Genomic DNA, 72,089 nt, shown 5'->3' with positions numbered 1-72,089 from the left:
AACATAATAAAGGCCATGTATGACAAACCCACAGCTAATATCATCCTCAGTGGTGCAAAACTGAAAGCTATCCCTCTAAGACCAGGAACCAGAAAAGGATGCCCACGCTCACCACTCCTATTTTTTTGTGTGTGTGAGGAAGATCAGCCCTGAGCTAACATTTGTGCTGATCCTTCTCTTTTTGCTGAGGAAGACCAGCACTGAGCTAACATCTATTGCCAATCCTCCTCCTTTTTGTCCCCCCAAAACCCCAGTAGGTAAAAGTATGTCGTAGTTGCACATCCTTCTAGTTGCTGTATGTGGGATACAGCCACAGCTTGGCCGGAGAGGCAGTGCGTCAGTGCGTGCCCGGAATCTGAACCTGGGCCGCCAGTAGCAGAGCGAGCACACTTAACCGCTAAGCCACGGGGCCGGCCAGCACCACTCCTATTTAACATAGTACTGGAAGTACTAGCCAGAGCAATGAGGCAAGAAAAAGAAATAAAAGGGATCCAAATTGGAAAGGAAGAAATGAAACTGTCATTATTTGCAGATGAAATGATTTTATATGTAGAAAACCCTAAAGAATCCACCAGAAAACTTTTAGAAGTAATAAACGAATATGGTAAAGTAGCAGGATACAAAATCAACATACAATAATCAGTTGCATTTCTATACACTAACAACAAAGTAGCAAAAAGAGAAATTAAGAATACAATCCAATTTACAATTGCAACAAAAAGAATAAAATACCTAGGAATAAACTTAACTAAAGAGGTGAAAGATCTGTACACTGAAAACTATAAAACATTGCTGAAAGCTATGGAAGAAGACACCAAGAAATGGAAAGATATTCGGTGCTCTTGGATTGGAAGAATTAACATAGTTAAGATGTCCATACTTCCTAAAGCAATCTATAGATTCAATGCAATCCCTACCAAAATTCCCACAACATTTTTCACAGAAATAAAACAAAGAATCCTAAAATTTATATGGAACAACAAAAGACCCCGAATAGCTAAAGGAATCCTGAGAAAAAGGAATAAAGCTGGAGGTATCACACTCCCTGATTTCAAAGTGTACTACAAAGCTATAGTAACCAAAACAGCATGGTACTGGCACAAAAACAGACAGAGAGATCAATGGAATAGAATCAAAAGACCAGAAATAATCCCACACATCTACGGACAGCTAATTTTTGACAAAGGAGCCAAGAACATACAATGGAGAAGAGAATGTCTCTTCAACAAATGGTGGTGAGAAAACTGGATAGCCATATGCAAAAAAATGAAAGTAGACACTTACCTTACACCATACACAAAAATTAACTCCAAATGGGTTAAAGACTTGAATGAAATAACTGATTTTATGAAACTTCTAGAAGAAAACATAGGCAGTTGCTCTTCGACATCGGTCTTAGCAACATATTTTCAAGCACCATGTCTGACCGGGCAAGAGAAACAATAGAAAAAATAAACAAATGGGACTACATCAAACTAAAAAGCTTCTGCACAGCAAAGGAAACCGTCAACAAAACGAAAAGACAAACTAACAGTTGGGAGAAGATATTTGCAAACCATACATCTGATAAGGGCTTAATCTCCAAAATATAGAAAGAACTCATGCATCTCAACAACAAAAAAACTAACAACCCAATTAAAAAATGGGCAAAAGACCTGAACGGACATTTCTCCAAAGAAGATATACAGATGGCCAACAGACACATGAAAAGATGTTCAAAATCATTAACAATCAGGGAAATGCAAATCAAAACTACAATGAGATATCACCTCACGCCTGTCAGAATGGCTATAATTAACAAGACAGAAAACAACATGTGTTGGAGAGGATGTGGAGAGAAGGGAACTCTCATACACTGCTGGTGGGAGTGCAAACTGGTGCAGCCACTATGGAAAACAGTATGGAGAGTCCTCAAAAAATCAAGAAGAGAACTACCATAGGATCCAGCTATTCCACTGCTGGGTATTTATCCAAAGAACTTGGAAACACCAATGGGTAAAGATACATGCACCCCTGTGTTCATTGCAGAGTTATTCACAATAGCCAAGACTTGGAAGCAACCTAAGTGCCCATCAAGGGACAAATGGATAAAGAAGATGTGGTATATATACACAATAGAATACTACTCAGCCATAAGAAACGATGAAATCCAGCCATTTGTGACAACATGGATGGACATTGAGGGTATTATGCAAAGTGAAATAAGTCAGAGGGAGAAGGTCAAATACCATATGATTTCCTTCATTAAGTAATAGATAATAACAACAATAAACAAACACATAGAGACAGAGATTGGTTTGGTGGTTACCAGAGGGGAAGGGGGGAGGGAGGAGGGTCAAGGGGATGGTTCGGCACATGTGTGTGGTGATGGGTTATAATTGGTATTTGGGTGGTGAATATGATGTAATCTATGCAGAAATAGACGTATGATGATGTACACCTGAAATTTATCCAATGTTATAAACCAATGTTACTGCAATAAACAAAAAATTAGAAGAAAAAAAGAAATGCAGAGAAACAACAATATATGATACTTTCACAAGGGAGAAAAAGTATCCCTGGAGAAGCACAATCAATGGACTTACTTGACAAATAGGTTAAATCAGCTCTTTTAAATATTTTCAAAGAACTAAGGGAAATCTGTATGAAGAACTAAGGAAAACTATAAGATCAATGTATCAAATAGAGATTATCAACAAAGATATAGAAATTGTAACAAAAAATCAAGTAGAAATTCTGGAGTTGAAGAATATAATAACTGAAGTGAGAAATTCACTGCAAGAGCACAAGAGCAGATATGAGCAGAGAGAAAAATAATCAGTGAACTTGAAGATATATAAATTTAGATTATCCAGTCTGAGGAATAGAAACAAAAAATAATGAACAACAATAAAAAGACATTCAGAGATCTGTTGCACATCATCAAGCATAACACCAAATACCTAATGGCTTTCTAGAAATAGAAGAGAAAGAGAAAGGAGCAGAAAAAATTTGTGAAGAAATATTGCCAGCAAATTTCCCAAATTTGATTTTGTAAAAATCAGTCTAAACTACAATAAGAAGCTGAATGAACTCCAAGTACGTTAAACTCAAAGAGAGCAACATCTAGCCTTAACAGAATCAGCTTATCAAAATATAAAAACAGGTCCAGTTCAAGATAGTGATGTAGAAGAATGCTGAAGTCATATCCTCCCACGGACGCATGAAATCTACATCTACATGCGAAACAATTTCCTCTAGAAAAGAATCAAAAACTGGATGAGTGGCTCCTACATTGGGGGAAGAAAAAAACCCACGTACAAGTGCGTGGGAGAGGCTGAGTTGCAATCTTACCATAAACCCCACCCATAATGTGGCAACTCACAATCAGGAAGGAAGTCACAACTCTGAGCTTCTCCCTGAGGATGGAAGAGTTTGAACCCCATCTCTGGCACTCCAACTCTTAAGACCTTAACCTGACACATAAGCTCCAAAATACCTAAATTTGAAAGCCAATAGGGCTTGCATCCATGAGACCCACAAGGCTGTAGTGAACTGAGTAACAGTTCTTAAAGTGCTCCTGAGTGATGACTCACATCCCCCAGGGCACAGTACGAGGCAGCCAACTGAAAAGTGCCCAGACTTTCTATGACAGAGGCTTATTTGCTTATCTTAAAGCATTAGCCCGAGGGTCAGGCATCTAATTTAATGTTTCTGGGGGCTACTGAAATACCTTCAAAGATAGAGGCCAGCAGTTGCCATTTTAGTGCTCTCCCTCTGCCTCACTCAAGGTTGCCTGTATCTCCCAGAAAGGAGCTTGTACACTCATCGGGCACTGTGATTTTTGCAGCTACCACTCATGGGATGCCTCTTGAAAACCTGAACCTGGTGGACAGCAGGCCTTGTGGTTATGGATCCCACAGGAATGATACTGTCTCAAGACAAGGTTGACATAAAAGAAGCCATTGTAGAAAATAAAAATTCTATTGTAACTTTGAATGACCTCTGACAAACTCACCCAGCTGGATATGCACCCTCCATTAGATCTAACTGCTCTGTAGATTTTATGACCCCTGCTTGTGCATGTATCTCCCAGCTGTGATAAGATGATAACTTTGTTCTTTTGAGTTCCTTAGGAATGTGATAACCCCTTAACAGAGAGTCTAGGCTGACAGCCATCATCATTGAAAACTGAAAGATCTGGTGTGGCGACTCCCAGTCTGTAACATCAGAAGGTTAACATTGCTAACCCCTGCCCTATAACCCATCAGCCTATATAACTGCAGTAAGATGTTGTGCTCCAGTAAGATGGTTCTTTGGGACATGAGTTGGCCATCTTCCCTCTTGCTAGCAAGCTGTGATAAAAGTACTTTTTGGGGGGCCAGCCCAGTGATGTAGCCATTAGGTGCTCTTATTCTTCTTCGGTGGCCCAGTGTTGGCAGGTTCAGATTCCGGGTGCGCACCAATGCACCGCTTGTCAATCCATGCTTTGGCAACACCCCACATAAAGTGGAGGAAGGTGGGCATGGATGTTAACCCAGGGCCAATCTTCCTCAGCAAAAAAGAGGAGGGTTGGCATTGGATGTTAGCTCAGAGTTGATCTTCCTCACAACAACAATAAAAAGGTCCTTTTTCTCCTACCACCTTGCCTCATGACTAAGGCATGTCTTGTGGTGGGCAGACAAACACCCATTTTTGGGCAGTAACAGGAATACTGAAAATGGGAAAACAGTTCTTAATCTGCCACCTACCCTAAGGCACAGAACACAGATGGCAGATTGAAATGCACTCCCAGTGTTTATGTGAAAAAGGCCTATTACCTTATCTTCATAGCTGTGGCCTGAGGGGAAGTCTCCTTATAAAACACACACTTGGAGCTGACTAGAATCCTGTCCAGAGACCAGGGAGGCTGGGGGATGCCATCTTCAAGCTCTCCTGCTGCCCCACCAAAGGTGGTCAGTGTCTCCAATATAGGAGCTTGTTTACACATCTGGCAACCAGACTTTTGTGTCTGCTTCCCAGAGAATACATCCATTGATAGCCTGGCTCTGGTGGCCAGCAGGGCTTGGGGTTACAGGCTCAACAGAAATAGTTGAAAGAAATAGCTCTTCACTGGCTATCACCCTAAGGCTCAGTACAGAGGGAGCAGACAGAAATGCCTATCTCCCAGTCTTCTCCTGAAACAGACATATTGGCATATTTTAAAGGCCATTGCCTGAGAGTTGGGCTTCCAATCAGCCAGAATCTAGGTGCTGACTGAGATCCTTCTCTTTGGGACACTGACAGACTTGGCACACACTAAAGAGCCAGGACTCACAGAAAAAAACATAGGCTGCCTGGAGGGTCACAAAGGTTTGAGAGACAACCAAGAGCTATGGCAGGATGGTATGATAAAGTTCGTCTCTTACTCAAGCGACTCCTTTAAGACTGGGAGAAGTGGCTGTTTTATCTTATGCATAGAAACCAACACAGAGAATCAAGCAAAATGAAGAAAGAAAGGAATATGTTCCAAAAGGAAGACAAGATGAAATTTCAGAAAAAGACCATAATGAAATGAAGATGAGTGATTTAACTGATTAAAAGTTCAAAATGATGGTCATAAAGATGCTCACTGAGCTCAGGCAAAGAATAGAAGAGCAAAGTGAGAATTTCAACAAAGAGAATGTATAAAACAGCACCAAATAGAAGTCATGAAGATGAAGCACACAGTAACTGAACAGAAAAATATAACAGAGGAATTCAATAGCAGACTAGGTGAAGCAGTAGAGAGGATTGGTGAACTCAAAGACAGGGCAATGGAACTCACCCAGTCAAAGAACCAAAAAGAAAAAGAATGAAAGAGTGAAGATAGCATAAGGGACAAATTAGACAACTTCAAGTAGATCTTCATTCATAGTATAGAGATCCCAAAAGGAGAAGAGAGAAAGAGAGGGGCAGAAAACTTATTTGAAGAAATAATAGCCAAAAATTTCCCTCACCTGAGAAGAAAAGAGACATCCAGATGCAGTAAGTCCAGAGAGTACCAGAAAGTTGAACCCAAAGAGACCCACACCAGGACACATCATAATTAAAGTGTCAAAAGCTAAACAAAAGAGAAAATATTAAAAGCAGCAAGAGGAAAGCAGCTTGTTACGTACAACGGAAGCTCCATAAAGCTATCAGCAGATTTTTCAGCAGAACCTTTGCAGGACATAAGAGAGTGGCAAGATATAACAAAGTGCTGAAAGAAAAAACTGCCATCCAAGAATACTCTACCTAGCAAAGTTGTTGTTCAGAATTAAAGGAGAAATAAAGAGTTTTCCAGAGAAGTAAAAGCTAAAGGATTTCCTCACCACTAGACTGGCGTTCAATAAATATTAAAGGAAATTCTTTAAGCTGAAATGAAAGGGCAATCTTTAGTAACAGGAAAGCAAATGAAAGTATAAATCTCGTCAATAAAGGTAAATATATAGAAAGTTTCAGATAATCTAATGTTGTAAAAGTGGTGGGTTAATCACCTATAAATCTAATATAAATGTTGAAAGACAAAAGTAGTAAAAATAACTATATATATAATAATTTCTTAGTGGCTACAAAAAACAAAAAGTTAAATTGCCATACAAAAACATAAAATGTGGAAGGGAGCAGTAAAACTTGGAGCTTTAGAACATTCAAACATTATAAACTTAAAATAGACGGTTCAAAAATATAAGTTGTTGTATGTAATCGTCATGGTAACCGCAAAGCAAAACGTATAGTAGAGACACAAAAGATAAGGGAATCTAAGCATACCACTACAGAAAATCATCAAATCACATAAGAGGAAAAAGAAGAAGAACAAAGAAATTACAAAACAGCCAGAAAACAACTAACAAAATGGCAATAAGTACATATCTATGAATAACTACTTTAAAAATAAATGGAATAAATTCTCCAATCAAATGACATAGAGTGGCTGAATAGATTTCAAAAACTGGACCTATGTATATTCTGCATATAAGAGACTCATTCAGAGGTAAGGACACACAGACTGAAAGTGAAGGGATGTAAAAAGATATTCCATGCAAAGGGAAACCTAAAGGAAGCTGGGTTAACTTTACTCATATCAGACAAAATAGACTTTAAGACAAAGAATGTCATAAGAGACTAAGAAGGTCATTATATAATGATAAATAGGTCAATTCAAAAAACGTATAAAACATTTGTAAATATTTATGCACCTAACATAGGAGCAACAAAATACATGAAGCAAATATTAACAGACCTAAAGGGAGAAATAGAGAGCAATACAATAATTGTAGGGGACATTAATACCCCACTTTGATCAATGGATAGATCATCCATACAGAAATTAAAAAAGGAAACATTGGTCTTAAAGGAGACATTAGACCAGATGGACTTAACAGATATGTACACAACATCCCATCCACTGACAACAGAGTAAACCTTCTTTTCAAGTGCACATGGAACATTCTCCAGAATAACTCATATGTTAGACCACAAAACATGTCTTATTGAATTTAAAAGGGCTGAAGTCACATCAAGCATCTAGGCTAACAACAATGTTATGAAACTAGTAATCAATTACAAGAAGGAAACTGGAAAATTCACAAAAATGTGGAGACTACACAACATGTTACTAAACCACCAATAGGTCAAAGAAGAAATCAAAAGACATCTTGACATAGATGAAAATGGAAATACAACATACCAAAAGTCTGAGATGCAGCAAAAGCATCTGAGAGGGAAGTTCATAGTGATAAATGCCTACATTAAGAAACAAGACAAATCTCAAATAAACAAGCTACCTTTACAGATAAAAGAACTAGAAAAAGAAGAACAAATGAATTTGAAAATTAGTAGAAGGAAGGAAATAACAAAGATCAGAGGGGAAATAAATGACATAGAGACTGAAAGAAAATTTAAAAAGATGAAAAAAACTAAGAGCAAGTTTTTAACAGATAAAAAAATAGATAATGTTAGCCTAGACTCACCAAAAAAAAAGAGAGAGGACTCAAATAAATAAAATCAGAAATGAAATAACCAATGATAAAACTGATACCACGGGAATACAAAGGATCATAAGAGACTACTTTGAACAATTATACACCAAAAAATTGGACAGCCTAGAAGAAATGGATAAATTCCCAGAAACATATAACCTACCCAGACTGAATTATGCTGAAATAAAAAATCTGAACAGACTGATTACTAGTAAGTTGGTTGAATGAGTAATCAAAAACCTCCCAACAAAAAAAGGCCCAGTACCAGATTTACCCTTCACCAGTAAATTCTATGAAACAATTAGAGAAGAATAAGTACCAATCCTTCTCAAACTCTTCCAGAAAAATAGAAAAGGAAAGAACACTTCCAAACTCACTTTACAAGGCCAGCGTTACCCTGATACCAAAAACAGATAAGTCACTACAAGAAAAAAAAGAAAAATTACAGGCCAATATTGAAGACAGAGATAGATACAAAAATCCTCAATAAAATATTAGCAAATAGAATTCAACAGTACATTAAATGGATCATACCACTTGATCAATTAGGATTTATTCCATGGATACAAAGATGGCTCAACATACACAAATCAATCAATGTGATACACCACATTAACAAAACAAAGGATAAAAATCATATGATCATCTCAACAGATGCATAAAAAGCATTTGACAAAATAAAACATCCATATATAAATAAAACTCCCAACAATGTGTGTATAGAAGGATCATAACTCAAGAGGTTAAAATTCCAATCACATTTCTCACTGAAATAGAAAAAAGAATCCTAGAATTTGTAGGGAACCACAAGACTCTAAATAATCAAAGCAATCTTCAGAAAGAAGAAAGCTGGAGGCATCATGTTTCCTTATGTCAAGCTATAGTACAAAGCAATAATAATAAAAACAGTATGGTGTTGACATAAAAACAGACACGTAGTTCAATGGAAGAAAATAGAGAGCCCAGAAATAAATCCACATATATATGGTAAATTACTATACAAAAAAGGAGTCAAGAATATAGAATGGGGAAGGAGTCCATTCAATAAATGTGGTTGAGATAACTGGACAGCCACATGTGAAAGAAGGAAACTGAACCACTATCTTACATCATTCTCAAAAATTAAATCACAATGAATTAAGACTTGTAAAAGTCTTAAAACCATAAAACTGCTAGAAGAAAACATAAGCAATAAGCCCCTTGACATTGGTCTTGGTGATGATTTTTTGGATTTAACAGCAAAAGGAAAGGCAACAAAAAGGAAAAATAAACAAGTGGGACTACATAAAACTAATAATCTTCTGCACAGCAAAGTAAACTATTAACAAAATGAAAAGGCATCCTACAGAATGGGAGAAAATTTTGCAAATCATATACCTGATAAGGGGTTAATATTGAAAATATATAAAGAACTCATACAACTCAATAGCAGAAAAAGACAAACAATCTGAATAAAAAATGAGCAGGGGAAATAAATAGACATTTTTCCAAAGAAGAACTACAAATGGCCAACAGGTACATGAAAAGATGCTCAACATCACTAATTATTAGGAAAATGCATATCAAAACCACGATGAGATATCACCTAATACTGTTAAAACGGCTATACTCAAAAAGACAAGAAATAACAAGTGTTAGTGAGAATATGGGGAAGAGGGAACCCTGTGTGCACTGTTGGTGGGAATGTAAACTGGTACAGACATGATGGAAAATAGTATGGAGGTTCCTCAAAAAATTAAGAATAAAATTACACTATGATCCAGCAATTCCATTTTTGGGTGTCTATCCGAGGGAAAAGAAAACACTAACTCGAAAAGATATATGCACCTCCATATTGACTGCAGCATTATTTACAATAACCAGGACATGGAAGCAACCTAAGTGTCCATCAGTGATGAAAGGATAAAGATGATGTGGTATATATATATAGTGGAATATTATTTTGCCATAAAAGGAGGGAAATATGCCATATGCAACAACATAGATGGACCTTGAGGGCATTATGCTAAGTGAAATCTCAGACAGAGAGGGACAAATACTGTATGGTCTCACTTACATGTGGAATGTGAAAAAAAAAGTGAACTCATCAATACAAAGACCAGATTAGTGGTTGCCAAGGCAAGGTTTGGAAGTTGAGTGAAAGAGATGAAGGCAGTCAAAAGATCCAAACTAAGCATAAAATAAATAAGCCTGGGGATGTAATGTATAGCATGGTGAATATAGTTAATAATACTGTCTTGTATATTTGAAAGTTGCTAAGAGAGTAGATCTTAAAAGTTCTCATCACAAAAAAAAAATTGTAACTATGTGTGGTGATGAATGTTAACTGGATTTATTGTGGTGGTCATTTTGTAATATACACAAATATTGTGTCATAATGTTGTACGCCTGTAACTAATGTAACATTACATGTCAATTATATCTCAATTAAAGAAAGACAAACACAAACAGAGATTCTTGAAAGCAGAAACAGAAAAGTTATCACATATAAGAGATTTCCAATGAGATTAACAGCTGATTTCAGAAACCACGGAGGCCACAAGGAGAAATTTGAAGTTTAGAGACAAAAAGAAAACTGTCAACTTGAATTTCCTATCCAGCAAAACTATCCCTCAAAAATGAAGGAGAAATTAAGACATACCTAAATAAACAAAAAATGGGAATTTGTCATTAGCAGTCCCGCCCTACAACAAATACTGAAGGCAGTCATTCAGCCTGAAATGAAAGGACGCTAGTCAGTAAAGAGAATGCATAGGAACAAATAAACAGCACTAGTAAATGTCATTAAATAGATAAACAAATAGGAAAATATGAATGACATTTTGTTGTTGTTGTTGTTGTTCTTTGTAACAGTTTTTTCTCCTAATATACTTAAAAGAAACTTGTATAATGCAAAAATTATCAATTGAGTTCATCGGCACACAAGGTAAAAGATGTAATTTGTACAAGAATAACAGAGCAAAGCAGGATGAAACATAGCTATATAGGATCAAAGTTTTGTTTACTATTTGAACTAAATTGGCATTTGTCTAGTTGGCATTGTAGAAATTAGGGAATTAATTTAATCCACACAAACAAAAAAACATTATGAGGAAATACTGTGAACAATTATATGAAAAAATATTGCATAAATTATATTACGGACAAATTTCCAGAAAGACGCAACTATCAAATTGACTTAGGGATAAATTGAAAATCTAGATAAACCTATGACAAGTAAAGAGAATAAATTAGTAATCAAAATATTCACTCAAAGCAAAGCCAGGATGGCTTCATCTTGAATTGTACCAGACATAGAAAGGAGAACTAATGTCAATGCTTCACAAATGCTTCTAAAAAATATAATAGGAAATGACACTTAGGCACTTACCAAATCATTCTATGAGGCCAGAATTACCCTGATATCAAAACAAGACAATGACATCACAAGAAAACTACAGACCAATATCCTTATGACTATACATGCAAAAATCCTCCACAAATTACTAGCAAACTGAAACCATCAGCACATAAAAAAGGATTATACAACATGACCAAGTGAGATTCATCCCAAACATAGAAGGTTGGTTCAAAAGAAGAAAATTAAGCAATATAATATGAGATATTAGTAGATTAAAGGAAAACAACACATGACCACCTGGGTAGAGGAAAAAAGAGTATTTGACAAAACTCAACACCTTCTCATGAAAAAAACCACTCAACACTTAGGAATTGAGGAGAAATTCCTCAACGTGACAGAAGGTATTTATGACAAATCCACAGCTAACATCTTATTTAACAGTGAAGAACTGAAAGCTTTCTCCATAAGATCAAAGAAAAAGAATTGTCTGATTTCATCACTTGTATTCAACATTATACCTTAGTTTTTAGCCAGAACAATTAGGTAAGAAAAAGAGTAAAATTTGCCTGTATTAGAAAGGAAGATTTAAAACTCTCTCTATTTGAAAATGACATCATTTTACGTTTAGAACCTCCAAGGGAATTGATAAGAAAGTATTAGACCTAATAAAATTCAGTAAGGTTTCAGACACAAGATAAAGACACAAAAATTAGTTATATTTGTATAAACTAGCAACAGTCAATCCAAAAATAAATCAAGAAAACAATTTCATTACAATAGAATCAAAATGAAAAAAAATACTTAGCAATAAATTTAACAAAAGAAGTGTAAGACTAGTGTACTGAAAACTGCAAAACATGGTTGAAAGAAATTAAGGAGCACCTAAATAAATGGAAAGATATAGCATGTCTATGAATTAGTTATTTAATATTGCTAAGTTAGCAATACTCCCCAAAGTGAACTACGCATTCGATGCAACTCCCAACAAAATTCTATCTGGATTTTTTTGCAGAAATTGATAAAGGTTTACTACAAAGCTAAAGTAATCCAGACAATGTAGCACTGACGTGAGGAGAGATCATTGGAATAAAACTTGAAAGAACAGAAATAAACCCACACATTAATGATCAATTGATTTTCAACAAGGGTGCCAAGATAAGTCAATGGGGGAAAGAATAGTGTTTCCAACAAATGATGCTTGGAAGACTGGATATCAACATGCAAAAGAATGAAGTTGTACCCTTACCTCACACCATATACAAAAATTAACTCAATCAAAGACCTAAATATGGGAGTTAAACTCTTTAAAGAAACATAGGTGAAAATATTTATGACATTGGATTAGGAATAGTTTCTTAGATATGACATCTAAAGTACAAGTAACCAGATTAAGAATAGATCAATTGCACTTCAATAAAAATAAAACATTCTGTGCTTCAAAGGACACTATGATGGGCAAGTCCTGGTGGCCTCATGGTTAAATTTGGCTCCCTCCACTTCAATGGCCCAGGTTTGGTTTCCAGGTGCAGAATTACACCACTCATCTGTTAGTGGCCATGCCGTGGTGGTGGCTCACATACAAAAAGAGGAAGATTGGCAACACATGTTAGCTCAGGGTTAATCTTCCTCAGCAAAAAAAAAAAAAAGAAAAAGATGCTATCAAAAAAGTGAAATACAATCTAGAGAATGAGACAAAATATTTGAAAATCATACCTCTGATAAGAGTCTAGTGTCCAGGACACTTAGCCATCCTGCAGATCTAGTGGTTAAGAATCAGTGCTCTCACCTCTGTGGCCCAGATTTACTTCCCTGTCAGGGAACCACAGCACTTATCTGTCAGTTATCATACTGTGGTGGCTGCATGTTGCTGTAATGCTGAAGGCTACGTCACCAGTATTTCAAATACCAGCGGGATCACCCTGCTGGTGGACAGGTTTCAGCAGGTCTTCCAGACTAAGACAGGTTAGGAAGAAAGACTTGGCTACCAACTTCCAAAAAAATTCACCATGAAAACCATATGAATAGCAGTGGAGCATTGCATGATATAACACTGGAATATGAGAGGATGGCATAAAAAGAACCAACAGGGTTGCACTCTGCTGGACATATGGGTGCTAGGAGTCAAATTGAGTTGACAGCACTAACAATAAATCCAGAATACATAAGGGACTCTTACATCTTAATAATAAAAAGACAAATTACCCAATTTGCTAAAATTGTTAAAGCATTCAAATAGATATTTGTCAAAAACATATATACAAATGACTGGCAAACACAAGGAAAGATGTCCTGCATCATTAGTCATTAGAGAAATGCAAGTCAAAACTACACTGAGGTAATACTTCATGCCCATTTGATACAGTCTATTTGTATTTTTCAATCAAAAATTCATATTATCACAAGTGTGGACAAGGACGCAAAGACATTGGAACCCTCACTCAACTGTTGGTGGGAATGTAAAATGGTGCAGCCAACTTGGAAAACAGTTTATCATTCCCACAAAATATTCATCACACAGCTACCATAAGACCCAGCATTCCACTTTTAGGTATACACTCAAGAAAATTGAAAACATGTTCACACAAAAACTTGGCATTGTTTATGATAATCAAAAAGTACAAATAACTGAAATGTGCATCAACAGATAAATGGATAATCAAAATGTGGTATATCCATACAATCAAATATTTAATCTTATTTTCTATTTTCTACTTGTCTAGAGATTGGTTTGCTCTTCTTTCTATAGTCTCTTAAATTGGAAGTTTAGGTTATTGATTTAAGGTCTTTCTTCTCTTTTAATATAGGCATTTATAGCTATAAATCTTCCTTTAAGTCCTGCTTTCAATATATCCCAGAAGTTTGGGTATGTTATGTTTCCAGTGTTTTCCTTCTCAATGTAGATTCTAATTTCATTGTGATTTCTTCTTTTACTCTTTGGTTGTTGAAGAGCGTGTTATTTAATCTCCATGTATTTGTGAATTTGCCAAATTTCCTGTTGGTGTTGATTTCTACTTTCATTTTGTTGAGGTTGGAGAATACACTTTGCATAATTTCTGTCTTTTTAAGATTAATGAAGCTTGTTTTATGGCCTAATGCATTGTGTTTTCTGGAGAATGTTCCATGTATGCTTCAAAAGAGTGTGTAAACCACCAAATAGTGAGAAGTTCGATAGATGGAGTATGGAGTGTTCAATAGATGTCTGGTAGGTCTAATAGTTTTGGTTTTATTGAGGTGACTCTGGTTTAAAACATTATGTAGATTTCAAGTGTACATCATTATAATTTGACTTCTGCATATACTACATTGTGTTCACCACCAAAAATCTAGTTTCTGTCTCTCACTGTACAAATGTGCCCCTTTATCCCTTTTGACCTCCTCCTACCCCCTTCCGCTCTGGTAACCACCAATCTGTTCTCTGTATCTATGTGTTTGTTTGTTGTCACTGTTTTTCACCTTCCACATACAAGTGAAATCATATGGTATTGTCTTTCTCTCTCTGATTTATTTTGCTTAGCCTAATACCCTCAAGGTCCATCCATGTTGTCATGAATAGCAAAATTTCATCATTTTTATGGCTGAGTAGTATTCCATTGTATACCACATCTTCTTTATCCATTCATCCATCAATGAGCACTTGGTTGTTTCTGTGTCTTGGCTATTGTAAATAATGCTTCAATGGACACAGGGGTGCATATATCTTTTTGAATTAGTGTTTTCATATTCTTGGGATAAATATCCAGAAGTGGCATAGCTGGATCATACAGTAGTCCTATTATTAATTTTTCGAGGATTGTCTATACTGTTTTCCATAGTGGCTGGCCACTTTACGTTCCCATCAGCAGTATATGAGTGTTCCCTTTTCTTCACATCCTCTCCAACACTTGTTATTTCTTCTCTTTAAAAATAGCCACTCTGATGGGCATGAGGTGTTATCTCATTGTGGTTTGACTTGCATCTGCCTAATAAGTAGTGATGTTGAACGTCTTTTCATGTGCCTATTGATTATCTCTACGTCTTCTTTGGAAAAATGTCTATTCAGATCTTTTTCCCATTTTCTTTTTTTTTTTTTTTAATTTTATTTATTTATTTTTCCCCCCAAAACCCCAGTAGATAGTTGTATGTCGTAGCTCCACATCCTTCTAGTTGCTGTATGTGGGACGCGGCCTCAGCATGGCCGGACAATCGGTGTTTCGGTGCGCGCCCGGGATCCAAACCCGGGCTGTCAGCAACAGAGCGTATGCACTTAACCGCTAAGACACGGGGCCAGCCCTCTTCCCATTTTCTAATTGGGTTGTTTTTTTTTGTGGTGAGTTGTATGAGTTCTTTATATATTTTGGATATTAACCCTTGATCAGATGTATGATTTAAAACTATCTTCTCCCAGGTCAAATACCGTATGATTTCCTTCATTAAGTAGTAGATAATAACAACAATAAACAAACACATAGAGACAGAGATTGGATTGGTGGTAACCAGAGGGGAAGGGGGGAGGGAAGAGGGTGAAAGGGATAATTCGGTACATGTGTGTGGTGATGGGTTGTAATTAGTATTTTGGTGGTGAACATGATGTAATCTATGCAGAAGTAGAAGTATAGTGATGTACACCTGAAATTTTTACAATGTTATAAACCAATGTTACTGCAATAAACAAAAAATTTAAAAAAAAAACTATCTTCTCCCAATTGGTATGTTGTCTTTTTGTTTTGTTGATGGTTTCCTTTGCTGTGTAGAAGCTTTTTAGTTTGATGTAGACCCATTTGTTTAGTTTTGCTTTTGTTTCCCTTTTGAGGAGACATATTTGAAAACATACTGCTAAGATCAATGTCAAAGAGCATACTTCCTATATTTTCTTCTAGGAGTTTTATGGTTTCAGGTCTTACATTCAAGTCTTTAACTCATTTGGAGTTAATTTTTATGTGGTGTAAGATAGTGGTCTACCTTCATTCTTTTGCATGTGACTGTTGACTAATTTCTTTATATACTCTATTGTCTTCTATTTCCTTGATGATCTTTTCTCTAGACTTTCTATCCATTACTAAAATTGGAGTATTGTAGTCTGCAAGTATTATTGTTGAATTGTGTATTTCTATATTCTATTCTGTAATCTTTTGCCTTCTGTTATTTGGGGCTCTATTTATAGGTTCGTATAGGACTAGAATTGTTATATCTTCTTTATGGATATACCATATTGTCATTATCAAATATACTTCTTTGGCTCTAGTAACAACTTTTGTCCTAACGTCTATTTTGTCTGAAATTAGTATACACACTCTAGCTCTTTTAGTTATTGTTTGTATGGCATATCTTTTCCCATCTTTTTGTTTTCAGCCTATTTGTACCTTGGATTTGAAACATGTGCCCAGTTAGCAGCGTATAGTTGGATCATGTTTTTATTTTATTTATTCTGTCAATCTTTGCCTTTTAATTAGAAAAATCAGTCTATTCTACATTGAATTTAATTATTAACATAAAATTTAGCTGTGCCATTTGTAAGGTTTATATGTGCCATTTTTCTATTAATTGTCTGTATGTCTTATGTGTATTTTGTTTCTCTATTTTGCCATTGCTATCTTCTTGATGAAAAACAGATATTTTCTATTGTACCATTTTATTTTCTAATCATTACTTTTACTAGATATTTTCCCATTATTTCTAAGAGGTTGCCCTTGAGATTACAATTTACATATTAATTTATAAATATTTAGTTTGCATTAATAACAGCTTAATATATATATTAATATTATTATAACATATAATATTTATACAGGAGATTTCAACTAAATAGGCTGAATTTAAGATCAATGTATCAAAATTAATATGCCATAATACATCAGTTGGAACCACGCAAATATAATTGAAGGAAAAATGTTGTCGTTCACAAGAGTAAATTAATGCCTGTGATTAGATATTATAAATGCTTTGCCTTAACTGAAATCTGCCTCTCCTCTTGCAGATCATTATTTCCCCTTGAACTCCCCTGAACCTTGCAAGAAGAGGGTGATCTTTTTATCACATCCACATACTTTAGAGTAGAGAGGTGGTCATGCCTTCCTTGCTTCTCACTCTTGGGGGCAGGGCACAACTCCTCCCCAGCATGTTCATTCCCCAATCCTTTGAGGATATATCTGGCTATATTACACACTAACTGCCAAAGCACAGGAATCTATCAACCATGCTCCTGATCACCTCTCACCAAAGCCGTGATCAGATATTTTCTTCTGCAAAATTCCTGCACTCATTCAGCATGGCATCACTACCCATATGTGTATAAAATAGGATGCTTGGCTGCAAGCAATTGAATGCCTCGGCAGTCAAGAAGCCACCACAAGCAATGTTGGCTGCAAAGATATGTCTAACCTGCTAGATACACGTTAGGAAAAAATCAATATCCAACAATTTGACTCCCAATACCCATGGATATAGAGTTACAGAAAACCCAGGGGCTCCCTGACTGGCCTTAACACAGAAACACCAGAAATAGCAATGGGCTGGCTTCTGTCTCCTTGCCACCCTCTGAAAATAACACTTACGTCACAGCCAGAACCCTAGCTAAAATGTAGCCTGGGAAATGCGAGTTAGCCCTCCTGCTCCTGCAGTACAGGAATCCCACTGACTGACTGCACACCATATCAACCACAATATCCTCACTACCCTGCTAAAATTCCATGGATCAACACATAAACACTCTGGCCAGTCTCCTAAATGCACCATCCCCACTGTCATTCAGTCTCACTTACTTAGTAAATTATAAACCTTGGATCTATCTAACTTTCCTCTCCCTCTGCACAACACTCTGGCTGCCTGACAAAATAACTAGCCTCCCAGACAACACCACTAAAAATTCACAATATCTAACCTCAAACAACATTTAACATCACTCAGTAATCAGTCATGTGCATCACAGCTATTTAAATATGAATAATACAAATTTACAATAGCTTATATATTTGTATTTATATAAATTTATACTATCTAACATGTACTGAGTTCTTGCTATGTGACATACATTGTTATAATCATTCTGAGTGCTTTAATTCATTTACCATTCATAAATAGCTAGTGAGACAGATATTCTTATCCCCACTTTTCAGATAGGAAAACTGAGACATGGAAAGACTAAGACATCTGTTCAAGTCCATATGGCTGAGATGTATCAGAGCGAGGATTCAAATACAGGTGGTTTGGCTCCAAAGTCCACCTTTTTTCATCATTCTGCTGTCTGCCTCTAACATTCAAAGACATCCATCAGCTATGGACCAAATTGTGTCACCCCCAAAATTCATATAATGAAGCTTTAACTGCCAATGTGGTGGTATTTGGAGGAGGAGACTTTGCGAGGATTTTAGGTTTAGATGAGGTCCATGAGTGTTGGACCCTCATGGTGAGATTACTGTCATGGGACAGGTCTCTCTCTCCCTCTCTCTCTCCCTCTCTGCCATGTGAGGACACAGGGATAAGGTGACCATTTGTAAGCCAGGAAGTGATCTTTCACCAGAACCCAACATGCTGGCACTCTGATCTGCTCCTTCAACCCTCCAGAACCATGTGAGAAAATTAATTTCTGTTGATTAAGCCACCATGTATATTATTTTGTTATCGCGGCTGAGCAGACTAAGACACCATCCTACCTTATCACTCTTGTCAAATGACAGGGCCTCCTATGTCTCAGGGAAAAATAGGCAACAGGAAGGGATGATTTCAACTTCCTACCACCAAACTTTTAATTGACTTGCATTGATTTATGTCTATCCTAACTTTCTCTCCTTCCCCACAGAAGACATTGAGCTCCCAGTCTCTAAAGTCAGTACCTTCATTGCACTTCAATTCCCTTCTCCTAACACTTTTTTGGGAACTTGACTTTCTAGTGTTTTTCTTCTTTCTTTGATATGTTCCACACATCTATCTCTGCACATTCCTTCTGTGTATCCCTCAGATGTTCTCAGTACTCTCTCTTCTTAACATCCCCCTTAACCTCACACCCCCAACTATTGTCCTATTTCTCCCTCTTCCACATCAGTCACGCTTCTACACTTTCTCCAAGACACTCTCTCTTTGCCTTCCTCTCCTAATATTCAGAACATCAGCAGGTGACTTCTCCAGCAGTTGACATTATTGACTGTTCTCTCCTTCATAAAACACTCTCTTCCTTCAGTTTTCTTGATATCACACTCTCCTTTCCCTGTCCCACCTGCCGTCCTCCTCAGGCTCTTTTGCTGCCTCCTCTTCCTCTACAGCTATTCTTCCCTCAAATGGTGGTACTTCCAAGGGTTTTGTCATAGCCCCCTTTCATCTCATTTTTCATTGTCTCACTAGGACATCTACTCTGTGGGTTCCAGTTATCATTCACATATTGCTAATGTCCAAGTCTATATCCCCACCCCACACCATCTGCTTAGCATCAGACCCTGGAATCAACTCAACAGGTATCTCCGTGGGGGCTCACACTCAACATGTCCAATGAATGCTTCATTCATTATCATCATTTCCGACCTATTTCTGTGTTCCTACTTTCAGTCAATGGTCCACTCCAGAAATCTGGACCTTTCCCTTGGCTCCTACCTGTCCCTCTACCCCTAGAGTGCTTGTTCCAGTACCTACAACATGTCAGGTCCCATGCTAGCACCTCATACGCAATGATTTTATTTTATTGTCACAATCTTAAGAAGGAAAAAAGAAATAGTGAAACTTTAGCTGTTTCTAGCACTTATTGGTAATGAAATTGGATCAGAATTTCCTAACGACATCAGGCGGTAATATTATTATCACCCACACTCCAAACAGTCTGTGGGAGAAGTGCCCAACTTGAATTAAAAAATGTTTCATATTTTCAATTTAGAACAAACGGTAAGCAAGATGGATCAGAGACGAGGTGAGTACACAAGACAATACCTACAGAGCCTTAACAGGGTTCCGTGCCAACAGTGTCTTGTGCCGCCCTCTAATCCATTTTGTAGAACTTTGCTTGATTAATCTTCACGTATGTAGACTCCTTCAAGAACTTAAATACGCTCCCCACAACCTGGAATCCAAACTTTTTATCCAGGTGTTCATGTCTTTCATTAGTATATAGAAGTATTAAAATGTTTTTCTATTGGGTTTCTTTCCTGTAATCTTGCTAAATTCAATTGTTAGTTCTAGAGGGTTATTAGTTCTATAGTCTGAAGCATGTTGTCTACAAATAATAATAGATTTCCCCTGCCTCGTTCCCAATTTGTATAGCTTTTATTTCTTTTCCTTGCTATAACGTACTGGCTAGAACTTCTATTACAATGTTGAGTAGAACTGCTGAAAATGGACATCTTTTCTTATTTCCAATACCAGGGAAAAGGCATTAGTTTTTCCCCATTAAGACTGACTTAAATGTAGTTTTGGGGAATATACCCTTTGCCAGATGTATCAGTTTCATTGGTTTCTGCTCTTATCTTTATTATTTCCTTCCTACTGCTTATTCTAGGTGTTTTCAATTATCAAGTCGGAAGATGAGCGCTTAAATTATTTATGATATATTTCTTCTTTGTAATATAAGCCTTTAATTCTGCAACTTTTGTATAAACCCTACTTAACTTCATCCCATATAGTTTGATATAGTTTCATTTTCCTTTAGTTCAGTTATTTCCTAACTTCCTTGGAGACTTCCTCTTTGACCCACAGAATATTTACAAGTGTCTTGTCTATTTTCTAAGGGTTTGGAGATGTTTCTGTTCTCTTTCTATTACTCATTTCTAGTCTAATTCTATTATGGTCAGACAATGCACTTTATATTTTTCAAATCTTTTACATTTGTCAAGGTTTGTTTTATGACCCAGGATAGAATCTGTCTTGTGGAACCTCCATGTGCTTTGAAAAAATTGCATAGCCTGCTGTTGCTTAATGGAATATTCTAAAATATCAATTAAGTCAAGTTGGTTGATGGCGGTCTTCACGTATTCTATATTCTTGCTGATTTACTACCTACTACTTCCACTTCTGGGAGATGAGTATAACAGCCTCTGACTGTAATAGTGGATTTCTCTATTTCTGCTTTCAGTTCTGTCAGTTTTTCTTCATGTGTTTTGAAGGTCTGTTGTAGGTGAATACAAGTTTAGGATTGTTACCTCCTCTTTGTAAATTGATCCCTTCACCATTATGTGTTACTGTAATACTGTGATTTATAATACAAATGTATTATTATGTGATACATCATTATGTGATACTGTGATACTCTTATTTAAAATACAAATATAATACATATACAATACAAATATATTTGGTCTTCCTCTCCATTTCTGGCACAGAACTCCTAAAGCACTTAGAATTCCCCGTGATGAGAGAGATAGAGGTGGCTTTGTTTCATTAATGAGGTGACTTTCAGAATGCACCTAAAGATGGGGGCTGATTGCTGGTGGAGCCATGTGGTTACAGGTTGGAACTTGCATTTCTACCTCCCAATCTCTAGGGAGGGGAGAGGAGCTAGAGATTGACTTCAATCACCAATGGTCAATGATTTAATCAAACATGCCTATGCAATGAAGCCTCCACAAAAACCTGAAAGGACAAGGATCAGAGAGCTTCCAGGTTGGTGAACAGGTGGAGATTTAGGGAGAGTAACACACTCACACAGAGTGCATAGGAGCTCCGTGCCCTTTCTCCATACCTTGACTTATGCATCTCTTCCAGTTGGCTGTTTCTGAGTTATATCTTTTTTTCTTTTCAGTTTTTATTTTTTATTTATTTATTTATTTTGTGAGGAAGATCAGCCCTGAGCTAACATCGATGTCAGTCCTTCTCTTTTGGCTGAGGAAGACCGGCCCTGAGCTACCATCTATTACCAATCCTCCTCCTTTTTTTTCTCTTTTTCTCCCCAAAGCCCCAGTAGATAGTTGTATGTCATAGTTGCACATCCTTCTAGTTGCTGTATGTGGGACGCTGCCTCAGTATGGCCGGACAAGCGGTGCGTCAGTGGGCGCCTGGGATCAGAACCTGAGCCGCCAGTAGTGGAGCGCATGCACTCAGCCGCTAAGCCACGGGGCCAGCCCCAAGTTATATCCTTTGAAAATACACCGATAATCTAGTGAAATGCTTCTGTGAGTTCTGTGAGCCATTCTAGCAAATTGATCGAACCCAAGAGGGGTGGGTCACGGGAACCTCTGATTTGTAGCCAGTCAGTCAGCAGCACAGCTAACAACCTGGACTTGTGACTGGCATCTGAAATCGAGGGGGGATAGTCTGGCTGGACTGAACTCTTAAATGGTGGAATCTGATGCTATCTCCATGTAGATAGTGTCAGAATTGAGTTGAATTGTACAACACACAGCTAATGCCCAAGAATTGCTTGTTGGTATGGGGAAACACACACACACATTGAAGTTGGTACCAGAACACTATTACATATCCATCGTTGTTTCTGGGAATTTTTATCCTCTGAAGTCTACTTTCTCTATTAATGGCCACTCCAGCTTTCTTTGCATTACTCTTTGCATATTACATCTGTCTCTCTTCTCTTACTTTTAACATATGTGTATCACTAACTTTAAGGCCAAGCCAGATGGAGACTGATGATTACTGTGTGAACAGGCCCCTTTAGTCCTGTGTCCATTTGCCTGCTCCCCCAGCCAAGGTGCCCCCTCATCCATTTTCTGCCTCTTCCTGTTCCTCACCACCTGGGTCCTTGTTAAAGGCCCCACACACATTCCATCACCCCGTTATCCATGCAGGCTCTCTGGTTTTCCTGACTGCTGATTTTTCTGAGATCCTGTCTCTCTCAATCCTCTTTTCTTCCTAGCTCCTCTCCATTCTTGCTTCCCATCGCACTATCAAGTTTTTCTTGCTATCACAGGGACCATGCAGCATGAGATGGTTCCCAGGGCCCCACCTACTCCTATCTCCCTGCCACTGTGGGGCTGCAGCCAGTGTGTGACAATGATAACGGTTTCCTTTGTGCTAAAGTTCCAGAGCTGGACCTAAGGGACAGGATAAATGTGGGGAAGATACCACTGGGTGAGAACTGGAGGGTTTCCCTCACCAGTCCAGCCCCTGCTGAGGTTCTAAGGACAAGAACAGTGACAACAATTATAGTGGTGTCTCTCATCAGAGTTGATTTACCTTTCATGAATTAAAAAAAAATGCTATAAAAATGAGTCAAGGGGACAATGGTGACAGGAGAGATAATCAAATATGGACAAGCGTCCACCAGCGGCCATGGTCCTTATATGGCAGGATAGTTATTGACAGTACAGGTCAAGAGCAGGTGAGGGAGGCCTTAGGCTGCTAGAGATGCAAACTCCTTAAGTGACAGTTCTCATTTTTTCTTTTTTTTTTTTTTTATTGCAGTAACATTGGTTTATAACACTGTATAAATTTCAGGTGTATATCATTATACTTCTATTTTTGCATAGATTACATCATGTTCACCACCCAAGTACTAATTACAATCCATCACCACACACATGTGCCAAATTATCTCTTTTGCCCTCCTCCCTCCCCACTTCCCTTTTGGTAACCACCAATCCAATCTCTGTCTCTATGCACTTGTTTGTTGTTGTTTTTACCTTCTACTTATAAATGAGATCATGTGGTATTTTACCTTCTCCCTTTGACTTATTTCACTTAGCGTAATACCCTCAATATCCATCCATTTGTCACAAATGGCTGAATTTCATCATTTCTTATGGCTGAGTAGTATTCCATTGTGTATATATACCACATCTTCTTTATCCATTCATCCTTTGATGGGCACTTAGGTTGCTTCTAAGTCTTGGCTATTGTGAATAATGCCGCAATGAACACAATGGTACATATATCTTTATGCACTGGTGTTTTCATGTTCTTTGGATAAATACCCAGCAGCAGAATAGCTGGATCATATGGTAGTTCTATCCTTAATTTTTTGAGGAATCTCCATACTGTTTACCATAGTGGCTGCAACAGTTTGCACTCCCACTAGCAGTATATGAGAGTTCCCTTCTCTTCACATCCTCTCCAAAACTTGTTTCCTTTCTTGTTAATTATACCCATTTTGTCAGGCATGAGGTGATATCTCATTGTAGTTTTGATTTTCATTTCCCTGATTGTTAATGATGTTGAACATCTTTTCATGTGCCTGTTGGCCATCTGTATATCATCTTCAGAGAAATGTCAGTTCAGGTCTTTTGCCCGTTTTTTAATTGGGTTGTTAGTTTTTTTGTTGTTGAGATTTATGAGTTCTTTACATATTTTGGAGATTAATCCCTTATCAGATATATGGTTTGCAAACATATTCTCCCAGTTGTTAGATTGTCCCTTTGTTTTTTGGAGGGTTTTCTTTGCTGTACAGAAGTTTTTCAGTTTGATGTAGTCCCATTTGATTATTTTTTCTATTGTTTCTCTTGGCCGGTCAGACACGGTACTTGAACATATGTTGCTAAGAGCGATGTCGAAGAGCTTAATGCCTATATTTTCTTCTAGAAGTTTCATGGTTTCAGGTCTTACATTCAAGTCTTTAATCTATTTTGAGTTAATTTTTGTGTATGGTGTAATACAATCATCTACTTTCATTTTCTTCCATGTGGCTGTCCAGTTTTCCCAACACCATTTGTTGAAGAGATTTTCTTTGCTCCACTGTATGCTCCCGGCTCCTTTGTTGAAAATTAGCTGTCTGTAGATGTGTTGGTTTATTTCTGGGCTCTCAACTCTATTCTGGTATCTGTGTGCCTGTTTTTGTGCCAGTAACACGCTGTTTTGGTTACTATAGCTTTATATTATATTTTGATATCAGGGACTGTGATACCTCCAGCTTTGTACTTTTCTCTCAGGATTCCTTTGGCTATTTGGGGTCTTTTGGTGTTCCATATAAATTTTAGGACTCTTTGTTCTATTTCTGTGAAAAATGTTGTTGGAACTTTGATAAGGATTGCACTGAATCTATACATTGCACTAGGAAGTATGGACATTCTAACTATGTTAATTCTTCCAATCCAAGAGCATGGAATATCTTTCCATTTCTTAGTGTCTTCTTCAATTTCTTTCAGGAATGTTTTATAGTTTTCAGTGTACATATCTTTCACCTTTTTGGTTAAGTGTATTCCTACAATTTTAATTCTTTTTGTTACAATTGTAAATGGGATTGTATTCTTAATTTCTCTTTCTGCTGCATCATTGTTAGTATAGAGAAACACAAGTGATTTTTTATGTTGATTTTGTATCCTGCGACTTTACCTTATTCATGTACTATTTCTAAAAGTTTTTTGGTGGATTCTTTAGGGTTTTCTATATATAGAATCATGTCATCTGTAAATAGCGAGAGTTTCACTTCTTCCTTTCCAGTTTGGATCCCTTTTATTTCTTTTTCTTGCCTCATTGCTCTGGCTAGGACTTCCAATGCTATGTTAAATAGGAGTGGTGAAAGTGGGCATCCTTGTCGGGTTCATGTTCTTAGAGGGATAGCTTTCAGTTTTTCACCATTGAGGATGATGTTAGCTGTGGGTTTGTTGTATATGGCCTTTATCATGTTGAGGTACTTTCCTTCTATACCTATTTTATTCAGAGTTTTTATCATAAATCGATGCTGTATCTTGTCAAATGCTTTCTCTGCATCTATTGAGATGATGATGTGATTTTTATTCTTCATTTTATATATGTGGTGTATCATGTTGATGGATTTGTGGATGTGGAACACTCCCTGCATCCCTGGAATAAATCCCACCTGATCATGCTGTATGATCTTTTTAATGTATTGTTGTACGCAATTTGCTAGTATTTTGTTGAGGATTGTGGCATCAATGTTCATCAGTGATATTGGCCTCTAATTTTCTTTTTTGTGTGTTGTCCTTCTCTGGTTTTGGTATCAGCATAACGTTGGCTTTGTAGAATGGGTTAGGAAGCCTCCCCTCCACTTCAACTTTTTGGAAGAGCTTGAGAAGGATAGGTATTAAGTCTTCTTTGACTGTTTGGTAGAATTCAACAGAGAAGCCATCTCGTGCTGGATCTTTATTTTTTGGGAGTACACACACAAGATTTTTATTTGAGACTGAGTTCCACTAGGTCTAGGCAGGAAGCAGAGCATCCATTTTGCTGATATGGAAGGCTTGAAGAGATAGAAACATTATAGATTAGCGGCTCCTTATCCGGCAGCTTCCTGTTCGTGGCAGAGGCAGCAGCTCTCTTAGCAGCTGAATTCTGCAGTGTGGTTCTGGAAGTCATTTCTGGAATCTGATTGAGTTTGTTTCTTCAGCCCTATTAAAATGTTGTTGAGTTAATAGATACCCTTTATTAAACATTTTCCTTCTTAGAGTAGCTGAGGAGAATACTTAGTCTACAACTAAAAACTTGACAAATACAATAAATATTATCAAAAATAGTTCCTGGCAAGAGAATCTAAAGGAAAATGGAACATGGCTGACTAAATATAGTTTTAATTTACCCTTATTTCTTAAAATGTCAGTAGATTAATAAAATATGAAAATGCAAAAAAAAAAAAAAGGAACATGGAAATCTCTATCTGACAAGGGTGAGTGGGAAAGCCAGAAGGAGGTAGTGTATTTATATTAATTTACTTTCTAAAATATCAAAAAAATAAATAAAAACAGCTGCATGGTTCTGTGTGAGACAGTTTTGAAATATCTCCATTTTGTGCGGCTGGGCAGCCTAGGAAACACTATTCGGGGCGTTGAGTAGCCTCCAATGTTGGGTGATGAAAGCTCATGTACTCAGGTCACTGAAAACAGCCTCTGTGTCCATGGCAATGAGGTGCGAGCCCTACTCTGAACTAAGGTCTAAAGAGTTAAGAATGGGAAAAGTCTGACTGATGGATAAATGGGGACACTGCTTAACCTGTCCTTGCTGAATCTACATAACAGACATTCCCACAGTCTCCAGTCAGTCAGGGGCAGCCAGAGAGCTAAATCATCATCAATGCCTCCACTTGTCTAGCAATTTCCAGTTTACAAAGCACTTCCACCTGTGAGAGACAGGTATCATAACAATTACATTCCCATTTTACAGACAAGAAAATTGAGGATCCAAGAACATTTGTGAATAGACCCAAGGTCTGGAAGCAAGTAGGTGGCAGAACCCGGCCTAGAACCAGGTCCTCTACCTTTCAGATGAATGGGCTTTCCAGATCCAAGACCCTCTCAGGGAATTGAATCTCCCACACTAAGATGTCTTCAGACCTTGAGAAGCCACACTGAGGGGGAGGGAGATCTGGTCTATCCCAGAGCGGCCTCTCACCTCCCTCACACCACCCGCAAGCAGGGGAACCAAGGCCTGTGGCTGCATCTCACAGTCTCTGAGAACCAAGGCGGCCTCTGGCCAACCACAGCCGCCTCCATCTGCACTCAGTGCATCACAAATAGGTCTGCGCTTCCGGCCCAGCCCACGTCTGCAAAGGCTGCTGGCAAGCAAAGTCTTAGCTGATCTCCCAGCAGGGCCTGGGACCCTCACATCTGAGAGCTAGAGGCTGGTGAACCCTCCTCCCTCCCTGGGCCAGTGGTCCTTGTCCTCCTAGGGAGTGTCACAGTCAGGCTTTCACAAGTTCTTTTCATTTTAGTCTTAACCATCCCATCAGTCATACCAACTACATTACCTTTTAAACCTGGAGAAGCCCCACTGGTGCAGACTGCTCCCTCCCCTGCCCGGGCCCAGCTCCCTTGCAGGGCTGCCTACTAAGCTCAGGTTGACAGTGACCTTCACCACAACCACATCAGTCAGCCCCTTTCTGCCGGACTTCCTTTATTACAAGGTTTCCCTCAAAGGTCTTGGCTAGATGGGTTCCCAGCATCTCTCTTCCGTCCAGCGGAGGAGGACAGAACACGACACCCAGCACACCATTCTGCCCACCTCAGGAGCTCTGGCCACAACACTCTACCCCACAGGGCAGAGGGTGGGCTCTTCAGATCCCACCTACAGACCCTGAGAAAATGCTTGGACATTTGACACCCTCCTGATGGGGGCTCAGTGGGAACAGAGAGCCCCAGCAGGAGCAGTTAACTGGGAAAAGACCTCCCCATTTATAGGGGTCAATCCTCTTCCCCTGTAGATCTAAAAAAGAACACTCCATCAGCCTCCAGTCTGTTAGCCTGCTCCCGCTCCCTGGAGTAAGACCATTCCCTCTCGTCCCCCATCACATGTCTGCTGATCCTTCCAAAAGCAGTTCAAATGGCCTCCCTGCAGGCCTGCCCTATCCTATCTCAGTTTGTTTTAGGTATTCGCCGCGCTGGTCTCTCACAACACTTTACCAAGTTGTCAGTCATTTGTGACATCAACAGGCATCACTGGCTCCTGCCCTCCCCCTGCTGATGCAGGACCCAGGCCCTGTGAACAGGTGCGGCGGGGAGGCTCCTCAGGCTGGTGCGAGTGCAGGTCAGTACCTGAGTATGGGTGTCTCATTGTCTCAACCCTGCCTGTGAGGACTCTGTGGTGTCACATATGCTCTCAAACAAGACACGCAACTCTTAGCTAAACTACAACGGGCCATCACTGATTTCCATTCAGCACATATTTACTGAGCACATCTGTGTCTCCGCACTGCCAGGGCCTTCCCTTCCCTTCCCAGTCACCATCCGCTGCTTCACTGAGCCCCGTGATAGCTTCACAGGACCATGACCTCACACAGCACCTCCTCTTCTGACAGAAACTTGGCCCCTGAGGACACACACCACAGCATTCTGTGGGAAAACAAAGGTGAGCTCCTCTCTGCTAGTTGTCCCCACAGACCTTGAGCAGTCACATGTGTTCTGTCCTTCCCCAACTAACAGCTCACCCTGTCCTGAGTGGGTGCCTCCCTTCCCAATGACCCAGGCATGACTTCATCATTGGTTGGACTCAAAGACAACATCCAATGTCAGCCATCTTGCTTTCCAGTGAAGACAGCGTATGCATCTTTTACTACTCAAAATCAGTTATTTGCCCTGAATGACAAAATAGAAGGAGAAAACAAACAGAAACTTAAATTGTGCAGCAATTCTACTCTAGTAGTATTTACTCTATTCAAAACATAAAGGACTTGGAGTAAGCTTGAGATGGAAGGTGTAAATCCATGAGTTCCCTTGGGGTCCCTTGGTCCATCTCTCTGCTCCCACCAGCCTTTCTTGCTGGGCAGTGGTGTGCTGGTAACTGCCTAACAGCTGCCTCCTCAGGAGGAATTATCCCTGGCCTCTAACATTTGACAATTTCTGTGGTGTAAATACTCCCACTAGGGCTCATTTCCAACTACCAACATGATGACACTGAACACAGAGTTGGGAAAAGATGCATGAAACCAGCTCTCACAAGCCAGTTCCAGCTGCCTCCAGCACACCACTGTCTGTGGAGGAATCTGATGTTTCAATATGCAGGACACGTGTTTCATACAGCATGGCCCCTAATACCAGCCAACTGTTTCATCAGGAAGAAAAGGCATCTCTTCCAGATCAGGAGGAAACACTTACTGAGTGTGGTAGGTCGGCCTGCAATACAGCAGCATCCTAAGGGATTCACAAGAGTAGTGTTAACTGTATTTGATTTCCACCTTAAAACCTAATTCTTGCCCTTTAATAATCAAAGCTAATGCTTGAGTACTCCTCAGCGACACTCCTCCTTCACTAGACAGTCCAGGCCCAAACTCATGTGGGGACCCCACACACCCCACTACCTCCCCATGAGGCTGTGTATCCCGAGGGCGAAGAATGACTTTTTCTGTGGGAGCTCAGCACACTTGGAAGCAGGACTTTGGACAAACAGACATTGATTCCATTCCTGCTTCTACCACTAAGCTGTGTATTCGTGGGCAGATCCTCAATGGCCTTGTCTGTAACATAGGATAACACCTACTTCACAAGATTGTTGGGAGGAATAAATAAATATAGCTGTTGTTTGTTAGGTTGTTTTGTGTTTTTTGTTTTTGTTTTTGTTTTTTTTGTGAGGAAGATCAGCCCTGAGCTAACATCCATGCCAATCCTCCTCTTCTTGCTGAGGAAGACCAGCCCTGAGCTAACATCTATTGTCAATCCTCCTCCATTTTTTTCCCTTTTTCTCCCCAAGGCCCCAGTAGATAGTTGTATGTCATAGTTGCACATCCTTCTCCTTGCTGTATGTGGGACACCACCTCAGCATGGCCAGACAAGCGGTGCGTCAGTGCATGCCCAGGATCCGAACCGGGGCCGCCAGTAGCGGAGCGCACACACTTAACCGCTAAGCCACAGGGCCGGCCCCCAATGTTAACTACTCTTACTTCTAAAGATGCTTGTGATAATTTCCTGACCGCTTTGTGCCATTAAAGACTACTCATTTCCAAAGAAGCAGGACTATAATGAGGCCTGTGGATTTGGGTGGAATCTGTGTCTATGGATGAGAAATCTCACTCTCAACTCCTGACACTTGAAAAAGTGCTACCACCTCAAGTAGCACCAAGCAGAACCAGTGCCCAGATCTTAGTTTCTAATACTGTTCCCCATGAGAAGAACTAGAGCTCTTTGGAGAAATGGCTGAGCCTATAAATCCAGCAATTCCACTTCTGGGTGTATAACTGAAGGAAATGAAATCAGGATCTTGAAGAGAATCTGTCTGCCACCCCCAGGTTCATTGCAGCGTTATTTACAGTAGCCAAGACATGGAAACACCCAAGTGTCCCTCGACAGAAGAGTGGATAAAGAAAATGTAGCATATATATATGTATAATAGAATATTATTGAACCATAAAAAGAAGGAAATTTTGCCTTCTGTGACAATATGGATGGACCTTGAGGGCCGTATGCTAGGTGAAATAAGTCGGACAGAGAAAGGCAAATACTTTATGTTTTCACTTATACATGAAATCTGAAAAAGCTGAACCCATAGGAATAGAGAGTAGACTGGTGGTTACCAGGGCTGGAGACTGGGGGAGATGGGGAGACGCTGGTCAAAGACTACAACATTCCAGTTACAAATGACTAAGTTCTGGGGATCTAGTGTACAGCATGGTGACTATAATTAACAATACTGTGTTATACACTTGAAATTTGTTCAGAGAGTAGGTCCTAAATGTTATCATCACACATGCAAAAAAATGGTAATTATGTGAGGGGATGAATGTGTTAACTATCCTCATTGTGGTAATTTTGCAATATACACATATATCAAATCATCACTTTGTACATCTTAAACTTACACATGCTATATGTCAATAATATTTCAGTAAAGCTGGGGGAGAAAAATGTTTATGGTGGTTAGCTTTGTGAGGTTTGATAACAGGTGATTTTTATTCTTCTGTGCAATTTTCTATGTTTATCAATTTTTGTGAAATCAACATGGATTATTATCAGGAAAAAAAAAACTTTATTACTAAAAATTTGTATGTTCCTTGGTTCATCAGACAAGGAGAGCGTGTGCTGAGAGGATTTATGAGGAGAGTAGGGATAGGAGGGGGCGGGGCTGGAGAGAGGAGGAGCCATGGACTAATCTCCCTCACCCAGCAGTCATGGACTCCTTATGCACCAGTGGTTCCCCTGCCAGACCCTGATGCTCCAAATCAGCCTCACCCTAGGTGAGTAGCAGAACAGCAGGGACCGCTCAAGGGAGGGTGTGGCAGGAGGCTGAGTAGTCAGGTGTGAGGGGGACTGGTGGACAGCTGGGCTTGCATGGTGTTAACATCCCAATTCCTAAAGTATCTTTGAGGGTTGAGTGGGAGGGAAAAGTGACTGGGGCTTTTCTGGGATGCCTGCTAATTCCCCAGGACAGGAAAATCTCCATCAACACTCTACTTCAAAAGGCAATTATTTTGCCCTACTGTATTGGGCTGTTGCTGAGATGTCAGCACAGTGTCTCATTTTCCAGCCTCCTTTTGGGAAGCACAATCTCCACAATCTCAGGTCTCCTTCCTTCTTCTACTTTCTTCTTTTTCCTTCTTCCACAATCCCCCAGTCTCCTTCCTTCTTCTACTCCCAGGCTGAGGAGGGCATGTGTGATGAGTGAGGGACCAGGACAGCTTCCCACTGCCCCATCATTAGGGACAGCTGAGCTGTGGCACCATCTGCAGAAGCAAGGGAGGCAGGGGCAGCCAGGGGGAAGTGGGCCCTTCTCCCCTCACTCTGCTGGTGACCTTTCTATGTGGTTACAACTTGTTTCCAAGCTCTCCATGGGGGCAGGGTTTATGCTGCAGGTGCTGCCTCATGGGAAGCAGGCTCTGACTTGGTGGCCTGGTGTCCCACCCTTGTCCCCAAAATGTCCTTGTGATGGAAAGAGGGGCTGAGCTCTGCAGTCAGACCCACTAGGTCACACATTTTGGTTCTGCCACATATTGACCGTATCATTTTGGACAAATTGGGGATACGCTGGAAAAGTTGCTTTCTCTTTCAGAGCATCAATTTTCTCACCTGTAAAATGGATAGAATAATACCTAACTGGAGGTGTTATTTAGGAGATTAAATGAATTAGTGCACTTTCCAGTCAGTATCTGACACAGGGACACAGATTACTCATGTATACAGCATTATACATTTCTTACTTGATGAAAAGCTGGCAAGTAGACACTGTAAAAGAAAAAAAGTGATGTTGTTTCCTTGTTTCAAAACTAACAGTTTTATCACGATCCAACAGTTTAAAAACAGAAAGGTTTTTCTCTGGGAAGAGAGGTACTTGTGGTGACGCAGAGATTGCACACTTTCCTATGCTCCCCGCTCCCCCTCCACCTCCTACACAATGGTGCACATTGTGGGAATATTTTTAAAAAATTCCATTCCCCCTTACAAGTCAATGAGAGAAATACTACCACAATTGTTGATTAATGAGCAGACGATACGAACAGATGAAGCATAAAGAAGAAATAGATAAGATAAATAAGATGAAAGATAGTCATCCTCACAGGTAATCAAACAAAAGCAAATTAAGAAAATTGGATAACATATTTCACCTATCAGATTAGCACAGCTGTATTTTTAATGTGAATACTCCATATGGCAGAGGACAGTGCCACAGGCACTCTTATATAATATAGGCAGCTTTTTAAATGAGTGAAAGGCTTCTTGGTAGTTTATTTGATGTCTCAGAAACATTTAAACATTTAAAATATTTATAACTTTTCCTTGGTAATTTCACTTCTGGGATTTACCCCAAGGAAAAATTCTTCATGCAGAAAAAGCTTATGTACAAAGACATTCATTTTGGTCTCTTTAAAACAATGAAAAAATTGGAACCCAATAAGAGGGTAAATTACATAGGGGCAAGTTAAGACAACATTAAGGAGGTGACGATGACTGCTCTAGATAGGCAATGTTGGCTGGGTGACTGAGAAGAGGAAGAGGACTTGCTCAGAAGGAAGGCAGGAATGAACACGTGTTGAGAATGTACCCTATGCAAGATCTGTACTCAGAGAGTCACATACGTTCTCTCATTTCAGCCTCACATCACCACGTGCTTCCTGAGGGGCTGGGAAGGATAAGGAGGCAAGGAGGCCAAGACAGTGGAAGACCCCTTGCTAATCACCAGGCACTGTGACATATGATAGGAATCTGGCTTTCTATGTAGCCCCGTTAAGTAGATGACACTACCCTAGTGTTACATTTCAGGAAACCACGGCTCAGAGAGGCCAATTAACTTGCCTGAGATCTCAGAACTACTAAGTCTCACACTAGGATTCTAGTGGCTCCAAGGCCACGTTTTGCCTCAGACTGCAGAGAGCTGGGGACTCAGGCTGCATTGCCCTCCTCTCCTAACCCTCCCCCCGCCACCACCCTCACTCCCACACCCAGACCTCTGAATTCTTAACTAAGGGAATAGGGGAGCCTCTGCTATTTGAAGGAAATTTCTCTCACAACTTCTGTCCCTCGCTACCCTGGCCTCTAGGCAAACAATTCGTTTACATTTCTCAATAGGGAAACAGCGGCTCCCTTAGGGTCTTCCCCCATCTGAATTCCCATTCCTTTTTCTTTCTTTTTTTAATTATTGTTTATAATTAAACATAATGGTTTATAACATTGTGAAATTTCAAGTGTACATTCTTATTTATCATTTTCCATACACACTGCATCATCCTCACCACCACTAGTCTAATTTTTATCTGTCACCATACGTATGTGTCCCTTTACCGCTTTCACCCCCCCTCAAACTCCCTTCCTCTCTGGTACCCACTAACTGTTCTCTTTGTCCATGTATTTGTTTATCTTCCACATATGAGTGAAATCATGTGGTGTTTGTCTTTCTCTCTCTATCTTATTTTGCTTAACATAATACCCTCAAGGTCTGTCCATGTTGTTGCAAATGGACGATTCTGTCTTTTTCTATAACTTAGTATTCCATTGTATATATATGCCACATCTTCTTTATCCATTCATCCATTGATGGGCACTTGGGTTGCTTCCACATCTTGGCTATTGTGAATAATGCTGTAATGAATTAGGGGTTCAGAAGTGTCTTTGAATTGTTGATTTCAAGTTCTTTGGATAAATACCCAGTAGCAGGATAGCTGGGCATTATGGTATTTCTATTTTTAATTTTTTGACAAATCTCCATAGTGTTTTTCATGGTGGCTGTACCAGTTTGCATTCCCACCAGCAGTGTATGAGGGTTGCCTTTTCTCCACATCCTCTCCCATGTTTGCTGTTTTTTGTCTTGGTAATTATTGCCATTCTAACAGGTATAAGATGAATCTCATTGTAGTTTTGATTTGCATCTCCCTAATGACTAGTGATGTTGAACATCTTTTCATGTGCCTGTTGGCCATCTGTATATCTTCTTTGGAAAAATATCTGTCCATATCCTCTGCCCTTTTTTTTAATTGGGTTGTTTGTTTTTTTGTTGTTGAATTGTATCAGTTCTTTATATATTTTGGAAATAACCATTTGCCAGATATATGATTTGCAAATATTTTCTCCTAGTTGCTGGGTTGTCTTTTTGTTTTGTTCATGGTTTCCTTTGCCTTGCAGAAGCTCTTTCGTCTGATGTACTCACATTTGTTTATTTTTTCTTTTGTTTCCCATGCCTGAGTACACGTGGTATTCAAAAAGATGAAGCTAAGACTGGAGACAAGAGTGTACTGCCTATATTTTCTTCTAGGAGGTTTATGGTTTCACATCTCACTTTCAAGTCTTTAATCCATTTTGAGGTAATTTTTGTGTATGGTGTAAGATAATGGTTTACTTTGATTCTTTTTACGTGGCTGTCCAGTTTTCCCAACCCCACTTACTGAAGAGACTTACCTTTCTCCATTGTATGTTCTTGGCTCCTTTGTAGAAGATTAGCTGTCCATAGATGTGTGGTTTTATTTCTGGGCTGTCCATTCTGTTCCATGGATCTGTGTGTCTGTTTTTGTGCCAGTACCACGCTGTTTTGATTGCTATAGCTTTGTAGTATATTTTGAAGTCAGGAATTGTGACGCCTCCAGCTTTGTTCCTTTTTCTCAGGATTGCTTTAGCTATTTGGGGCCTTTTGTTTGTTGCCCCCTGTGAATCTTAGTCTTCTTTGTTCTATTTCAGTGAAGAAGGTCATTGGGCTTCTGATTGGGATTGCACTGAATCTGTAGATTGCTTTACATAATATTGACATTTTAACTATGTTTATTCTTCCAATCCATGTGCATGGAATATCTTTCCATTTCTTTATGTCTTCTTCTATTTCTTTCAATAGTGTCTTATAGTTTTCAGTGTGTAGGTCTTTCACCTCCTTGGTTAAATTTATTCCAAGATATTTTATTCTTTTTGTTGTGACTGTAAGTGGGATTGTATTCTTGAGTTCTCTTTCTGCTAGTTCATTATTAATGCATAGAAATGCAACTAATTTTTGTAAGCTGATTTAGTACCCTACAAGTTTGTTGTAGTTGATTATTTCTAACAGTTTTCTGATGGATTCTTTAGGGTTTTCTGTATATAGGATCATGTCATCTGCAAACAGTGAGAGTTGCACTTCTTCCTTGCCAGTTTGGATACCTTTTATTTCTATTTCTTGCCTAATTGCTCTGGACAAAATCTCCAGTATTATGTTGAATAAGAGTGGTGAGAGTGGGCACCCTTGTCTTACTCCTGTTCTCAGAGGGATGGCTTGCAGTTTTCCCCTGTTGAGTATGATGTTTGCTGCAGGTTTGTCATATATGGCTTTTATTATGTTGCAGCACTTTCCTTCTATGCCTATTATATTGAGAGTTTTTTTCATAAATAGATGTTGGATCTTGTCAAATGTTTTCTCTGCATCTATTGACAGGCTCATGTGATTTTCATTCCTCACATGTGTGTCACATTGATTTGCAGATGTTGAGCCATCCCTGCATCCCTGGTGTAAACCCCACTTGATCATGGTGGATGATCCTTCTAATGTATTACTGTATTTCGTGTGCCAGTATTTTGTAGAGGATTTTTGCATCTATGTTCATCAGCAATATTGGCCTGTAATTTTCCTTCTTTGTGTTGTCCTTGTCTGGTTTGAGGATCAGGGTGATGTTGGCCTCATAGAATGAGTTTGGAAGCATTCCGTCTTCTTCAACTTTTTGGAATAGTTTGAGATTAATAGGTGTTAAATCTTCTTGGAGTGTTTCATAGAATTCTCCAGAGAAGTCATCTGGTCCTGGACTTTTCTTTTTTGGGAGATTTTTGATTACTGTATCAATCTCTTTCCTTGTGAAATGTCTTTTCAGATTCTCTATTTCTTCTTGATTCAGTTTTGGGAAGTTGTATGAGCCTAAGAATTTATCAATATCTTCCTGATTGTCCAATTTGTTGGCATATAATTTTTCATAGTATTCTCTTATAGTCTTTCATATTTCTGTGGTATCCGTTGTAATTTCTTCTCTTTCATTTCTAATTTTATTTATTTGAAGCTTCTATCTTTTTTTCTTGGTGAGTCTGGCTAAGGTTTTGTCAATTTTGTTTATCTTCTCAAAGAAATAGCTCTTAGTTTCGTTGATCCTTTCCACTGTTTTTCTGGGTTCTATTTCACTTATTTCTGCTCTAATTTTTATTATTACCCCCTTCAGCTGACCCTGGGATTTGTTTGTTCTTTTTCTAATTCTGTTAGATATAGTTTAAGATTACTTATTTGAGATTATTCTTGTTTGTTGAAGTGGGCCTCTATTGCTATGAATTTCCCTCTTAGAACCACTATTGCTGCATCCCATAAGACTAGTATGATGTATTTTCACTTTCATTTGTCTCCTGATATTTTTTATTTCTCCTTTGATTTCTTTATTGATACAATGAGTGCTCAGTAGCATGTTGTTTAGTCTCCACATATTTGTGACTTTCCCAGCTTTTTCTTGTAGTTGATTTCTAGTTTCATAGCATTATTGTTGGAAAGATGCTTGATGTGATTTCAGTCTTCTTAAATTTATTAAGGCTTGCCTTCTTTCTCAACAAATGATCTATCTTTGAGAATTTTCCATGTGCACTTGACAAAAATGTGTATTCTGCTGTTTTGGGATGAAATGTTCCACATACATATATTAAGTCCACCTGGTCTAGTTTTTCATTTAATTCTACTCTTTGCTTGTTGACTTTCTGTCTGGACGATCTATTCATTGATGTAAGTGTGGTGTTGAGGTCCCCTACTATTATTGTGTTGCTGTTAATTTCTCCCTTTAGGTCAGTTATAGTTGTTTTACGTGCTTTTGTGCTCCTGTTTTAGGTGCCTATATATTCATAAGTGTTATGTCCTCTTGGTGGAATGTCCCTTTTATCATTATATACTGCCCCTCTTTGTCTTTCATTGTCTTTTTGATCTTGAAGTGAGCTTTGTCTGATATAAGTATGGCGCCACTTGCTTTCTTTTGTTTGTCTTTTGCTTGGAGTACCATCTTCCATCCCTTCACTCTGAGCCTGTGTTTGTCTTTAGAGCTGAGATGTGTTCCCTGAAGGCAGCATATTGTGGGGTCCTGTTTTTCAATCCATCCAGCCACTCTGTGTCTTTTGATTGGAGAATTCAATACATCCACATTCAGAGGGATTATGAATATAAGAGGGCTTAATACTACCATTTTATCTCTTGTTTTCAGGTTGCTCTACATTTCTGTTGTTTCTCTTCCTGTGTATTTCTAACTGCCATTTCAGTTTGGTGATTTTCTCTCGTGGTTTTCACACTTTTCTCTATATTTATCATTTATGTCTTGTTCGGATTTTTTTGTTTAGAGGTTACCATGAAGTTTGCATAAAAGATCTCATAGACGTGAGAAGCCATTTTCTGATAGCCCCTAATCTTCACTAGCCTAAGCAGATTCCCCCCCTTTCCTATTCTACCTCTAGGTATTACTGTTAAAAATTATTCCCTTTAGTATTGTGAGTTTGTGATTATAATGAAGTGTTTATAGTTATTTTTAATGCTTTCGTTCTCTTTATCTTTAGTGTTATATTTAAGAGTTTGCCACCCTGTTCAGATAGAAAGCTTCCGTTTTCTGACTTTTTCTGTCTATTTATCTCCTTGCTCAAGGCTTGGTAAACCTTTTCCTCTTTGTTTCAGGTATCAGGGCATTCTTGATCATTTCTTGTGGTGATGAATTCCCTCAGCTTTTGCTTATCTGGGAAAGTTTTTATTTCTCCATCGTACCTGAAGGATACTTTTGCTAGATACAGTATTCTTGGCTGAAAGTTTTCATCTTTCAGTATTTTGAATATATCATTCCAATCTCTCTTAGCTGTAAGGTTTCTGCTGAGAAGTCCACTGAAAGCCCGAAAGAGGTTCCTTTGTAGATTATTCTCCTCTGCCTTGCTGCACTTGATATTTTTTTCTTTGTCAGTGACCTTTGCCAGTTTTACTAATATATGCCTTTGAGAAGGTCTTTTTGCATTGATTACAAGTTCTATTGGCTTCATTTATTTATAATTCCAGTTCCTTCTCCAGGTTTGGGAAGTTCAGCTATTATTTCTTTGAGCAAGCTCTCTGTTCCTTTCACCCACTCTTCTCCCTCTGGAATACCTATACTCCTTATGTTGCATTTCCTAATAAGACAGATATTTCTGAGAGAATTTTTTCATTTTTTTAATGTCTTAGTTCTCTCTCCTCCTCCACCTGAAGCATTTTTATATTTTTGTCCTCTAAATTACTAATCTGTCCTTCATACGGTCAGCTCTGTCTTTTAATGTTTCTAGATTTTTTTTATCTCATTCATTGTGTTCTTGTTCTACAGCATGGAGTGTGTTTTCCCATAGCAAGTGATTTATCTGTTTAGATTTTCTTTCTCTTCTGGAGTCACTATTGATAATTATATTCTCCTATAAAATTATCAGTTTCATCTCATTTTCCATATATTTGTATAAAGTTAAGCAAAATAGTTTTTGTTTAAATTCCTTTGTATGTGTGGTTATTTCCTGCTTTTTCTTTTCTTTTTGAGGGGATTTAGGCTTTCAAGGGAGGGTTTTTGAAAGATTGGAACCACTGATTCATGTTTGTGTGCTCATGGCAATAAATGTGTGGTGGGTGTTACCTCTTTCAGACAAAACACTTTAAAGTTGGAGACAGTTAGTTCCCCCAAAGCTACGTTTGATTTTTTAAACAGGAACCTGATGAATAAATGAAAAGCAATAGTGTATATTGGAGTATATGAGGAAGCCATTTGGTTTAAAACTGATTTGGCTGACCTTGTTTTTCCATAAGGGCCTGATGTGGCTGTTGAGCATCTGTTGTACCTCTGCTATAAACCTTTACTATGTCCCAAAGACAGGAATGATGCTTTTAAATCTAGGGAGGTATCTTCCCACAATATCAGCATTCATTTAAGGATAAGCATCTCTTCTTGCGAACTAGGGATTAAGTACTGACCTGCTGTGTTCACCTGTGACCACTGACCTGTGGACCACCAACTTGCTGTGCCAGCTGAGCATCTTGTGACAGTAGTAAAACAGATATTCCTTTCATATGTGATGTATGCTCTTTGTCCCAAGTTGCTATATAACCACTCTGTACACCCCACTTCTTTGGTGCCCTTCCTTCCTTGGAGAAGGAAGGCCCTGGGTTATAGTCCGCAAACGTGGCTCATAATAAACTCACCCCAATTTTTATTTATAGATTGATTATGGATTATTAGCATTGACAGACCTAAATCATTACAGAGATGGCAATTGGCCAGGGTTGAGGAAAAGGTAAGAATGGAATTTCCAAAGATCAGCAATTTAATGAAGAGCACTGCTAGAATTCACTGCTAGCTTCACACATAGCAGTGAAGCTAGATCTGAATATCTGTGTGGTCTCAAGTTGCCTGACTCCTGTTTTCTCCCTGTCTCTCTCTCTTTCCCTTTTATATTTAAAAAATTTTATTCAGCTATTTCTCATAGGCTACAGAAAATATTCTTTACTATGAACAGGGAGGTGGAGTTCCAATTTACAAGAAAACTGAGAAAAATCACTAGAGAATAGTTGGTGCCATCGTCTTTATAAGATCCAGTTTCTTGATTTCCAGTTCTCTTCCTAGTGCACTGCTAGAACACATAAAACATACAGGAAAAGGACAAAATCCAATAATGACTGAAAGACTAGTTAAGGGCAGTGCGATTACAGCCGTTTCCATTTCTCATATACTGACACATCCTGTGCCCTCCTTGAGGACACATGCAAATATACTTCCATAAAATTTTTCTCTTGCAAATTTTTAAAGAACTAAAATTAAATATGATGATATGGTTACATATCCTTTGAATGTTTTAACAATTATTCTTTTAAATAAAGGACAAGTGTTTACTAGCTCAGTCAACTTCAATTCTTAATGAAAATGAGTTAATCATGAACCCAGACCTGCCTGAATCTGCTTCAATCCAAGATGCACTTACAGAAAAGAGGTTTGTTTTGCCAATGTTCAAGGGATAAACAGGACATTGTGGCTAGAGCCACTGGGACACTCCCACCTCCCTGCCCTCCCTTGTCATATGAGACTCCATGCAGCCTGGTAATGGCTGCTCTAAATCAACTTAGAATTTGGGTAAGGCTGATGCCAGCTTGGGTGAGACAGGAACAGCTGCATTTTCTTCTCTGAGTGGTTGCTTCTCTGCAGTATCACCCTCAGTGATTGTGTGGCATCCAATAGCCCACAAAGAGAGGCCTGTTTGGTGCAGAGGCAGCTTCCTGTGCACCCTTCATCCTGCCTCCTATGCAGCTCTCTGAGAATGGTGATAAATGTTATAATGGCCGAGCAGTCAAAGTGCTCTGGGAGCACAGAGTAGCCAGCCTAGATGTAACTACATCTCAAGAAAAAAAACCCACAAGGCTCCCTAAACTGTTCACTGACCCCACAGACTCCATCACCCTAACCAGGAAATGATAGAATTTGTTGAGCTGAAAAAGGAACGAAGAGGTGACATCAGCATCGTGGTGGAGTGAACTCTTTCCTTAGTCTCTCCCTACTAAGATACAACCAAAAGGACATTCATTAACCAACAGAGGATACCCACACAGCACAACAGGACATCTGAGAGATTCACAAAGCCATACATCTGAAGGTAAGGGTTCTGGATCCCCGGGAAGCAGTGAAAGGAGGTGAGTGGACCTCATCCTCCACCCCAGTGGCAGAGATCTGGGTTGTAGGTTCTCACACAGCAGCTGGCATGTGACTCTAAGAGAAGGTGGGGGAACAGGCAGGCCTTCACACAAATGCTTTCATTTTCACAGTTGCATAACAGCTCGTGGGAATACTCCACAGCAAAGTGGCTCAGCCACTGTGTGTGCACCACACAAAGCCCAACAGCCCACGTGGGCTGCTAGTGAGTGCAGAGCAGGCTCATATGTGTGAAAGAAAGCACCCACCTCTCACCTCTTGCCCAGCTCACCAGCTCAGCCCATCAGCTAGAACAGCAGTTCTGCACCAGAGTGCCTGCACCTCCATGTGTGACCTGCCAAGCAGCGGTGGCCAGCAGACAAATGCAGGCAAATCCTATGGGCACAACATCCAGTGGATGCGGTGGGTTCAAAAGACACAGCTCTTGCCACACCCCCCAGTGATGGCAGGTGGAATTTACGACCAATACTACCAGTATGCACTGGCAAACGTCCACTTCATCAAACACTATGAAGTAATACATTAAAATTCTAGATCAGGAGGAAAATGACAAGTCTGCTGAAACTACCAATGAAGTCACAGATATTTACAATATAAATGACAGACATTCAAAATAGTTATCATAAAGAAATTCAATGAGTTACAAGAAAACTCAGAAAGATAGTTCAATGAACTCAGGAATAAAATTAATGAGCAGAAGGAGTTCTTCACAAAAGAGATTGAAACTCTAAAAAAAAATCAAGGGCTGGCTCAGTGGTGTAGTGGTTAAGTTCACGTGCTCCGCTTCAGCGGCCTGTGGTTCACAGGTTCACAGGTTCAGATCCCGGGTGGGGACCTATGTACCACTCATCAAGCCATGCTGTGATGGCATCCACCATACAAAATAGAGGAAGATGGGCCCAGATCTTAGCTCATGGCCAAGATGCCTCAGAAAAAAGAGGAAGATTGGCAACAGATGTTAGATCAGGGCCAAGCTTCCTCAGAAAAAAGAAGAAGATTGGAAACCATGATTCTCCTTTACTCTCACATGACTACCGCACTACTTCTGACACTAGATGTGTGTGTTCTTTTCCCTACGTTGAGAAATTTTGTGTTTTCTCAGATTCCAGCTTGGTGTCCTACAATTTAAGTCAGTTCTAATGCTATCTAATTGCAGTGTGTTTCAGATCCCACAGGTTTAGGGTTCAGTCCCACAAGACTATGATTCCCCCACTTCAGACACCAGTCACGAGTCCAGATTGTTACTGACTGGCTTCTGGCTGACTGGGTAAAAATCAGAGGTTCTCATGACCTTCTTGTCAGGTTTGATTAATTTGCTAGAGCCACTACAGAACAATGGGAAAACAGTTTACTTACTAGATTGTTGTTTTATTTAAAAAAGATATAACTCGTGAACAGCCAGACAGAAGAGATGCACAGGGAAAGGCATGTGGGAAGGGGTGTAGAGCTTCCACGCCCTCTCCAAGTGTGCCACCTTCCCTGCACTTCCGGGTGTTCATCAGCCCAGGAACTCTCCTAACACCTCCCTTTTGGGTTTTTATGGAGACTTCAGTACATAGGCATGATTGATTAGAGGTTACCAGAGGATGGGTGAGGACGAAGAGAGAGTAAATACTTAATGGGTATGGGGTGTTTTTCAGGGATGATGAAAATGTTTTGAAACAAGAGAGAGGTGGCAGTTGCACAACATTGTTAATACACGAAATGCCCACGAAAAATATACACTTTATACTGTTAATTTTATTTATGGGAATTTCACTTCAATGAAAAAAAAAAAGACATGCACCTAAGAGTAGCTGGTATAATCGTGAAATGCCACAAAAAAAAAAAAGAAAAAACTTAGAAAGCTTTCAAAGGAATAATACTTTGAAAGGAAAAATAATCACACTTCTTATCTGCGACACTGGAATCTTTATGACAGTGAAAGGACACTATGTGCTACTTAAAGGAAAGGACAGCAATTGACAAATCCTCATAAATTAGCTAGATGGCACTTACCATCAGGGTAAGAGAAAGTATTAGTTCTGAAATAAGGATGCAGAGACTATATCGCCCACAGAGCCCATCTGAGGAAAATCCTCGAAAAATCTCTCCATCAGATAAGAAATTCATAAGAAACACACAATAGTTGTAATTAAACAAAAGCGTTGATGGTAATGTGCCTGGGAATTGAGATGTAAGTGAAAAGTAAAGGTGTTCGAAAGAAAGAAGTAATATTTTCAGAAAAAAATCTAATAATGTCTAGAAAGAGAACACAATTATTTCAGCAAAACCTCTGTGTTGGAAGGCTGGTACAGGGAGAGGGGTAAGAATATTACAAGACTGTGAGGTGGGAAGAGAACATGGGCTAGTGAATGTTCTGCATCTTCATCCTACTCGGGTTGATGGTGAGCAGTGGGAAATAGAGGGCAGAGTGGTATAAGATGAATATTTTAATATAATAGCAGAGAAATGTATGCATTATGAGGGTAAGTGCTAATGGAATGGAGAAGCGCAAAAGAATTTTGGAACTACTAAGGGGGAGAAGAAAAGAAAAGGAGGCAGCCTGGCCTCACCTCTCAGCAGGTCTGTCACAGTACCCACCCCTCCCTTCCTGAAAGTCTCTCTTTGGCTTTTGTGACACTGCACTCACCAGGTTTTCCACACTAGCTCCTCCTTCTCTGTCTCTCCTCATGGTGGTTAGTGCTGTGCCATCTTTTCTTCCCTAACTATAATCTCCCCTTGGTGATTTTAGCTAATCCCATGGCTTTAAGTAACACGACTGGGCTTTCTTCGATCATAAAAATACTGCAAAATTGATCATTACAAATACACAATTATATCAAAAATGGCCTTAATTGGTTGGTTGAAACACTGATTTAAAAACTTTTAAATGACCCAAAAAAGCTGGCAAAACCAAAACAACAAAACTGAACACCAAAAAAGATGAAAAAACAACACTAAGAAGGACTAGTCATTAGGTAAAACACATTTAGACAAATTAACCTGAAGGCTAGCTAGAGAGATCTCGGGACAAAGCTCTGTCCTGATCTGTCCAAGTCAAAGACCAGGAGGAGAGCCAGCCCCTGTGCCCTGGAGCTCCCAGGCCACTGAGGAGGCCGACACCCTGCCCCAGGAAGCAGAGAGCACTGGGCAGATGTGGAGAAAGCAGAAAAAGGGAGGAGAGGGAGCAGAGCCTGGGGGTATCCAACCTGCCAGGGCTCTCTCCCCTTGGTCCTCTCTGCCTCCATACTCCATCTCCTCTGCTGGGTTATCACAGCAGCCTCCTAACTGGCCTCCCTGCCGCTGGTGTCTTCCCCCTTCCAAATCACCCTCCATGCAGCTGATATTTTGATCTTTTTAAAAATGCAGTACTCTTCCTGTTATTCCCCTTAAAACCAAATAACGCTTCTTTTCCCCTCCCCCACAGGATAAATGGCACTCAGGAAAAGAAGTCCAACCCCACACAGGGTCTGGTCCCTAGCTGCCTCTCTAGCCTCGTTTCCCAACACTTTCCCTCATGGGCCGTGCTCCAAATGTGCTTCCCTTCACTCACCATCTTGCCTTTTCTCTCCTCCTTGACATATGCTGGTGGCTTTCCAGGGAGTATCCATCTCCCACACCTCCCCTGCACAAGCAGTTAATCCTCACCTAGTAGGTGCAGGAGAGGGGTGAGGGACTCCAACGTGGGAGATAGAAAAGCTTATAAGAAGAGACTGGGTTGACTGCGTTGACTGCCCAAGCTGGGGTTTTCCATTGTGAAGTGTGGAGAATACACCCACTGCCTTCCTGGCCTTCAACTCCTGAACCCTGATCTTCTCTCTTTCCTCTTTGCTGATAATTCCTTGCAAAGCTTTCTGAGCGACACCATACCAGTACAGTCTCATCCTATCTCCTTTCATGCAAGAAATGGTAACCCACTCCAATTAGGACAATAAAGAGGGTTTGCATTGTAAAGATACATAGATCTCTAGGAGGAAGATGAATACAGGGGTGCCTCCGCCTCTCATGCTCACAGGGACTGGAAAGCTGATGGGCTTTCTGTTCTCTCTGTCAGGGGCCATATAGTATCACGTCTTTACTCTCAGTGTATCTCTCTCTCGTTCCTGTCAGCTTTATTCTCCTGGGCTTCTCCACATGTAGGGAACATGGCCTTCTGCAGCTATGGGTCCCACTCGATCCGAGAGCAAAGGGACTTTCCTGGTGCACTCTGCATGGAAAATTCCAGGGAAGGACTCTTATTGGCTGGGCTTGAGGCACAAGACAGCCTCTAGGTGGGTCACTGGCCAGGGGAATAGCATACTCTGATTAGCAAGGCCTGGGACTTGTGACCTCCCCTGTAACAAGGGTCAGGGTGCTGTGGTTGACAATCATATCAAAAACACAAGGTTGGAGTAGAAGAGGAGTTGCCAGAAAAAGAAGTGCTACTTGCTGGTTTCCTTTTGTCTTGCTTTCCATTCCCTCACAAACCCAGCAGTGCCCAAATTAAATCTTCCAACAACACTGGCTCTCTCCCCATTGACTGTAGAACTAAGTACTCATGTCAGCATTAGAGGCCCTCCACCAATTGTTGCCTTCATTCCAGCCTTGTTTCTATCCAAACACATTGTTACTGAAATATAGCCTCTCTCTCCCTCATGGCTTTCAGAACTGCCAAGTCCTAAGAAAATGATTTTCTGATTCATATTAAATGAATATTTCCATTTTGAAGTCTCAGAGTTCTTTTTTTCCTAATTCTTTTACAGATCATGTTTCTCTCTGCCTTGCACTACAATTATTTTTGTGTGGTCTACTCTCCACTGGAGAGCAGGGTCCATGCCCTACTCTCCTTGGTATCTGCCTGGTGTTTTGTACAGCTACCAGTAGGCATTCAGGAAGTACTGTATTCCTTTAACCAAATAGATTAAGGCAATATTTAAAGGATACCTACAGAAACACTCCTACTTTTTCTAGGATTTTTGATTATTCAAGCCTGATTAATATTCCTTCATCTATTGAAAAGAGCATAATAAAGGTTCATATAAACCAATTATTGAGTGAATACTTTAAACCCTAAAGAGCAAAAGCTTTCTAAAAACCTATCTGTGCTTCATAACACTTTGTAATAGACAGTCCATTTGGTTTTATATTTAAATTATTATCTATTCATTATATCAGATCTTTTAAAGAAGCTACTTAAAAATATCATTTTCCCCTGACATATGTTCAAAGAGTCTTGGGAAAGGCCCACAAATTTTTATTTTTAATAACTGTCCCAGATCAGGGGCTGACAAACTATAGGCATTGGTCAAATCCAGCCCAATGTCTGTTTTTATAAATAAAGTTTTATTGCAACACAGCCACAGCAACATCCATTCATTTACATGTTGTATTTGGCTGCTTTCTCCCTATAATGGCAAAGTTGTATAGTTGTGACAGAGACCATATGGCTGGTGAAACTTAAAATATTTACTATCTGACCCTTTACAGAACTTAGCCTACCCCTCCCTAGATGACTCTACTGACATAGCTGATCCATGTACCTTTATAAGGTTATTATGAGGATTAAATAAACTAATGTAAAGCCCTTGGAGCAGTGCCTGAAATATATACCTGCTCCATAAATGCTATTTTTTTCTTTTCATCTGCTAATGGAGTAAATTACATTAATAAATTTCCTAATTATACTATCTTTGTTTGGGTTTCCTATAATAAACCCAACTTGATCACGATGCATAGTGTGATTATATTCGCTAGCAGATGGAGCAGACAGCATTCTCTAATTCCTGTTGCCCAAAGTTTGTGGTCTTCTCCTACCCTGCCCAGGTCACTGTGAGACCAAACAAAGAATACAAAGCCATTATATCTAGTTCTCTGGTTCCAGTGCTGAGTTCAGCGTCCTGACAGAAAGCAAAATCAAAAGAAATCCAAACATACATGATTGCTAGGCAAACAGCAAAACAAATAGAAAGAATTGGATGATGGAAAAGCAGAAAAAAGAGACACGAGACCTACACAAATAATTGGTCCTCCAAAATAAAGGAAAGGAAAAACAGTTTGCAAAAGACTGATGAAACCAGAGATGAAAGATGAACTAAGATACCAGAACATGATTGGGGGGATGGGATAAGTAATTCTTATAAATAATTGGGGGGGAAAGTAACTCTTTGGCAGAATTTAAAAAGGCAAAGACTAGAATAAACTCCATAGGCAACCATATCAATGATGTGGAAGACAGGATGAGAAAATAATATTAAAAAACAAGAGGGAAGCAATGAGAACAAAGAAGAACAAGGTGGACGGACAACAGAGATCAAACATATAAATAACTAGCACCCTCCAAGAAGAGATAGAGCGCATGGAAAGAAAAAAGTACTGTGATCAACACCATCCATTTCCTCCCCCAAAGTCACCACCTCTTCTCACTAACAGACCCTGCTTGGTTCAGCTGTCAAGAAGAGATAGCTGGCATCAGGATCAGAATTCCCCTGATCCCATGGTAGACATGTGACCCTAGTCTGGCCATTGATATGTAAGAAAAGTTCACTGGGGGGTTCTGAGAATGACTTCCATCCTGACAAGAGGAAGGAGGGTGAGGAGAAGCTCCTGCCCCAGCTGCCACTGGCTGTTGCCTCTGAATGTGCTTGTGTGAGACTGCGGTGCTTGAGACGGTTGGAGCCATCTCAGAGCAGAGGGGAGGTCGGGAGATGGTAGAGCCTGACCTGGAGTGCGGCATCCCTGACACTGAGCCAAACCCAGCCACAGTTTATCTCTGAGCTTGGAAATTACCAGGGGATCAGAATGAGTGACATTACAGATGTGGGAAAGAGCAGGAAGTAGACAGGTGAAAGGGAACGGTTTTGGAGTTTGCTTGTTTGTTTGTATCTGCTATTTAAAGAGTGCAAAGTGGGGGGAGAGATTAAGTAGAACATGGTGATTGAAATTAGGTTTTGGATTTCTTGTTCAAAATGTTCGTGAACCAAGTAGATGCATGTGTTTATTCTCCTTCCCCAGAACCTTAAAACTATAGTAAATTTATTTTGATTAAGTGTATAAATCACAACATCAAAGAGAGACAGGGAGGTAACTAATCAGCAGACAGAGAAGCCTAGAGTTTCAGAGAGAGAAGGAAGAGGGCTGCCTAGTAGGGCAGAAGCAGACCCCAGACCAATTACACCAGAACCTCTGGGCTAGTGCCCAGGGAACAGTATTGTTTTAATGACCCAGGTGAGCCCAACGTGCAGCCAAGTTTGAGAATCACTGACCTAGGATATACACATAGGGGCACAGCAGGGGACAGAATTGTATGCCCAGAGGAAGCCGCAGGGTCTCTGAACTCAGAGGGCCAGGTGGGATGGAGGGTGGGGTGAGAATGGGGCTGAAACAGGGAGAATACTGGGAGGTCTATGCGTGAAAAAGTCAACCCCCAACCCTCTGTCCAGCTCCAGGCACAGAATGTCCAGGAGCCAGGCATTTCCTTCTCAGACATCAACAAAGGAGAGCTCTTCTAAAACCACAACCAAAACCAAAACACCCTGAATACACTGTCTGGAGAGAACTCGAGCAGCTTGTGTGGGTACAGGAGCCTCAGCAAAGCCCTCCTCGTTCTGACGTTTAGCGGTTCCCCAGCATAAAACCCAGCTCGCTGCCTCCACCCTAAGGTGGATCCTGATTGCCCACAGAGCTACTTGACTCATTTATAAATATAAGAGGAAAACCAAGGTCACCAGGACCAGACCCCAGTACCTAGACCCTAGCTGTGAGGCTGTCCCTGAGCCAACATCAGCCTCACCTGTGTGGTCAGCAACCATGTGGACCACAAAACTGCCACCAATGACATTGGGGAAGTCTGTCAGGATCAAGAAAGTGCCCAGCAGGGTGAGTGTGCCCAGCTCCTGAGACTCCTTTCCCAGGAGATTAGGAGTGCAGTGGGTTGGTGCTCGCTATCCCCAGGAAATGTGATATCCAACATCTCCAGCCCTTGGGACAATACCAGGTGAGATGAATCAGAGACAGTAAAGGTTGGCATGTGACCCAGGAAACTGTGGGAGATGGGTGGAATAGGAGCTTTTATGAAGAGCAAAGAACAGGTATGCCAGGCACTGATGTTTCTCTCTGCTCTGCTCTAAATCTACTTGAAGAAGCATTCAGTGGACAAGGAATCATATTTGCAATAAGTGACTTCAAGACCGAAACTTGAAGATAAAGAAAGACAGGTTTTGACTCAATACTAGAGGAGAACTTTCTGTAGTCAGAGTCATCCAAAAATGGAATAGATTCTCTGGGACACAGTGAGGTCCCTGTCACTGTTGGAATGTGACTACAGGCAAAGTCACATGGTGGGTTGTTATAAAGTCTAGGATGGAAAAGGACTGCACAGTGAGTTTGCTTTCAACATGGAGGTTCTTAGATTAGAAATTCTCTGTGGCAAAATCACATAGGATTATTCCAAACCCCAGAGTCCCAGTTTCCCCAGAACCATCAGGTGGGGAGAGTGCCTGCACTAAGCCAGCCCACTGCAGGGAGTGTGGCCAGTCCAGGATCCATCACCCTGAAGCCTCTCACTCTCTGCTCTGTTTCTGACTCAACAGGGGCTAGAACTCTATTCTTATCCCCAGTGCTGTGGACGATACCAGCAAAAGGCCTTTGCTCCTCGAACTCCTTGGGCAGCTGTGATTCAGCTCACAAGAGGGGTTTCCAGCAGAAGAAGGGAAGTGAGAGGTGCTCAAGCAGCCTAGACAACTGGATTGGGACCTTATTTCTTTTCTTGTGCTTTGTCAATTTTTCTAAATCATAAATGGATGGTTTCCATATTCTTCCAAGTTTTAAAACATATTTGTTAGCACAAAATCTTGTTAGTTTTTAAGGTTTGAAGGAATCCACCTGTAATAGCATGTGGCTCCTGTGCCCTTAAGGAAAATACTTATATAAGTTTTACGATTTTTTTTCTATGTTGATTTTCGAGGTTTATACACACATGTGAATCAATTTTAGCAATTTATATTTTTCTGGAAATTGTCTGTTTCATGAAGATTTTTAAATTGAATAGATGTTAATTACGTATTACATTCTCTTAGAGTATGTTCTGGTTGTTATTGTAGTTTTGCTGTTTGAATATGAGAGGATCTTACTGAAAGGCCAAGTGATAAATTAGGTGAAGATTCCTGCCCTGAGAGCTACAGAATCCCATTATTCAGTTCATGGCTTTGCTTTTTGGGTCTGTTTGCAAAAGCAGATTGGTGGTTCAGCTGGTGGAATGTGGTGTATTGAGGGGATGTCCTCTCCCTCCACTCCCTCCACTAAGACTCAGAAATGAGAGAAATACGTGTGGGTATTTCTTTGTTTGTCTTTTGGGATTTCGAAGACCAAATAAAACATCACATACCTGGATCACAGGAGAGGTACAGAGATTTCATCTCAGAGACCAAAGCAGGACTTACACTCACAAATGAACGTGCCAAAAAAAAAAATATGTCAAAGGAGGTTATTAAGAAATGGAGCATAAAGAGAGGTGAGGGACAGAGACAACTGAAGTTCTGTGAGGCTGGCAGGAGAATCCCGTGCACCAGGCAGGTTGACGAGCTCAGACAAGAAAGCCATTGGCATCCACACCAGCAGCACCTACTCACCTGCCCTGACTCAGGCTCCCTGAGCAGTCCAGTGACACCTTATTTCCCATGTGGCCTGTCTTTGGGAAAGAACATACCAATCAGGCTCAGGGGACTATCCAGCCCAGTTGGCAAATGTGATTCTTACTGTAAATTAATAAAACAGCATTCTGGTTTTGTCTTTCAGTGTCTTTTGACATTTGTTAGCAAGATTTTGCATCCCCAAGTCAAATCACACAGGGCAATGGATGAAATGGGGCTTCTGGGCTCAGGCTCAGAGTCTGTGTGTCAGACTATGAACCTTGGTGAGCACATCAAAGTAATTCCGACCTGTGGGGTCTTGTCATTCACTCGTTCGGACACTCAACCAACATTTCCCGCACTGTGTGCTGAGCACACATCAAGACCCATCTTGGAAGACAAAGTCTCAGTCTCTCCTTGCCATGTACATTACCATTTGAATTTTATGAAGACTCTACGTAGACCAAAGGTTTCAGTTCTCAACCCGGATCATGCATCAGAATTACCTATTGAGTTTTTTTAAATACAGATAATACTCAGTTTGGGGATAGTGTCCAAGCTTCTCTTCTTAAAAGGTCTCCAGTTGATCTGATAAACAGTCAGGGTTGTGAGCTGGGTCGTGGGGAGTGTCCATTTGAATCAATTAGACCAAAATTGTCACTTTGCCTTTACTGTGTAGACAGATGCAGAGATATTTGGGATGATGTCAATAAAGACTCTGAAGGTGTCAATTCAACACAATAAAACGTGAAAATGAGCTGGAATACTTTAATGAGTTTTCAAGATGATAAGCTTCCTGTTGGCACATATGTGGCTTTATCTATCTGAAACACAGCTCTGCTCATGTCACTGCCTTGATCAAAAATTTTAATAGATAATCTTTTTTCTGATAAGCAATGTAGAGAATCTGATGATACAGAAAAAGAGACAGATTTCAGATGATAACCACTGTTAACTTCTTGACGTATCAGCTTTTGGACTTCCTTTGTGCCAACTTAAACATAAGTTTATATATATTTATAATACAGGATAATGCTATACATACCATCCCATAACTCATTTAATATTTCAGGGACAATTTCCAACTTAAATGTATATAGTTGTAATTTATCCTTCTTATTACATCTACAGTATTCCATTCTCGTTACATCTATAGTATTCCATCATGTGGATGCACTATACTTTATTTAACCAGTATGTAGTTGTTAAGAGCAGAGGCTTTAAAACCAACTTCAAAATCTAATCCCAGCTGTGCCACTTATTAGTTATGTGACCTGGAGCAAGTTCAATACCTTACCAGTGTTGTAGTTTCCTGGTAACAATAATGGTACTTGCATAATAGCATTTTCAGTTTACATTTCATGGCCTCAATTCCCACTTCTCTTTAAACTACAACCCAGACTAAATGCACCCTGACTCACAACCATTAGAAGCACTATAAAAAACTCAAGCCTGGAGGAGGGAGGATGGAGTTTTTGGCTTTAAGTAGGGAGGTCAGGGTAGACCTTACTGAGAAGATAACATTTCTACAAAGACCTGAAGGAGGACAGGAAATGAGATGTGTAGATGCCTGGAGGAAGAGAATTCCTGGCAGTGCAAAGGCCCTGAGGCAGGAGCATGCAGGGTGTATTGAAGGAAGGGCAAAACGCCCGGTGTCTTAGAGTGAACTGAGGGAAGAGGAGATCATGTGAGATAAGGGCAGATGGTAAAGGGCCTTCCAGATAAAGTAAACTCAAGGCAGAGTTCTGAGCTAAGGAGTTATGTGATGCAACTTAGGTTTTGAAAAGATCACTCTGGATGATATTTTGAACACAGACATTAAAGGGTTAAGAAAAAAGTAGGGAGACTGAGGCTACTGCAATAATCCAGGTGAGAAATGATGGTTGTGTTGGACCAGGGAGGTGGTGAGAGATTATGAATACATATACAAAAATAAATATTTGAATATATATATTGAGTGAAAAGAAATTAGTATTTGCTGACAGAGTGTGGGGTATGAGAAAAAGAATGCAGTCAAGGAGGTCACCAAGGTTTTGTGGCCAGAACAAATGGAAGGATTAAGGTGACATTTTGGGGGATAGGAAACTGTATAGGCAGCATGTTTGGGGACTTTGAATTTAGACATGTCAAACTAGAGATGCCTGTCACACGCAAGTGGAGATGTCAATTGAACAGTTGGTTACTTATGATGTGGAGTCCAGGGGAGGGATCACATCTGTAAGCCCCTCTTGTCATGTAAGGTCATATGGTCTTGGCTTCTGGGAATTAGTGCATGGCCATAACATCAGAAGAGAATGAGTGTAGATAGTGAAGAGAGGTGGCCTGGGTGGTCTGGGTATGAACCCTGGCATATTCTAAAACTTAGACGTTGGAGAGATGGGAAAGAAACTGATAAAGAAAACTAAAGAGCAACCACTGAGTAGGAGGAAAAGAATGGTGAGTGAGAGGTCACATAAAACGAGAATTGACTGTTGGATTTAACAACATGGAGTTTCCTGATGACCTGGACAAGAGCAGATTCAATGGAGTGGTGGGGGCAATGCATGAAAAGAGAGAATTCTACAGAAAGAGGTTTCTTCTAATAAGGTATGCAAACGGTCAATATGCACATGAAAATATGTTCAACATGATTAATCATTAAAGAAATACAATTCATAACCACAATGATATACAACTTCACCCGCATTAGGATCGCTACAATCAAAACTTAATAAGAGTTGGAGAGCATGTGGAGAATTCCTCATACAATGCTGGCAGAAAAGTAAAATGGTGCAGCTGCAGGTGGAAGATAGGACTAAAAGAATGAGAGGAGGATGGAATATAAGGATTATGGAGGATAATCCAGTGGAAGATGGTAACTGGTTGTGTGACTAGGATGAGGGAGAAAAAGGCAAAATGAGTGAAATTATGATCTCTTGTGGACCCAAATCATGCCTAAATCACTTAAACTTGGGAGAACTTGTGTGAGGTACTTAACATTTGTGGATTTTATTTTTCCATCCTTACAATGGGGATTTCTGCCTCAAAGAATGGTTGAAGGTCTAAATGAGAAACTTATGTAAAACCTATTGAATGAAGTTATGAATAATAACGCAAAAGGGAGCTGGTTTGAGTATGGGGATGCTGAAGTCCACAGCACACCTTGTACTAGAGGAAAGAATTACCACAAGACTCAAGAGAGAGAAGCATCTCTTTATCTCAACTGCACAAGAGTGCAAGTTCTCTCATTTCACGTCTCCTGTCCACCAAGTCCCCATGGACACTTGAGGAAAATTTTTCTTTCAACCAACAACTGCTCCATCCATCATCAGGGTGAGCTCATCCCAAGTTGGGGCACCTGAGTCAGAAGACCAGGATCCTTCAGTAAAGAACAAGTGGAGGCTAGTCCCATCAGAATATTCCAGGATTCCAAGTTCTTCAATGATCATGTAGTAAAGAGTAAGATGTGAATGCTAGTTCATCAAGTGTTGGATTTAAGGCCTTGCTCAGCCACCTACTGGTTTGGTACATTGATTACTTGTCCTGCAAAATGGGGATAATAATACCTACCCTAAAGAATTCTTGAAAGAATTAGAAGAAATAATATTTTTTAAATGCCTAGAACAAAAATGCCAGCCCTGGTGGTCTAGTGGTTAAGATTCAGCACTCTCACCATCACAGTCTGGGCTTGTTTTCCAGTCAGGGAACCACACCATCCATCTGTCGGTTGTCATACTGTGGCAGCTGTGTGTTGCTGTGATGGTGAAAGCTATGTCACTGGTATTTCAAATACCAGCAGGGTCACCCATGGTGGGCAAGTTTCAATGGGTCTTCCAGACTAAGACAGACTAGGAAGAAGGACCTGGCCACCCACTCCTGAAAAAAAATCACCAGGAAAACCCTATGAATAGCAGTGGAGCATTACCTGATACAGCACCACAAAATGAGAATATGGCACAAAAAGACCAGGCAAGGTCCCACTCTGCCATACACAAGGTCTCTAGGAGTCGTAAGCAGTTCATGGCACTAATAACAAAGGACAAAACCTAGTTCATTGCCGGCTTTGTACGCCCAGTTCACTTCTTTTTTTTTTTAATTCCCTTCTTTAGGTGGGAAGGGAAGGGTTAATGGGTGGTCACTGCTCCTGGGCTGATGGGTATTGACACCCAACCATGACCGGTTGCCTGAGATGCCAGAGCCAAGATGTCATCTTTTTCTCTCTCAGCTTTCTGCTCAGCCTGAGGGAAAAGACATCAGAAACAGCCTTATTATGGATCCACCTACTCCTCCCTTATCCATGCACCATACAGCAGGCTCCTAGCATTGTTTCATAATGCTCACTCCTGTACTCAGAATTTTTCTTTCTGAGGTCAGAGATGAAGCAGTAGAGCTGAGCTGAGCTGAGCTGGGAGGGGGACAAAGAGACCAGGAATCTAGGCCAGCAGACAAGTTGCCACAGTTCATAGTACCAGGGAGTCCATCTCTGACCCAAGAGCTGGGATACAGGGCAGGAGGCAGAGGCTTTGAGGAGGAAAGGGCCCTCATGGAGGGGAGAAGAACTCACACACCGCAGCAGGCTGCATCAGGTCCTCAGGCATTGTGAGGCTGTAGGTGGGGTGGGGAAAACCCCACCTCAGAACTCCGGGCCAGCGAGAGTCATGAGAGGATATGGGCAGGGTCATTGGAGGTCATCAGGTCCATCCTTGATTCCACGTGGACCCACCACCAGAAAGACCTTCAGCAGCCTCAGTGCTCTTGGTATCAGTCTGCTGAGCCCTTGTGGGATGAAGGGTAGCCCAGACTCTTCACAGAGAGCGGTCCTTGTCTTCTCTGTCCTGGCCTCTTACACCCCCAACACCCTCCTGAGGGAGCCCCAGGTTAGTCCAGTAGAGAACACTCATGGTTAATCCAGGGCAGACTCTGGCAGTGCCCTTAGTTATGTCCAAGGTATTCAAAAAAGTCAGCTGTTGGAGAGACCATTTCCAAACCTTTGGCAACCAGACAGGATCCATGGAACACATGACTTAGGAGAGAGCTTTGGGCCAGATGGTAGTATTTCAACGGGTGGGGATGGCAGCAAGGAATAGGGAGAGGGAACTGTCATTCTCGACAGAGGGAGGCAAGTGAGCAATGAGGAGCTGACCTAGGGTCTGAGGCCAGCATGGTGTGGGGGGGCTGAGGGTCAGCAGAAGAGTCTGGAGAGGGCTGAGTCAGACCTTCCCACAAGCTTCACCCTTCACACCCCACACCAGCCCACCAAGGCTGTGAGAGGACACTGCACATCCATTCTAACCACCAAGGGCCCGTCTCCAAGGCAGGGGAAGAGCTGAAGCTGTTTTCCTAAGATTGCAACTCCCCACTTTGGTCCTCTGAGCTCATTCTCTGAGAAGCAGAAGACTTGCAAGGGCCTGAAATAGTACAAATTCCTCTTCCCACTCCACAAGAAGGAGAGTTTGGGACTCATGGGCTGATGCTAAGGTGGATGTCCAGGTTAGCACAGGTGTCCAAGAACAAGGGCTCTAGACAGTGTATAAAGTAAACTAGACACTTCCACCAACACACACACGTGCACGCGCGCAGACACATTGCCCAACACCACCAAGGGAGCCTTATACAAGGTGCACAGGAGAGCCTTGGGCAGTCCCTTTGTGGGCTCCCACCCATCTGTGCGGCCTCCATTGACCCCCAACTCAGTGTCAAGAACCAAAGGACTCATTCCCTCTTTGTGGCATGTTCAACACCTCTACACAGTCCCCACGCTTGGCCTCATGTTCTCAGAATGACACACAGAAGAGGCTGTGGGTATTAACACATGCACAGTCAGGAGGGTCACCTTTGGGAAGCTTCAGGAGGAGAGGAGTCAGAAACCGAGTCAATGACAGAGGAAGAGCATACGTCCTGCAGGGGTGAGGGTCATGAGTGGGAGGGCAGCTTGAGGAAGTGTCAGAGGAAGTGACAGGGCCACATGTGCCCAGAGAGTTGAGGACATGAGGGTCAGAGTAATGCAGACCAGGGGCAGCTGGAGCTGGACCAAAGCTGGAAGAGGTGGGTGTCTGCAGGGACCAAGCTCAGCATGGAGGTGTCCTAGGAATGCTGATTATCCTGCTTTCTAAAATTAAATCATCTTCATGGCCTGGCTTGGCTTCTTGAGCTCACTGTAGATGGAGGTGAGAGGCTCCTTTTCTTCTAGATGTCGTTCTCCCATACCCTAGGAATGCAAGAAGAAAGTTCCTAGAATAATTGAGGCATAGAGAGGCCCCAGAGGGACCCACATGGAACTCATGTTGCTGATATGAACTGCATGTGAATCCCCGAAAAGTGCCCTTCACTACACTGGCCCCAGTTGTAAAGTTTCTTAGTAAATACCAGTGACTATCTGGAAAGAGTTAAACAGACAGCAGGGCCAGAAATGCCAAGACCCAGGCACAGAGGGACCTGAGAAAGCCCATTTGGCCACTGCTCCCAGCTCTCATCTTGTCCCTGTCCCTTCGAAACTCCTTGTGGCTCAACTCTGCATAATGGATGTCACCATCATGGTTCTTGTGTTCCTCCTGCAATTCTGCACTTGAGTCATACACAGAGTGGAGCTTGAATCTGGGCCTTGGAAACCTGTACCCTCCCCAATGCTATGAACCCCAAGGACATGTCTGCACACTATCACCTCCGCAGAGACATTCCCTGAGCAGTAAAATGCAGGAGAAAGGGAGCCAAGGGCCCAGTGGGGGAGGGGGGTCTGGGCCAGAAAGGAGAAGTGCAACCTGCCTCTTCCAGTCTCCGTCTTCTTCTTCTTCTCACATGTCTTCCAAAGGCACAGTCCAGCACCGAGGATCGACAGGACAGCCACGGTGGCCCCTAGGATGACTTGCAGGGGGTCAGCAATGTATTGTTCATGTGAATCTGTTTCCCTCACACAGAAAGAGTGAAGAAAGTTAACGTTAAGAGAGAACTTGAGATACTCATTGCCAAGAGAGATAGACACAGCAGGGGGAGAAGTCTGAAGGTCCTGGTTCAGAGACTGAAGAGGGAGGAGCATGAGGTTCATTCATTCAACCAGTGCCGGGGTCCTGCTTCATGCCGGGGATGTTGAGATGAACAAGACTTGGTCCAAGCCCACGGAGCTCATCACCCAGGGGGGAGACTGAGAAAATAACAAAGTCCGTCAGCCAGAGGGATTGCAGTGCAATAGAGGTTTACGCCTTGTACACAGGTCTTCAGGGAGGGCCTCCCAGAGGAGGGGATGGGTAACCTGAGTTGTGAGGGAGGAATAAAAGTTTACTAGATATTCAGGCTAGGCACGGCTTTCCAGAAGGGAGGAGCAGCATGTTCAGGAAATGGCTGTGTCAAAAAGCGAGCCCCTGAGAGTGGTCAGCACCCCCCTGCGGCAGGCAGGAGAGGGACAGGGAAGAGAGGAGCTGGGCAAGGAAGGTCAGAGGGAGGCAGGAGTCTGTCTTCAGAGGGTCTTGTGAGTTATGCTGAGTGTTGAACTCTATCTGAGACTCCAGTACAGGGGATGAGGAGAGGGTAACGGGGGATTTTACAGGATTCTGACACATCAGGTCCCTCCAGCAGCTCGCGGAGGATAGGTTAGACGGGCAAGGCTGCACATGGGAGTACCAGGTCATTCATTCATTCATCGAAACACTGTGAACAAACTGTGCCAGACACTGTGCTTGGCACAGGAATTCAAAGGAGAACAAGACATGGCCCCTGCCCTCAAGGTGTTCCAGGCTACAGAGGAGACAAACACATAAACAGAGCATTGCTACTCAGTGGAGGGGCGAGGGACCTCACTTAAAGGTGATGCCTGAGGGCAGGATGGCTACAGCCCCTGCAGGGCCCTGTGCAAAATGAGAATGAGGAGCCTTTTGTTCAAAAATTGATAGAAATGTCAAGATGGCCACTGCAGAGCTTTAAACCCAGCACAGGGCCTGTGTGACAACATGGGGCACGTGTTACTGAAGTCAGCCATCCCTGAGGGAAATGCTTCAATAAGAATAAGGCAAGAAATGCAGGGAAAAGGAGGGAGGAATAACGGTAAAGGAAACAGCATATCCAGAGGATAAAATCTGACAATAGCAGAACATATTCGGGAACTCCAGGCAAGCAGTGTGGTGTGAACTGTGTCACTGAAGCCAAAACAATGGGCAGAGGAGCGTCTGAGCCTTGAATCCTACAGGGAGTCACTGGAGATCAGATCCTACAGGCGACACAGACAAATCTGGTTTCTTTTCCAAAAGACCACTCAGGACTCACTGTGGACGATGGGTGTGGTGCAGAGAGGGACTGGACAGCTGCTGCCTACCAGCAGGGCCACGAGGGAAGAGGCATAGATGTGAGAGACATTTAAAAACAGAAACAAGTTGGATGTGCCTCCCAGACTCCTGTATGGGGTGAGCAGGTGGAGGTGGTGCTGATGAACACAGTGGGGAGAAAAGCCCAGAGTCCTCAGACCCCGGTGCTCCCTGATCTCCGAGAGCTCCCCTCCCCTCTGGCAGGTTACACTCACCATGGGCACAGACCTCCCCAAGGGCTAAAGTGACAGTTTTCTGGTCCTCGGCGTTGCTGACCACACAGGTGAGGTTGGCATTGGGCTGGCTCAGAGGCAGGCTCACAGTCAGGGTCCAGGAGTTGGGGGCTGGTCCCGGTGTCCCTCTCTGTTCCAGCTCCCTGGGGAGGCCCTTGCTCTCCCATGTCACATTCAAGTCCTCTGTGACGTGCACAGCCCTGCACTCCAGGGTGACGTTGCACCAGCCTTCTGATACAGACAGCGACCAGACCAGGATCTGGGGACGGGGTACGGGATCTGGGGTGGGAGGGACAAGAGAATGGAGCCTCACGTGAATGGAGAACGTTACAGTTTGCACATTCTCATCCATTATCTCACTGAAGCTCTGGCTTCCTCCCTCTATGGAAGGTGGGACATTTTACAGATGAAATAGAATTTACCCAAAGCTAAATTTATAGTAAGAGATAAGAAGGAAGGGAGCCACTGACTTATGCCTTATGTGATTTCACTAGACTGACAAGTCTTAAAAATCTCCCACAAGAAGATAAAGCCTGCACTCCACTTACCCAAGGCCCATTATTTTTAGAATTGGGTCTTTCCTAGCAGTGAAAGATATCGGGAGGGAAGGACCTGTCCTGGTCCAGGGCCCTCACTCTGCTTCTCCGGCTGAGATGATGCCTGGGACTACACAGTCCACGGTGAAGAGGGACATCTGGCCAGCTCTGGGAGTCCAGAGAAAGGCCCCATGTGCCCAAAAGTGGAGACGTTCGTGGGAGATGCAGTGGTAGCGACTAGAAATGACAGGCCCCGAGTGTGCTTAGAACGTGCAACTGAACTTGTGGTGCAGATAGGAAGAGAAGTGACAGATTTACAAGCCAGTCACAGAACTCCCTTGAGGACCTAAAGCTGTCAAAGCCACTCTCTCCGTAGCAGGGTATTTCTCTATGCAGAGGAACTGTAGGGAAAGAAAGAGTTGCTAAATGAGGTTCTAAAGAAGTGTGGCAGGGTAAACTTTCTCCTACATCTATGGAGGCTCTTCAGGCTGGATTTTGTGAGTGAAGCTGGCCTCGGGCTGGGGCTGAGTAAGAGCAGAGGGGACAGGGAGAATGAACTACAAGTGATTTCCAAATGATGTCAGGCATAATGTGACCTCCCTAAAGATGTCCACGTCCTAAACCTCAGAACCTGTGAATATGTTACATTAATGACAAAAGGGAATTGAGGTAATAGATAGACTTAAGGTTGCTAATCAGCTGACATTAATATAGTGAGATTACTCTGGATTATCTGGAGGGGACCAGCGTAATCACAAGTGTCCATAAAAGTGGAAGGACGGAGAGGAGTTCAGAGGGCTGCACTGTGCGGAGGACTCGTCCACCATTGCTGGCTGTGAAGACAGAGCAAGGCGGCCGAGAGCTAAGGTTGCAGGCAGCCACTAGGAGGTGGAAAAGGCAAGAAAATGTTTCTCCCCTGGCTCCTCCAGAAAGGAACACAGCCCTACCAACACCTTGACTTTAGTCCAGTGAGACCTGTGTCTGACTTCTGCCCTACAGCACAGTAAGATAATAAACTTGTGTTGATTTAAGCCACTAAGTTTGTAGTACAGTAATCCCTCCTCATCCACAGTTGCACTTTCTACAGTTTCAGTTACACTTGGTCAACCACGGTCCAAAAATATTAAATGGAAGATTCCAGAAATAAACAATTCATGTTTTAAATTGGGGTGTTCTGACTAGTGTGTTGAAATCTCACATTATCCCACCCCATCCCGCTCAGGACGTGAATCATCCCTTTGTCCAGCATATGCATACTGTATAGGCTACTTCGCCGCCATCTCAGTTATCAGATGACCATGGCAGTATTGCAGTGCTTGTGTTCCAATAACCCTTATTTTGCTTAATAATAAGCCCAAAGAGCAAGAGTAGTGATGTTGGCAATTCAACTATGCCAAAGAGAAGCTGTAAAGTGTTTCCTTTAAGTGAAAAAGTGAAAGTTCTTGACTTAATAAAGAAAAAAAATTGTGTGGCATGGTTTCTAATGTCTATGGTCACTTTTATTGCAGTATGTTATTATAATTGTTCTATTTTATTATTACTTATTGTTGTTAATCTCTTACTGTGCCTAATTTATAAACTGATGTTATCATAGGTATGTTTGTATAGGAAAACAACACAGTTTATATAGGACTTGGTACTATCCACGGTTTCAGGTATCCACTGCGGGTATTGGAATGTATTTTCTGCAGATAAGGGGGGACTACTGGAATTTCTTATAGCAGCAATAGAAAACTAATCCATAAATTAAGTCAACTTAACCCTCTCAGGATCAATAAGTGTTAGGGCAAAATTCCATTTCCCCCACATTTCCACTTTCCTCTCCCAAAACACTGAAGTGATTTTATCCCTGGTGTGAATCTCAGCTCTGCTCTCCCTTTGTGGTGAACCCACTTACCCAAATTTCAAGAAAGAAAACAGAGACTGAAGGCTGGTGTCTGGAAGGAGTCCTGCAAAACGGGGCTCATGTGACACTCCTAGGTACAAAAGAAGGACATAGCCATGGGATTGAGGTGAGAGGGTGTCACGTACCATAGACAGTGAGGTAGAAAATCTGGCTAGATTCCATTCCTCCCGTGAAGCTGGCCACAGCCCGGTACTGCCCACTGTCCTCATGAGTCAAGTTCTCAATCTTCAAGGATGTGATGTTGTGCACACGGACCCTCTGCTTATACTTGTCCTGGAGTTTGACCCAGGTTGGAGCCTCTTCTGACCCATTACGGACTCGCAGCATGACTGTGTATTTTAAGTCAGGTCCAAAGCCCCACACAATCTCCTCCAGCTCAGTTCCTGGCTCCTTGATCACGTGAAACAACACAGAACCTCCTCGGATACCCTTCAGAGAAACGTGAACTCCAGAATGCTGACCTCCAGAACTGTGTGCTCCAGAACTCTTGACCCCAGTGCTGCAGACGCCTAGGGCATTGGAAACAGGAACCATCAGGGTTTTTTTCATCAAGAATAGAAGAGAGAAACACAAAACTCGTCTTGTTGATGAAATCCATCCAATATACTCCCTTGATTCTTGGAATGCAGCCTAGGAAAATGAATTTGAAACAACTCTGGAATCAAGTCCTGGTTCTAGTGGAGTGTAACCTTGAACAGGTTACGTAGACCTGCTAACCTGCAGTTTCCTTACCTGCCTCAAAATGATAGCATGAATTAAATGAGATCAAGGATCAAAAGCACCTGCACGTTTTATGGCACATACTAAGTGCATATTCTTAGAAGGGAGCTTCCCAAGTGGGTCCAAAGATCCCTCCCTCCTCAAGTTTACACCCTTTGTAACCCCCTCCCCTGGAGTGGGGTCTGTACCTAGTGAATTGCTGTGAGGAACGGGATACAGCAAAGGAGATGGGATGTCACTTAGCAATGGGAGGTTACACAAGACTGTGACCCGTCTTGCTCACACTCTCTCTCCCTCCATCTGATGAAGCGAGCTGCCATGCTTTCAGCTGCTCTGTGGAGAAGCCCACATGGCAGGGAACAGAGGGCAGCCTCGGGCCAACAGCCAGGGAGGAAGTGAGGCCCTGGGTCCAACAGCCACGGGAACGGCATCCTATCAGCAATCACATGACTGAGCTTAAAAGTGGATTCTTCCCCAATGAGCTGACTGCAGCCGCAGCCAAGACCTTGATTCCAGTCTGAGAGACCCTGAGCCAGAGGACCCAGCTACACCACCCGTGGATCCTGACCCTCAGAAGCTGTGAGACTATACATGGTGTTGTTTTAAGGCACTAAGTTTTCGAGTAACAGGTTACACAGCAATGGATAACTAATACAGTAATGAATGTTGCTCTCCCTTTCTTCTCCTTCTCAGCAGTGTAGCAGTCAGGATGGGCTAGGCTGTGCTGAGGTAACAAATAATTACAATACCTCAGGGTCTTAGAACGAGGAGAGTTTATATCCCACACCACACTAGTTCTTTATTTAATTTCGTTATATGTAAACATAAACTCTCAGATAACGCCCTAGATGAGATATTCGGCTTTCCTTAGACAGTCTTTCTTTCAGTTCTTTTTTTGCTTATACCACTCCCTCTCAACTTCCCCCTCCTCAATTTCCTTCTCAAGTTCACCCTCTCCAGGAGCCCACTTCAGCAGTCTACTGTTTCCTTCCACATCTTCTCCATTTATAAACATCTGGGGACACAGACACTGTGAAATTTTGATGGCTCCTGTTCATTTACAAAATTAGAATTTCATTGTATTCAGTCTCCTGCATCTTGCTCATGGAAATCCATGCATCTCACGTCGTGGAAACTGGAAATCTCACCCAGACAACTGGAACATTTGTTTTTTAACCTCAGTATTATTCTGAGATAAAGACACTCCTCAATTAGTTCAATAATTCCAGAACTGATGGGTACCTCCCTTGTTTCCAGGGTTTTTCACTAAAATAGTGCTTTCAGTCTGGGGTCTCCAGGACCTGGGCAGCATTTGGCAGTGTAGGGAGATGCAACCCACAGGCACGAAAAGGGGCCCCCCTAGAGGATTCACTTTACACAAAGATAAATACTTCTCAAATTTTTAAGATGAAAACAGACACTGTAGTGGAATGTAAAATTCACAACTAATTTTAAGGTAAATGTGAGACATCCAGGGACTCTCTCTCTGTGCTTGGAGCTGAGTCCCTAACCTGGGCGAGGAGCGCTCCTTCACTCTCCTTTTTCAGTGGAGAAGATCAAAGAGCCCAGATTAGAGTTGATTCCTCCAGCTCAGACACGGGGGTGCTAAGTCAGCCCCCTCCTCCACACGACAGCTGCAGAGTTCAGAGTTCCAGGCCAGGGGTGCCCTGTTCCCACCCGCTCTGTCCCCAGGAGCAGCTTCTTTGTCTGTCTCCACCCTACTCCCCAGGCAGCTCCAGGCTCTCCCAGCTTCAACTGCTATTGCAGCAGAAGTGGCCTCATCTCCCCGTTAGTGGTGCCCTTAATGCCGCCATGCTGCTAGGAGCTCAAGGTTCCCAGCCTCCCCACAGCCAAAAGGCCATTCGTCCTTTCTGTTCAAACCTGGACGGTGTATTAGCTAAATTGTAAGAGTTTTTTTGTCTTTTCATTCACCAAATACCAGAGACAGGGAAAGGAGATCCTGCCTCCCTGCTCCCCTCAACTGCCCTCCCTCCCAGGAGCCCAAGCCACTCACTGAGGAGGAGGCTGGTGAATCCCAGGAGCCAGGAGGCCCAGCAGAGGCAGGAGTCTTCTGAGCAGGACCCCATCGCAGGCTGCCTGCCAGCCTGTTCAGCTGCAGAGGAAACATCTAGGACGCAGAGACAAAAGCAGAGGAAAAGCTTCACTCAGAAAAGCCCCTTACGCTCTTCCGCACCCCAAGGGCGGAGCTAAATATTACTCTGGCATGGTGACCCAATCGTTAGAGCAAGCCATTCAGATCTTACATATCATCCCCAGCACCTACAGTAGCACCTCAAGAATAATTGCAGAATAAATGTATGACAGCCTCACTCTACGATGTGCCTGGCACTTTGTTGGAGATGCCCCCTTCCTGTGGCAAAATCAGCTTAGTGATCTCACACTTTCCACCCCTACGCCCACTTAAAACCCTTACCTGCTTCTCTGGTTAACAGCCTACCCCAGGCAGCCCTGCCCACCAGTGGAGCCTGTGGTCAGCTCAGAGGTCACACTATTACAGCCAGGCAGGGATAAGCCTCTCCTGTCCTCTGTCCCTTCACGATTTAATGAGTGAAATTTCTATTCAGATTTTCCACAAATTTCAACTGTCAGTTGCCTAAGTTAGAGGCTGTGAGCAAAGAAAACAAAGCTCTTTGTGCGAAATGTCAAATCCCTACACCCCCAATGCAAATATTGACATTTACTTATTCCTTGCACCTGTATGGCTTTCTCAGCTGCCACTAGTCTAGGAATGCTCCCTACACACACGGCAAAGCCAAACCCCTACAGAAATTGATAGGCCCTTAGCTGCATCACAACCAAGCATTTCCCTCTAACCCTCTGCCAGCCCTGCTCCTGTTGTCACAGAGCGGCAAGGGTGGAGATCTACACACTCCTCCTAGCCACACCTCAGCTGCCTCAGACCCACTGCCCCCTACTGAGGATCAGGTCCTGCACTCTTCCCCACAGACTGGGTACTCTACAACATGCAAGAACTCTTGCCTCCCATGGCCTATGGGAGCAGCACCATCTTACTAACCCCTGGGCAGTGCCTCCTTCTCCTCGCCGTTGAGGCTTCCCCCACAGCTGCCTTGGTAGAACACCCAAAGGATGGAGCAGCAGGACTGGCCCCATGACCATGCACTCCAGGTAGTCAGGGCACTGCATACCAAACCCATTTTATGGATGTGAAACCTGAGTCCTAAGGGGTTGTACAACCTGTGAAAGGTCACACAGCAAATCAAGAGTGGAGGTCTGGGCTCTTAACAACAAACTTGGGAAAAAATCCCTAACATCACAGCTGCAGTCCATTCCTACTGTGTGGCCTCAAGAGAGTCACCTGAGTTCAGTCTCTGCATCCCCTAGACTGCTCTGCAGCATCCCAGACAAGGGAATATTCAGTACTGGCTGGATTCCCCCAATCCCACCTAGTAATGGGGAAATTACTTCAAAAGACAGTCCATGAGTCCTGTGGTCAGAAACTTCTCGTATGGAGTCTAAATCCGGGCAGCTCATCTACTGGTCACTCTCAGGGTGATGGGGAGCAAGTCTCATATGTCCCCTTCCCCTATGTCCCTACACTTCTTATGAAACCACTCTTCATTTGAGAACTGCTGGGTTATAAAAATTATTTGCTTAAGGGAGTGGGGAGGAGAAGCCCAGAGAGAGGGAACCAGCAATGTGCTTGCAGGCCAGGGACACTGCAGAGAGTCAGACAGTAGACTTTAAATTCTGGCAAAACAACAGGGACATTTTAAAAATCCAGATGTCTAAGCTCCTTTCTATATCCTAGCCATCCTGTTCCAAGACGTAACACACAAACAAGCACACATGCCACCTGCAGAAACTTTGGTAAGACTATGTCATGCCAGGAATGTTTTGGAAATTAAAGGAAGGCACACACGGATCTATAGCAGCATAAAGTGTGTGTTAGGAAGGGCAGATAAGAGAAAAAATATAGAGTTCAGTGAGCTGAGCAACAGGAAAAATAAGAGATCTGAATGGTGACCAGGAGAATGTAAATTCCTAGGAAGTCACAGAAATTGTAGGGAATTCTCTGGACCTCCAAGGGACTTGGTGGGTGGTCATGTCAATTTTGTCCAAGGTCGTATTTTAAGTAAATGGCAAAGTGCTCACAAGCTGACAACATCATCTCAGCCATGGATAAGCCCAGAAGGAAAAGGAGAGTGTAGATTCTGAGAAATTCAAGTCATGACTGTGAAAGACCCTGGAAAGACAGACATTGGCTGCTTTATAATGTGAGAGGAAACTGTATCCCCAGGAGGAAGGCTAGATGTTTAGGTAAGGAAAGTTGGAGGAGAGAATATGAATTATACTCTTTTCCCTGACCACCCTGCCTGGGTGAAAGAGAAGAGCCACCAGCCCAGCCATGAATGGTTTGCAGTAGGGCAGCCCCAGAGCTGCACTGGAGAGAAGAGGAGACAACACCAGGTGCAGACCAGTCATGGCTATCCATCTTTTCTTTCTTCTCTCCTCTTCTATAATTCAACTAATTAGTTGCTGATAAAAAAAAATTATGAGTATTTTTATTAAAAATAAATAGAACTAAAACTTTAGAAAGTCGTAACAGGATAGTGTTTGGTTTCAATGGGTCATTTAGGGAGAAGTATGTAAATGCTAAACAACTTAGCCATAATTAGAAAACAATTAACACCTTACAATGCATATTACAATGTGAAGGGTGATAATGTCAGAGTAAAGACCTTCTAAAGTTCTCTTCGTCATAAAAGCACTGAGAAAACTGGCCTATTTTTTAGAGAACTTTTTCAGAATACTGGAAATTAACTAATGGCTTGCAGTAACCTGAGGAGCACTTATTCAAGAAAAATGGCTTAACCTCAATAAGAATAGGGAGCTTTGTTGTGTTTTAACATTCACTAGCCACTTCTCTGCTCTCCAGCAGCACTGTATGCTTGAAAAATAAATGCCTGTATTCTTGTTGAACACCAGGAGCCATGCAGCCACTAGAGACAGCTCTTTCAAAGTCTCATTGACAGTAAATTGTCGTGATTTTACATGTCTGTGGATACCCCTGAAGACCCCACTTGCAACAGACTCTGTATTTGACATAACTTGGAGCTCTCTCACTGTGAACAGCACTAGAACCACAGTTTTTGACAAAGGCAATTACACGCAATTGTTTAACTTCAGGGCTGCCTGAGGTAGTAGATAACAGTTGATTCAAACAAGCTAATTAAAAACTTATAAGAGAAAGCTAGGGAGTAAGTTATCCATAGAGGCTTTGAAAAGCTCTGACATATTCCTGGAATTTACAAGTCTAAGCACATGCATATGGCTGTGGGCATGTTCATAAAGGCCTGAGAAGGACTTCATTCCCACTATAGCTAACACTGGGGCTCTGTGCAAGCAGGAATTGAAGGCTAAAGGCACAGTTGTCAAATGCCTGGATGAGTGTGGAAGACAAGACCAACATGCACACAGAGACTTTCCCTCAGCAAATACTGGGAGACTTACTGGGTCCAGGCACTTAAGGAAAACTGCACAACATTAGCTGACTACTAGGCTAAATGAGTAGAAACTTTAGTAGCCACACACAACAAAGAATGCAAATGACCATAATTAGTTCAGAAATGGAACAAAACAAACAAGAAAAACTACAACAAACAGCAACAACAACAAGCTCTGGAAAAGGTAAGAAACTGATTTTCAAAGGTGTCACAATATTCTATATTAAATAACCAGTTTCAACAAAAAAAATTATAAGAAATTCAAGGAAACAAGAATATATGATACTTTCACAAGGGGTAAAAAATATCCCTGGAGAAGCACAATCAATGGACTTACTTGACAAAGACTTTAAATCAGTTCTTTTAAATATATTCAAAAACTAAAGGAAATCTGTATGAAGAACTAAGAAAACTATAAGATCAATGTATCAAATACAGATTATCAATAAAGATATAGAAATTGTAACAAAGAATCAAGTAGAAATTCTGGAGTTGAAGAATATAATAACTGAAGTGAAAAATTCACTGCAAGAGCTCAAGAGCAGATATGAGCAGACAGAAAAATAATCAGTGAACTTAAAAATATATAAATTTAGATTATCCAGTCTGAGGAATAGAAACAAAAAATAATGAACAACAATAAAAAGACATTCAGAGATCTGTTGCACATCATCAAGCATAACACCAAATACCTAATGGCTTTCTAGAAATAGAAGAGAAAGAGAAAGGAGCAGAAAAAATTTGTGAAGAAATATTGCCAGCAAATTTCCCAAATTTGATTTTTTAAAAACAATCTAGACTACAATAAGAATCTCAATGAACTCCAAGTAGGATAAACTCAAAGAGATCCAGATCTAGCCTTAAAAGAATCAGTTTATCAAAAGATAAAAACAGGTCCAGTTCAAGACAGTGATGTTGAAGAATGCTGAAGTCATATCCTCCCAAGGACACACCAAATCTACATCTACGTGCTAAACAATTTCCTCTAGAAAAGAATCAAAAACTAGCTGAGTAGCTCCTACATTGGGGGAAGAAGAATAAAACCCACGTACAAGTGCATGGGAGACGCTGAGTCGCAATCTTACCATAAACCCCACGCATAATGTGACAACTCACAATCAGGAGGGAACTCACAACTCTGAGCTTCTCCCTGAGGATGGAAGAGTTTGAACCCCATCTCTGGCACTCCAACTCTTAAGATCTTAACCTGACACATAAGCCCCAAAATACCTAACTTTGACAGCCAACAGGGCTTGCATCCATGAGACCCACAAGGCTGTAGTGAACTGAGTAACAGTTCTTAAAGTGCTCCTGAGTGATGACTCACATCCCCCAGGGCCCAGTGCGAGGTAGCCAACTGAAAAGTGCCCAGACTTTCTATGAGAGAGGATTATTTGCTTATCTTAAAGCATTAGCCCGAGGGTCGGGCATCTAATTTAATGTTTCTGGGGGCTACTGAAATACCTTCAAAGATAGAGGCCAGCAGTTGCCATTTTAGTGCTCTCCCTCTGCCTCACTCAAGGTTGCCTGTATCTCCCAGAAAGGAGCTTGTACACTCATCGGGCACTGTGATTTTTGCAGCTACCACTCATGGGTTGCCTCTTGAAAACCTGAACCTGGTGGACAGCAGGCCTTGTGGTTATGGATCCCACAGGAATGATACTGGCTCAAGACAAGGTTGACATAAAGGAAGCCATCGTAGAAAAGAAAAACTCTATTGTAACTTTGAATGACCTCTGATAAACTCACCCAGATGGATATGCACCCTCCATTAGATCTAACTGCTCTGTAGATTTTATGACCCCTGCTTGGGCATGTATCTCCCAGCTGCGATAAGATGATAACTTTGTTCTTTTGAGTTCCTTGGGAATGTGATGACCCCTGAACAGAGAATCTATGCTGACAGCCATCATCATTGAAAACTGAAAGATCTGGTGTGGTAACTCCCAGTCTGTAACATCAGAAGGTCAACATTGCTAACTCCCTCCCCTATAACCCATCGGCCTATATAACTACAGTAAGTTGTTGTGCCCCAGTAAGGTGGTTCTTTGGGACATGAGTTGGCCATCTTCCCTCTTGCTAGCAAGCTGTGCTAAAAGTACTTTTTCGGGGGCCAGCCCAGTGGTGTAGTCATTAGGTGCTCGCATTCTTTTTCGGTGGCCCAGGGTTGGCAGGTTCAGATTCCGGGTGCACACCAAGGCACCGCTTGTCAATCCATGCTGTGGCGACATCCCATATAAAGTGGAGGAAGGTTGGCATGGATGTTAACCCTGGGCCAATCTTCCTCAGCAAAAAAGAGGAGGGTTGGCATTGGATGTTAGCTCAGAGTTGATCTTCCTCACAACAGCAACAAAAAAAGTCCTTTTTCTCCTACCACCTTGCCTCTTGACTATTGGCATGTCTTGTGGTGGGCAGACAAACCCCCATATTTGGGCAGTAACAGGAATACTGAAAATGGGAAAATAATTCTTAATCTGCCATCTACCCTAAGGCACAGAACAGAGATGGCAGATGGAAATGCACTCCCAGTGTTTATGTGAAAAAGGCCTATTACCTTATCTTCATAGCTGTGGCCTGAGGGGAAGTCTCCTTATAAAACACACACTTGGAGCTGACTAGAATCCTGTCCAGAGACCAGGGAGGCTGGGGGATGCCATCTTCAAGCTCTCCTGCTGCCCCACCAAAGGTGATCAGTGTCTCCAATATAGGAGCTTGTTTTCACATCTGGCAACCAGACTTTTGTGTCTGCTTCCCAGAGAATACATTCATTGATAGCCTGGCTCTGGTGGCCAGCAGGGCTTGGGGTTACAGGCTCAACAGAAATAGTTGAAAGAAATAGCTCTTCACTGGCTATCACCCTAGGGCTCAGTACAGAGGGAGCAGACAGAAATGCCTATCTCCCAGTCTTCTCCTGAAACAGACATATTGGCATATTTTAAAAGCCATTGCCTGAGAGTTGGGCTTCCAATCAGCCAGAATCTAGGTGCTGACTGAGAGCCTTCCCTTTGGGACACTGACAGGACTTGGCACACACTAAAGAGCCAGGACCCACAGAAAAAACCACAGGCTGCCTGGAGGGTCACAAAGGTTTGAGAGATAACCAAGAGCTATAGTATGATGGAATGATAAAGTTCGTCTCTTATGCAAGGCGACTCCTTTAAGACTGGGAGAAGTGGCTGTTTTATGTTATGCATAGAAACCAACACAGAGAATCAAGCAAAATGAAGAAAGAAAGGAATATGTTCCAAAAGGAAGACAAGATGAAATTTCAGAAAAAGACCTTAATGAAATGAAGATGAGTGAATTAACTGATAAAAAGTTCAAAATGATGGTCATAAAGGTGCTCACTGAGCTCAGGGGAAGAATAGAAGAGCAAAGTGAGAATTTCAACAAAGAGAGTGTATAAAAGAGCACCAAATAGAAGTCTTGGAGATGAAGCACACAGTAACTGAACAGAAAAATATAACAGAGGATTTCAATAGCCGACTAGGTGAAGCAGAAGAGAGGACTGGTTAACTCAAAGACAGGGCAATGGAACTCACCCAGTCAAAGAACCAAAAAGAAAAAGAATGAAAGAGTGAAGATAGCATAAGGGACTAATTAGACAACTTCAAGTAGATCTTCATTCATAGTATAGAGATCCCAAAAGGAGAAGAGAGAAAGAGAGGGGCAGAAAACTT

The sequence above is a fragment of the Diceros bicornis genome, chromosome 4 (assembly GCF_020826845.1).
Source record: "Diceros bicornis minor isolate mBicDic1 chromosome 4, mDicBic1.mat.cur, whole genome shotgun sequence".
Lineage (NCBI taxonomy): Eukaryota > Metazoa > Chordata > Mammalia > Perissodactyla > Rhinocerotidae > Diceros > Diceros bicornis.
The sequence above is the reverse complement of the archived record's forward strand: the minus strand, read 5'-3'. Positions refer to the sequence as shown.